Source organism: Erythrolamprus reginae, chromosome 6, assembly GCF_031021105.1.
Source record: "Erythrolamprus reginae isolate rEryReg1 chromosome 6, rEryReg1.hap1, whole genome shotgun sequence".
In the NCBI taxonomy this organism is placed as follows: domain Eukaryota; kingdom Metazoa; phylum Chordata; class Lepidosauria; order Squamata; family Dipsadidae; genus Erythrolamprus; species Erythrolamprus reginae.
In genome coordinates this window covers 57,158,164-57,230,252 of record NC_091955.1, presented here as the reverse complement: position 1 = coordinate 57,230,252, position 72,089 = coordinate 57,158,164, and the positions used below count along the sequence as shown (strand labels likewise).

General features: G+C 38.7%; 2 protein-coding genes across 6 annotated transcripts in view; one reads left to right on the top strand and one right to left on the bottom strand.

The window, feature by feature from the left end:
- Positions 1 to 5,158, top strand: part of UBE2N (ubiquitin conjugating enzyme E2 N) — a 13,332-nt gene extending 8,174 nt beyond the window's left edge. Inside the window, exons 2-4 of the mRNA XM_070755833.1 lie at positions 2,508 to 2,754; positions 2,911 to 3,051; positions 3,607 to 5,158. Coding sequence (XP_070611934.1) covers positions 2,508 to 2,754; positions 2,911 to 3,051; positions 3,607 to 3,647 — 429 coding nt within the window. The 3' untranslated portion in view covers positions 3,648 to 5,158. The remainder of the gene's footprint in view (positions 1 to 2,507; positions 2,755 to 2,910; positions 3,052 to 3,606) is intronic.
- A 14,245-nt stretch (positions 5,159 to 19,403) lies between these two features.
- Positions 19,404 to 43,961, bottom strand: NUDT4 (nudix hydrolase 4). 5 transcript variants are annotated; one of them, XM_070755828.1, is made up of 5 exons: positions 43,180 to 43,961; positions 32,145 to 32,255; positions 29,998 to 30,042; positions 26,402 to 26,489; positions 19,404 to 22,174 (listed from the first exon to the last, which is right to left on the bottom strand). In XM_070755828.1, exons 1-5 carry the CDS (start codon positions 43,276 to 43,278, stop codon positions 21,972 to 21,974), a joined length of 546 nt encoding a protein of 181 aa, XP_070611929.1. In that variant the 5' UTR covers positions 43,279 to 43,961; the 3' UTR covers positions 19,404 to 21,971. The 5 variants fall into 5 exon arrangements, with proteins under 5 accessions (XP_070611929.1, XP_070611930.1, XP_070611932.1 ...); XM_070755829.1 differs by having other exon boundaries at positions 26,402 to 26,486; positions 43,180 to 43,756; XM_070755831.1 differs by lacking the exon at positions 43,180 to 43,961 and adding an exon at positions 36,849 to 37,028 and having other exon boundaries at positions 26,402 to 26,486.
- Between the last annotated feature and the right edge of the window lie 28,128 nt (positions 43,962 to 72,089).

Below are 72,089 nucleotides of genomic sequence, written 5' to 3'. Positions count from 1 at the left end.
GTTTTTGGGGAGGAAAAATAGGGAAAAGAATCTGCTTCATCAGGTATTCATCTGGCTAGTGTCCTTAGCCAGCACATTATTTTATCCCCTGGTTAGGGCTTTAAAGAAAACTTTATTTGGAGAGAGTAACAGTGGAAGAGCTTGTAAGCCAGTAAAAGCTGGGAACATCATTAGCACCTGGAAAGAAACATTTGGAGCCAGTAGAAGCAATGGAAAAAACCCTGCAAAGACTTAGGGCTTGGAAAACATTCTTCGAAGAGAGTAACAATGAAAGAGCTTGCAAGCTGGTAAGAGCTGGGAACATTGTTAGCACCTGGGTAGGGCTGGAATGAAATTTATTTGGAGCAAGTTAGAGCAATGAAAATAGTCCTGCAAAGACTTAGGGTTTGGAAAAAATTATTTGCAGAGAGAAATAATAAAAGAGCCTGCAAGGTAAGAGCTGGGAAGATTGTTAGCAGCTAGTAAGGGCTGAAAAAAAAGCTTCGAAAAAGGCTACATTCAGAATATAAGATGCACCCAAATTATTAGTCTCTTTTAGGGAGGAAAAAAGTATGTCTTATACCCCCCAAAATATGGTAAATTTTTGAGGATGTGATGTGGCCTCAGAATGATTATGGGTGCCAATGCCAAATTTTATCAGAATCTACTTATAAATTTATATTTTCTTAGGGCATTCATACAACCCAGGAAAATACACATTTTAGTTAGAGAGGTATATCCGTCTCAGAGGATCTTATCATGCCATGTGAATAGTTCTATAATTTAAATATGTTATTTCCCTGGGATTGCACAGTTGCTCTCCAGGCCCAATAATAGATGCAGTTTCTTTAAGGAGGCATTGACAAAATACATCTATTCTGAAATATCTTTGTGGTCCAAATCTGAATTATGTCATATCCCTATTAATCTTAATGTATTTCTTTAAGAGGTTGAAATGTGTCCTATATGCTTAGTATATTTGCAATATGTAGCTGTATAAATTGTGTACCATGTACAAGTGCTGTATTCAACTACTTGCAATGGCCAAAGAAGCTGTAGATCTCTTTCATCTGATAATACAAAACAAAGATAAAATATCCATTTGTTTTAAAATAAATACTTTTTCATTATTAGATATAGATCTGTTTTTTTCTAATGAAATTGGAACAGAGAAATTAAAACAAACTTTATAATAAAAGATTTTACTTTGCAAAGTAAAAAATCATATGTAAAACTCAAGGAACAGATGTACTGTAGTTCTTTCAGACACACGCTTGGGAAAACTATAGTATTGTAAATGAGGTAGCCTTATGCTTCATAACACTACCAAATCTTTATTGTCAAGTTCTGTCTGTCTGTCTGTCTGTCTGTCTGTCTGTCTATCTATCTATCTATCTATCTATCTATCTATCTATCTATCTATCTATCTATCTATCTATCTATCTATGTATATCCATCCATCCATTGTAAATAAATAGTTTATGTTTTATTTATTTTGTTTAGCAAAATCAGTTTCTATGCTTTCTCAAACATATCTGAAAACTTACACAGACACAAAATTTCAACTCTTACCATGTTTTCCCAAAAATAATACCGTGTCTTTTTTTTTTTTTGAATCCTGAAATAAGGGCTTGGCCTTATTTTGGGGGAGGTCTTACTATTTTTAGGTGCAAAAAGGGGCTCCTCTTGCCATCTTATCTAATTTCCAGCTCTGTCTCTCTGACTCTAACCATAGGAAATGGTGGGGACTGCTGCATACATGTTTAAATATTTTTGGTGAGGGCTTATTTTTTGGGAAGGGTTTATTTTCGGAGGAGGGTTTATTTTCAAGGGCTGTCTTATTTTCATGGAGACACCAGTAGATCTGTTTTTCAAATAGATCTGAAAGTACATAAGAAATTTGATGACATACTGGTGCCTGATTTGTCAAACTAAAAGTGTTTTTTTTTAATGAAGCAATTTTTATATTTAGCCATGCATGTTAAAAATAGCTTTCTTAGTACTTTATTAGAAGGTGATTATGATTATTTCTTCTGTTAATCAGGAGAGTAAGATCAGGATAGTACCACTAGTGTTTTTCAATTTCATCTAGTGTGGTAGAAAGCTCACTTCCAAAATAACAACTGGATAGTGTGCTAACAATCGTGTTTAGTTCCAAGACTTTCAGGTTTCAGTGAGTCACTGGTCTCATGTCCCCAGATGAACCCAGAACAAGAACTACAAGGTTACATAGATCTTTCATAGAATGTTGATCAAGGACAATTTGAGCAGGTGTTTACAACAGCAGAAGACCACAAATATAGAAAAAAGTGTTCAATAAAAAAAGTTGGCTGCTAAGAAAGACAACAGCATTAAAATAAGTTTTGATAGATGAGCTGAGCCAAAATTTAAGTATTTATTCCAACAGACTGCATTTACAGTGGAAGAGGGAAGAGATAAGGAAATGGCAGCATTTATCCTTGAATCATGTGTCATTTCAAGGCATGAACCATTACCAACAACTGGTGTGTTGTTTCTTTCACTTTCAGGAAACCCAGCGCTTGCTGGCAGAACCTGTTCCTGGCATAAAGGCAGAACCAGATGAAAGCAATGCACGTTATTTTCATGTGGTCATTGCAGGGCCACAGGATTCCCCCTTTGAGGGTGGGACATTTAAACTTGAACTATTCCTTCCAGAAGAATATCCAATGGCAGCTCCGAAAGTACGTTTCATGACCAAAATTTATCATCCTAATGTAGACAAATTGGGAAGAATATGTTTAGATATTTTGAAAGGTAAGCATTTTGGAATCATTATTACAATGATACCTTCTTTAAGAAGATTATGAAGATATTCAGAAATTATTTCAGTGATTTCCCAAGTTGGGAGGTGTGGGAGAAAGTGTCTTTATTAGAAATGCTGCTGTAGCATCCTCTCACTTGCTTCCTCAGATAAATGGTCTCCAGCTTTGCAGATCCGTACAGTTCTGCTATCAATCCAGGCTTTGTTAAGCGCACCCAATCCAGATGACCCACTAGCAAACGATGTAGCTGAGCAGTGGAAGACCAATGAAGTCCAAGCCATAGAAACAGGTGTTGTATCTTCATTCTAGGCATAGTACCTCTCTTCAATCCTCTGTTCTGTCTTTGTCTTTCTGATGTGGGTGACTTGTGTTTCACATTGCTTTTTTAAAATAAACATTCAGATTACAGATATGCATGCAAGAAGTTAACTTTTTAAATGAAAGACAAATATCTGGTTCAGCATAATTTCTACCTAGCATACCCTTCATTATTGAAGTTTACTTCTCAGCTTGTTAAGGTTACTTGAATAAGCATATTGTATATACCAGAAAAAAATTAGATAAATTACTCTTCCAAATGGTACTGCTTTAGTGTCACAAATGAGACAATCGATCACAAATATTTATGATAAATGCTTCCTAACAGATAGTATTTATCACGTGCCTAATGTCAGTATGGAAAAGCCACTATCAATTCATAAAAAAGGAAACTCGTGGCACAAATATGGATAGAATACTGTAACAGATTTTCAGCAAAATCAAATAAGTGGAGCAAAAAGAATATATTTGAATTTCAGTATCTTACCTTTTTGACTAATATACCTTTTTTCCTTTCTCTTTACAGCCAGAGCATGGACTAGGCTATATGCCATGAATAATATTTAAAATGTGCTCTAAATGAGTGTGCATCACTTTTTCCTGTTCTGCCAAGACCTCTTCCTTTTTTGTTTTTTTTTGTTTTCACGTAATGGACAGAGTCTTAGAAAACTTTACAGAATAAAAACCCAGACATCAGTTCTTTGGCGATTTAAATGCACATTAGCAAATCTGTGTCTTGTCCTAATTCACTCCTGTTCTGCATGAGCAGAGGCTAGAAGTATCATCAGGATTGTTTGTGAAATTGTTTAAAAGCAGTAGCACATCTCTGCTTTTAATGATTTTTTCCCATCATGAGTTAAGTGTAAGCACTGTGAATGAAATTAGTCAGGGTTAGCTGCAGGGGTTTTTGTTCTAATTGTGTGGGCTCTTCCTCCCTTTTTTATGGTGATGCTAATTGCATTGGTTAAAGCAGCTAACCAGTTATATTCTAGCCAAGTCTAACTTAGCTGTAGCTGGACAAGCTTGGTTGTTTGAAAAAAAAAATGGGAACATTAAACATCCATTCACTAATAATATTGTGATTCTGCTGTCAAGTGTAAAAATCTTCCTTTCAAGAAAAAGCTTGTGACCATTTTGTATGGCTTGTCTGAAAAATCTTCTGTAAATCTTATGTTTTAGTAAAATATTTTGTTATTCTACTTTGCCTTTGTACAGTTTGTTTTGATGTGTTCTTTTTCCCCTTTTCAATTGTGACAATCGCTTTTTAAAAAAAAACAAAGCTGGATTGAAACTGTCTGATATCATCACCCTAAAAGCTGTAGTATAATCTTGGATTTCTTTTCGACTTGTATTAATGCCTTAGTAGTGTTTATAATATTTTTTGTTTTTGTGTTTTTTAAAAAGCCTTTGATAATGTAGTAACTTATCAGAGACTTAAATAGGTCAGATGCATCATTGATGTTATGTACATGCAGTGTAAAGTACCACTAAAGCAGGAAGCTAGTGAAACAGCAATTTTGGGTGTGTATGTAACTTGTCTATCTTGTGTTAAGCATTATCAGTTATCAGACTATACATTTAATGATAATTTGCATCTTTTAAAAATGATCCTATGTATAGAATTAAATCCTACATTATGGTGAATTAAGATCTTTATGGCTAGCTTTGTTAAATCTGGTTTTATCTGCAGCCCTTGCATTTTCATGGTTTTGCTTCATTTCTTAATTTGGAATATAGATTTTTTTTTTAAGCCATCATGTAAGGATGCAAAAAAACTCCCCATAGGGTTGCATAATTTGATATCATTTCTCATTCCCACACTTACTGGAAACTTCCTTTTCTTACCCTGTGTCTTTTACTTGACTATCTTCTAATCTTGTGCTTTCAGTGTGGCCAATATAATGCCATTTGCCATGGACAATATCTGTCTTGTAGTTCAGGGGACAGTATTGAGATTCATAATTTTCCCATCACACCTGTGCTTAGTATCATCTGGGATTTCTATATAGAATATGGTGTATGTATTGTGATCTTATGTAAGATAAATATCTATTAAAATCACATTTTCAACAGACAAATGCTTTTAGTGATGGTATTGTCCCCTGAGTAAAATGGTTTCCTTAAAAGCTGGCATTAAAGCCATCTTAAACATACGTGTGCACACACACACACACACACATACACATCTTTATATATATATCCATATACACATACGTGTATATGTGAGCGTAAGTGTGTGTGTGTGTGTGTGTGTGTGTCCCCGTCTGTATATACACACACATACATATTTACAGATATAAAAAGAATTTACATCTGTAAAGAGAATAAGATTATTATGCATATATATAACCTTACAATCTTTACAGATGTAAATTCTTCCATATTTTGTTGATAAACATAAACAATATATCTTTGTAGTATAGTGTATTTCTAAAACTATTAATGAAATACATATCTGATTTTGACAATGCCTATTATCTAATACATTTTGTTTTAGCTTGTAGTTGGTTGATAAACAATTTAAAATACTTTTGTTTAGTTGGATATTCACATAGCGTATACCTTTGTATTATGTATTTTGACATCCCTTTTGGCATTTTTCTGATATTCAAAATACTTCTGCTGTGGATTTACACTGCTTTTTACCTTTTTTAAAAACTCTTAAACAGTTCAATGTTTGGTTATTACTTACATTCTAAGATATAACTATTCAACTACTGTATATTTATTGGGAAAGAAAACGCTATAAATGAAATTTGTCTTTACAATCCTAGAAGCATTTTGACCTGAAATTAATTGTGATAAGTGGTTAATCAGAATCCTTAGTTTTCAAATGTATTACATAATCCAGCCTGGCTTAATTATGGGTTTCATTTGAAATTTTTATAGGCTGATATCAGGCACTTGTTTGCAGAAAGTGCCACTAAGCTAGTCTGTAAATGCTGGCATAGGTATATTCTCTTGAACTAAATGGGACTTAAAATACTTTGCATTATGTCCCCTGCCCTTTTCTTGCATGTAATGAAATGCTATATGTGTATTCAAGGAAGTGAATACTGTTTTTCCCTGAAACTAGGACCTGTCCAGATAATAAGCCCAATTGGGCTTTAAAGTGCATGTGTAAGCCCCCCAAATAAGCCCCCTAATGCTGAGATGCATGTGCAGCTGCTGAACAAACAACATGAAATGAGGAGGTGAGGCCAGAGAGGGGGGAAAGGAAGGAGGAACATACCCTCCTCCCACACCTGCCATCCACACAGAACAGCCGCATGGCTCATGGAGGCCTCTCCTGCAAACCCTACCTCGTGCGCCCTTTCTTTTAGTGGCAGACGCAAAAAGAACGGCCGCAAAAAAACATGCCAGTCCTAGCCTTGTCAACCTAGGATAGGGATAGGGAAGCTGGCAATGGAGTTCGAACAGTGGCCATCTGCGGGTGTTCTCTGCAGCCAGTAAGCGGGATCGGTGTGACCGGGTCGGGTCAGAGCTGCTGCCACCCAAGATCAGCAGGCCAGATTCGGTACTAGACGCACCGCTGCCACTTGGGAGAAGAAGAGAGAAAGGAAGCTCTGTGAGAGAGACCATTTCTCATGTTCTTCTCTTTCCAGATGGTGGTAGCGTGTTTAGCTCCCCTAATCTGGCCTGCCAATCTCGTCTGGCTCGGTGGATTTTATTATTTATTTGGAATGAACCCATCCTCTCAGTGTAGCGCAGCAGCGAATCCTGGCTCCTTTTCAGGGCAGGTGGGTGCACTCGGGACATGCATCAATTGTTTTTCCTGGGGAGGGGGAAGTGGGGGAAAGCCACAAACCCAGCGGTGGCCTCCAAGCAGAAGGAGACAAATTTCAACAAGGCATTGTCTACCAAAGCGGCAGGGTTGTGTAATGCTCCAATTGGAAGGAAGTTGGGTGTGGGAAAGGGTGATGGGAAAGATAGCTGTGGACTCTTCTCAGTGATTTATTTAAGCAGCCAAGCACTGCCAGGAAGACACTTTCACCCTCCAGTCAGAGCGACAGACCCCACTTTGCCTTCTGCAAATGGCCAAGGGAAAGCTGTAGATGGAGAAAATGAGCACACATGGAGAAAATTCTTTTATCTGCAGAACAGTTCCGTGTGTGTGTGTGTGAGAGAGAGAGAGAGAGAGAGAGAGAGAAGAGAGAGAGAAGGAGTGTGCTGGGGTTGCCTTCAGTTTTGTTCTGGCCTTACAGGCTTTGTTAATTCCAAAGATTCTGGAGCTCGCGTGGCCCAACAGTAAAGTTCACGAAAGACAAAATGACCCCATGCATTCCCCTTTCCCCTGTTTGTGGCTTAACTGAATTTGGTTAGTTGGGTGCTAGTCATTTGCAGAAGGCAAAGCGGGGTCTATCCGTCGCAATGACTGGCGGGTGAAGAATTCTTCCTGGTGGTGCTTGGCTGTTTAAATAAAACATTGGGATGAGAGTGCATGGCTGTATCCCCCCTCCCGCCACCACACTTTCACACCTGTCTTCCTTTCCAACTGGAACATTTCATACCCCTGTTATTTTGGCAGAAAATGCAGCCCAGCCTTGGTGAAATTTGTCTTTCTGCTCGGAGAATGCCAGTGGGTTTGTGGCTCTCCCACACTTCTCCTCCCCCCAAAAAGCAACTGATGCGCGTGCCCTAAGTGTCCCCACCCGTCCTGAAAAGGATTTGGCACTGGGCTATGATGAGAGGCTGGTTTGATTCCAAATAAATAATAAAAGCCATCGAGACGACTGAAACCGGCAGGCCAGATTCAGGGAACTGAACATGTTGCCGTCACCTGGGAAGGGAAGAATGTGAAAAATGGGCTCTCTTACAGCACTTCCTCCCTTCTCCCGAGTGGCAGCAGTGCGTCTGGCTCACTGAATCTGGCCTCTTATCTTGGGTGGCAGTAGCAGTGGCTCTGATTCCGATCCTTGCCAGCAATGCTGCAGGTAAGGACCACTCTATGGCTGCGCAGACAGCCTGCACCGTCCACTGCTTGGAGCTCCAGCTCCAGTCCCCCTCCCGCTCTCCCAGGTTGACAGGGCTAGGACCGCAACAGTGTTTTTGCGCTGCCACAGAGAGAAAGCGTGCAAGCTTGGGTTTGCGGGAAGCAGCCTCCATGAACCTGTTCTACGTGAATGGTAGGTGAGTGGGGGGCATGTTTCCCCCCTTTGCCCCCTCCCACGCCTCCTAACCTGATGTTTAAATGAGAAGCAACGCAAAAGCTCCCATTGTTGCTGGAGGTGGCGCCCTGAGTGGCACCGGTGAAGCAGCTGGTTGATGCTCTGGCACCAGAAACCCTGCCGCTGGCCGAGGTTTATAGGCCTCCTATACCTCCAAAATAAGAGCCCCCTGATAATAAGGCCAAGGCCATATTTCAGGGATCAAAAGAAAACAAGACCCTGTCTATTTGGGGAAACGGTATTATTGTGTGTGTGTATCTATATACAAATTCTGAATACTATGCAGAAATATATACTATTGCCATCAAAATATTGTGTAGAAATGTATATACACACGTTTAAAAAAATGTGTAACAGTTGCTTCAAAGTTTATGATTTGTATATATTGAACTCAAACATTCTATAAAGACAACAGAAATCCACCCCCCATAACTTATTGTGAATTCTATCTCTAAATGTTGACAAGTGAGGTTTTTAAAAAAGATTGTTTTTTATTTTAAATTTGAACTTCATTTTATATCATCAAAAATTGTCAGGTGTTAAAGACCAGGTCTACATATGAAAGTTAAATTGAACTGATTGATTGCTAAAAACCTATGTACAGGAATTGTCTCAACTAATGGTCAGCACTTGGTTAGAGTTAAATAAGGGTCAACAGCACTCAAGGGGGAAGATGGATTTAATTTGTCTGTGGCTAAGTAGGAATTGTAGCAGTGAAATGTACATTTGTTTGTCACCCACCAGTAGTGTGGGTGTGACTTAGTGGGTGTGCTGGATGGGAATGTGTAGCCAAATTTTATTTTTTTTAGCATGTTTAACTAAAAAAAGTTTTTAAAAGTTCCAACGATCAGCTGTGATAATCAGCTGGGCCACGCAATCATTAGTACCTTTAAACAAAACTTTTAAAAAGCATTTTTTACTACCTATTCATTGTAACTTTTCCCTTTCAAAAAGTTACAAAAAGGTTCCAACAATCGGGCAATCATTGGGATCTTTTTTCTTTATTTCTTTTTTAAAACATTTTTTTATTACCGGTTCAATGAACTGGTAGAATTTTTTTTTTACTACCGGTTCAGGCAAACCACCCTGAACTGGTAGCATTTCACTCCTGAATTGTGGACTGATGCCCTTTTTTGAATATTTGGCCAAGTATGGTTAGACACACAAGGAATTTGTCTTTGTCTATTTGCAAAGCAATAGAGAGAACAATAACATTATTACTTTGAATGTACACTAATTGACATACATTAAAATAACATTTTGTTGCATACAATCCGCAAAGGGTCTCCACAAATATAGGCTGCATAAACATAATAAAATAAATAAATACAAAATTATGCATATATCCACATATATGACATGGAGAAATAACAGTAACAACAACAACATTAATAGTAATTTAATAATTGCACTCAGCTAGAATTAGATAATTTGGATTAACAGAAAAGGAAACTAATGACAATGTACCATGTTGTGCACCCAAAAAGTGATATTGATCGATTGTACTTGTCCAGATCTCAGGATGGCAGAGGACTCTTACAGGTGAAACAAACTGGAAGTGGCAAAACAAATCGGAAAAGGAAAAATGCGGCTTAAATGACTACATTAAAAAAGGAAAAGACCCTGTTTTGAAGGAGGTGAACAAGGAAAACCTCTTGAAAACCGCAAGACTGAAAGCAGAGTATCAAAAAGAAACAATTGAGCAGAGGTCTCCAAACTTGACAACTTTAAGACTTGTGGACCTCAACTCCCAGAATTCTCCAGCCAGCATAGCTGGCTGGAGAATTCTGGCAGTTGAAGTCCACAAGTCTTAAAGTTGCCTAGTTTGTGGATCCCTGCAATTGAGCATTGAGTTTCTAACTGGAAAAAGAAGTCTATGGACAGTCAATACCTGAAGGCCATTGAAGAAAAGGTAGATAAAAAACTAACACGGAGATCAGTGGTGCTGAAGAAAGAAACAAGGCTTAATTTTGGCTGACCAAGGACAAGCCCTGTAGACCAATTCCATGAAAGCAAAAATTAAACATGACAGTAACAATAGCAAATACCACTTATGCAGCAAGAAAGATGAAACAGTGGATTACCTTACCAGTGGCTGCCGCAAAATCTGAAACTGATTATCTACAATGTCATGTTCGATTTGCCAAAATCATACATTAGAAGCTTTGCCCGGAGTTTGCCAGCAAAACAAAGAAACAATTAAAGTAAAATAATGAGATACAGTGATTTGCAAATTGAAGTTGAGTTATTGTGAAGGAAGAAAACAAAGGTTGTACCAATAGTAATAGGAATTGTGGAGCAATATTCAAAGCGTTGCCTAGATACATGCAAATTCTGAACTTATCAGGCCCGTGTATTCTGACTGCAAAACCCTCCACCTTATTCAGAACTGCCTATAAATTATTTTAACAGCTCTTAGGTTCTTAGTTAAAAGTTGAACTTAAGTTTTTACCAGTCCCAGGCTGTAAATTGAATTGGAGTTTAAATCTTTAATAATGGTAGTAATGGTAGCAATAGGAATATTAGTATAATAATATATAACAATATTATACTATATTATATTATATTATAATAATAGGAATAATATTGATGATGATGATAATTTTAATATAATAGTCACACCTACAACGCTGGCAGAAACCTGTATCAACCATCAGAGCCAGTCAATGATATCTGTAATACATCTTTGAATGTTCACTTGACTGAGTTTCATGTTTAATGAATAAAACTTTATAATAATAATAAATAATCTAAATAAAAGGGGGAAGTAAAGAAGATAATTTTTACTCCATGCCCTGGTTCTACCATTCCTACTCTTTCAAAAATCAAATCGGCCCTTTTTTAAAGTCGAGAAATATACTGTAGGTGAAGGTATTTGCAATTTATGTTTCTATATTTATTAAATAATGTATGTGTTATCAAATTGTACTTTCTTTTTTGTCTGTCCAAATTTATGGAATTAACTAAACAGTCCTAGTAGATATGCAAAGGTCAGTTATTTGTTTATAAATAGTTTAATTTGGATATATCTGAGTTGTCTTTTGGTGTTAGGCTGGTGAGAATGATTTGATGATTCCATCATCTACAAATAGGCTCTACAAATTTGAAAAGCTTAATGTTTATTTTAAGCAGAAAGATTGGGCCCTTCACTGAATTGAAGTAGAGTTACAAATTATAAGATTAAATTAAAATTATCATCTCTACCATGCCAGTTCTGGTACTTGCAATACTTCAGAAATGGAAATTCCTGGAGACAGAAAACACATGTCCACATATGCTTCGCATGAATAAAGTTTTTAGCTGACCAGTAAACAATATTTTGACTATGAAGTGTAATTATGCCCTAAGGAAAATGAGGATTGGATGCTTTTAAAAGAAGCTTATTTCTAGTGCATTGTGGTTATTATAAATAGTCTGATTTAGTTAAATCATGGTTTATATGTATAATAGTCCTTTCTGTACATTCCTATCATTTTATTTAAAATGCCTGATAGGATCTGTTCAACATTTTTGCCTGTAATGTTATGACATTGAAATAAAAGGAAGAGTGATAATTTATTGTACACTGAGCTTTTCATTGGAGAATCCTTCTCTGAAAAATAAGGCTGGCATCATCACATTGATTTTTGTTTCTTTTGCACAAATATCTAAAAATGTAGATTTCACCTGACCTGTTAGTTGCAAATTTGACAAATGTTAGACATGCCAGAGGAGAGAGATTACTTTATTCACACCAGCCTCTTTATTTCCCCCCCCCCAATATTTTTATTAATTTTCTTAAAATAACATACAGACTTACAAACATTTAACATAGAATGTGGGGATGTATCATCCCCGCTTTTCTTAAAAGTATAAATGCAGATACAGAAAAAGGAATACATGATTAAATGCGTAATTCAATACTACTAATACAAAAATATCTAGTAAGGAAAAAGTGATATTGTAAAAAGGAAAAATAGTTATAACTAGTATAAAGTCAAACAATCTTGTCAATTCTGTGTATATAGACTAAATCTAATATTAATCTCAATTAAAAAAAAAAAGATTTAAACCAAAGTATCTATGCCTATTGTTAATCTTCTATTATTAGTTTTTTTTTCTTATCTATCCATTCATAAACATTGTTCCATGTTTCATAAAATTTCGTTTCTTCTTGATCATTCAAGCGTCTTGTCATCATATCCATCTCCGCGCAGTCTAATATTTTTGTAATAACTCCCTCTTCTTTGGAGATATTTTCCCCTTTCCAATTTTGCGCGTAGATAATCCTTGCCGCTGTAAAAATATGTATGATTAAGTACAAGATTTCTTTTTTGTAATTTTGGTTAGTAATTCCTAGTAAACACAACTCCGGGGTAATTTCTATTTTTTGCTTTGTAATCTCTTTTGTCATTTTCTCTATCATTTTCCAATACATTTTAGCTTTATTACATGTCCACCATTGGTGGTAGTAGGATCCTATTTCTTTCTTACATTTCCAACACAAAGGTGATGTCTTGGGAAACATTTTTGCTATTCTACTTGGTGGGAGATGCCATCTATAGAACATTTTAATTTGATTCTCTTTCAAAGAAACTGATTTTGTCATCTTCCAATTGCACATCCAAACTTTCTCCCACACCAGCCTCTTTAAATTGTCAGGAGCAGGGCTTTAAAATGATCGTAAACACTTCTGATGCTTCTGTCAAAAGTACACTGTCCAACTAATGAGAGAAGCCATGTTGGCAGTAGCAATTCACCATGTGCCCTCCCAAATAGGCAAATGTAGAATGCCATCCCAGCCCCAAATTTAAGCAGCAGGTTTTCTTGATAAAGCTGGTTCCTATGCTTTCTACTTGGCATTTCTGTTGGAAGAAATGGCTTAGTTCATCAGGGAATTAAGGTTGAGCTTCTTTATGAACAGTTGGTAAAATTTAATAGTTTTTATATAACAATTTTTTTGTGTTGTTTTCCCTCTGTTTTCAGCTTGCTTTTACTTGTTCCCTTACCCTTCCTTGCCTTTCTCTGATAAAACTTTTATGCTCATCCAGCAGTAAATCTGAAAATATTCTCTGATAAGTCTTGCTCCCAAGAAGGCTGGGGGGTTTTCCCTTCACATTATGTTGAAGAAACATCAATCACCTATTTAATCAATTGAAGAAATATAACCTGTTTATAGTAGTAATTCACTGGGATTCATGTTTAATGACTATTAAATATGAATTAAACAAACATTTTCTGATTGGCAACATAAAATACACTTGATTTCTTGGAAGCCACAATTTGATCTGATGCTAAAACATCAGTGTGATTTGTCATTATTACTCAGACCAGTTTTGTTGTATTTGAAACATTTGTACATAGATCAATTTAAATGATAACAAAGGGTCGTAATTTGTGTGGTACCATGATTGGATTTTTTACTGGATTCTGAAGCATTTACAGTAGTCCCTCGCTATATCGCGCTTCACCCACTACAGCTTCACTTCATCGCAGGTTTTGAAGTCAGCGTTGGCACAGATACGGTGCTTAGAAGTTTGGAAGGGCAGGACAAGCCAACCAGCCCGCGGCTGGGCGAATGATGAGCGGGGCGGGGCCTGAGCTCTGGCGGAGGCCCGTCCCCTCGTTCAACCCGCCTCGCCAGTGCTGAGAAGGCAGTCTTTGGAGGCGCGCTTAGTGGTTGGCGGCGATGGTGTGCTTGGGGTTGTAGAAAGAGCTGGGAAGGAGGAGAAATTCCCCATTGTGGATTTCACCTATCGCAGCCGGGTCTGGAACGTAACACCAGCGATAGGTGAGGGACTACTGTAAAGTTTTGAAGACCCTCTTGTGTAAATTCAGATAGTTATCCCTCTTATTGTATTTGCTTTCAGTTTGAAAAAGAATTCAGATTCAGCATGTTCTGTGGGAATTCAGATACTTTAGGACAGTGATGGTGAACCTATGGCACGGGTGCCACGGGTGGCACGCGGAGCCATATCTGTTGGCACGTGAACGGGTTGCCCTAGCTCAGCTCTAACGTGCATGTGGGTGCAAGCCAGCTGATTTTTGGCTTGCACAGAGGCTCTTGGAGGATATTTTTGGCTTCCAGAGAGCCTCTGGGGGGGGGGATGGAGGAGGACATTTTTATCCTCCCCTGGCTCCTGGGAAGCCTTTGTAGCCTGGGGAGGGCGAAACACGAGTCTACTGGGCACATCAGAAGTTAAGAAAAAGGCCATTTCTGGCCTCCAGAGGGACTCCAGGGGGCGGGTGAAGCTGTTTTCACCCTCCCCAGGCATTGAATTATAGGTGTGGGCACTCATACATGCACAATAGCACGGGTGCACACTCTTCTGGCACCCGAGGAAAAAAAGGTTCACCATTACTTGTTGTGATTCCGTCCGAGGCCCCTCAGGGAACGACTGATCTTCTGTCGGTTTCCTGCTCAGAGGGGGAGGATGAGGAACAGGAGGTGCAGGCAGATGAGGAGGAGGAATCCCAGGCTGAGGAAGAGGGGGAACAGCCAGAGGCCCCCGAGAGGGAGCTCTCCCCAGCAAGCAGCCTGGATTCCATAGAGGAAAATGCACAAGCAATAATCGATCTGCGACAGAGAAGAGCAACACAAAGAAGGGACCAATTGGCTAGGTACTTTCAGCACTAAAGAGGCAACAGCTGGGTTTGGGTGTGGTGCTCTCTGGAAAGGCTAAAAGGCAGACCCACCCTTCCTGGCTTGTGGAGTATTATCTTTGGGAGTCCTGGGACCTGGCTGTGATCTTTGGCGTCTTGGAATTCTGGTTTGTGACTTTGAATACTGAAACCTTGGGGGGAAAAGGTGGGGGGTCTTATGCTCTACAGTGGTGGGTGTGCCAGCAAGAAGTTTGCTGTATTGTCTGGACATCAGGACTCTGCTGTAAAGTCTCCTAGCCTGCCTGTTGGGAAGAACAGGTTTTTCTCTGTGTTTATTTTTCAAGCTATAAAGTACTTTTGCTTTTACCAGCGTGTCTGGCTGTTTTTTCCAGTTGGTGTTGAGGTCTGGGGGAACCCAGACAGAACAATTACTGCTTTAGGATGTCACCTTTATAAGGCCATCATATAATAGGGAAAGAGGATTGAGCGAAGCATGCTTAGGGGAGTTGTGTGTTGCATAAACTCCATTAGATTTATTTGTAAAATGAAGAGTTACTTGAGTTCTCAAATAGCTTTATATTCTGAAGTGAAATTTGAATATGAGAAAGGGGAGTTCATAGCCATTTTCTTACCTTATTTTACTACTTCATAAAGAAAAATATTTAGAGTTGCCAATCCTTAATCTTGATCCTAAAAAGTAGAACAAGGAAGTTTATATGACAATGTTTTTTCACATTATGCTGCAGTGTATGATAAATGACAACTTCTTTGTTTTTGAATGCTCAAAACCATTTTTGTTCTCAATGCATGAAAAAAATATATTCAGAAGTAACATCAGCTGAGAAGTATTTCTACAAATATTCTACACTAGGAATTCTGGAAGGAATAGGCAGAAGAATGGTTCAGTAAAAGCTTAATTCTTTACTACTGTGGAAAAGTTACACTGGACCTCTGGCATCTTGCAGTGTGTGCCTCTCCAGTCTTCCTCCATATTCTGGGTCCTTGGTTTCCAAATGAGATGCAAAAGTTTCCATAGTCTGTGTTGATTTGGAAAGTCATGTCATGTGCTGTTATTCGTCCACTGTGCTTCATTGTCCAGGGTCAACGCAGCCGTCCACCTGGAGATTTTGAAGCGCTCCATGTTTCCATCCGCATACAAACCTTTTGGGGATGATGACTTAAATTTCCCAGCAGGACTTGTCACCTGCCCACACTGCCCAACGCACCAAAACCTGCTTCAATGACCTTTAGATTACTGTCCTTGATTGGCCAGTAAACTCTCATGATCTGAACCCCATAGAGAATCTATAGGGCATTGCCAAGAGAAAGATGAAAGACTTGACACGAAACAATGCAGAAGAGCTGAAGGCCACTTTTGAGGCATCCTGGTCTTCCATAACACATCAGCAGTGCCACAGGCTAATGGCGTCCATGCCACACTGCATTGAGGTAGTAATTGCTGCAAAAGGGGCCCAAACGAAATACTGAGTACATATGCATGCTTATACTTTTCAGAAATCTGATATTGTTCTATGTACAATCCTTTTTTAATTGATCACATGTAATCTAATTTTCTGAGATGAGGGATTTGGGGTTTTCATGAGCTGTACCATATAATCATCACAATTATGACAAATCACAGCTTGAACTACTTGCCTAGCATGTTATGAATATCTCTCATATATTAAGTTTTATCCTTTAATTAAATTACATTACTGAAATAAATGAGTGCACAATATTCTGATTTTTCAAGTTTCACCTGTAAATGAGAACAGACTCATGGCCCTGTCTGTGCAGTTTTCACATGAAGATGTGAAGATGGCATGCAAGATATGATGCTGTGAATCTATTTTCATTTAGAAAGGTTATAGTAGTCCCTACTGCCATTCTCCCTGGTTTTTTAATTCTTGTGACAAAGTTTTTGCTTCTTTATGCATCCAGATTGTAGATAGTTTGCATTCAGGCTAGAACACAGGTTGTCTTGGGATTTGTTTTTTGGAGGATCAGTGAATTTGTTAATTACCTGGAGAAAACAAAGGTGCCAAAGGTTGGATTTTCCCCTTGATTTGGATTTACCATATATTTCTTTTGGATTCTGCAATGACTTTTGACCCTAAATTTGATCACTCATTAGTATTACAAAATTACCAATTTTCTTTACATGAATTATTTACAGGTTTTGTGAAGTTATATTTTGAGTCATAACCTCCAACCTGTTTCTACATCTGAAGTAATGTTGGCTTTGACAACAAACTGGAGACTAGCTGTGGGTTAGGTTCAATAATTTTAGTTTCTTTTTGTATTGTCCTGCCCCTACTGATACCTCTTGGAATACGGCTGAAGTCCACAGCCTTGCTGTCTTTGTTAAACAGAATTCTTAGTACTACTTGGCCTCGTGATTACTGCAACTGAGGAAGACCACTTCCAATACTGAGATAACGCCACTCGATATAGGTTTGACTATGGTCAGCAGAACTATGTGGGGGGTTTTACAAGGAGATTCAGCTTGCTGGAGAGTGCAAGTTCTTGGTTTGGCAAGTTCTTGGTTTTAATAAACCAGATTGGTGAAGAATTTAGAAAAGGCTCTCAATTCAGAGAGGTAGCATAGTAATCATTGGGGATGCCTGTTCATCTGAACAACTATTGTCTCTTTGCCAGTGGTATTGATACAACATCCTGTGATATGTTGGTTGGAATTGCTTCTGATCTACACCCCTATCCTCACTCAGATCCTATTAATTCCCAGATGTCTCTTTCCAGAGAAAAGGTAAAAAAAATCAAGGGAAATCAAAATTCACCAAAATAGCAAAGTTCACAAATAACTTGGCTCCTCTTTTTTCCCCTTTTAAGCCTAGAGGTTGAGGGGAAACTTTCCTGATCATGGACCACAGGAAATTAAGTCTGTTGCTGAGGTTGTGCCCAATCCAATTGTCATTGTGGAAATTGTTGCATGGTCTTTGCTGTTGCTTGAATCTGCTATCCTGTCCACTTTTGCATAGTGATTTTGATTTTTATACTTCCTCCTGCCATTTTATGGTGGGGGTGAGAAGAGGCAAGACACTGGATGAATATTGACAGTCCACAATGAGAGAAATCAGCAACATGAAGCAGATCTGAATGGGTCTCTGCCCTTTGTGTTGATATGAGGGCAACATGTTTTTTAAGTTCCTACGCCCTTTTGTCTGAGTGCAGATTGCCAAATGTTTCTTTTGAATCAAATTCCAAACATTGCCTCATTGCCCCTGTAGATTATTAATCAGCACACCTCTCCAGATCAATCTTCATCTATATTTGATCAAATTCCAATTGCTGTAGACAGAGTCTTGGACATTCTGCAAGCAATACAAAATATTAATGTGCTTTGGTACATTACTAGAATCATAGGGGTTTGGGGTTGTTTTTTAGCTAAAATGGCAATAACTGTTTTAGTATCGACTAGTACTAAATTTTCTAACTCCGAACAAGAAAATGGCAGAGATCGACACATTTTAAAGTAAGTGCAAACAACAGCATCATCCCTAAAGTGACAACTGTTTTCAACATATTACACAACTACAATTACTAAACTCCTTCTAAGGGCACTTGGTGAGATGAAATGCAGCTCATGAAAACTTATTCCTTTTAATACAGGGGTCTCCAAACTTTTTACACATGGGGCCAGTTCACTGTCCCTCAGACTGTTGGAGGGCCGGACTATACAAAAAACCTATGAACAAATCCCTATGCACACTACACATACCTTATTTAAAGTAAAAAACAAAATGGGAACAAATACAAAATTTAAAATAAAGAAGAAGTAATAAGTAATTAAGTAATTAATAATTAAGTAATTTATACTTCTTTATTAACAAGTAAATTTAAACTTAAATCAACAAACTCCATTTCTTCTTCCTTCCTTCCTCTCCACTTCTCTCTTCCCTCTTCCTTTTCTCTCATTTGTTTCATTTTCCTCTCCCTCGTTCCTTCCCTCCATCATTTTCTCATTTTTCTTTTTTTCTCTCTCTTTCTATCGCTCCCTCTTCCTTTCTCTCTCCCTCTCTATCTCTCCCTCTTTCTCTTTCTTTCTCTCTTCTCTCTTTCTCTCACTAACTCTCTTTCTAACTCTCCCTCTTTGTATCTCTCACACTTTCTCTCTCCCCCCTCTCTCTATTTCTCCCTTTCTCTCTCTCCCTTTCTATCTCTCTCCCTCTCTATTTCTCCCTCTTATTATATCGATCGGTAAAATCTCGTATGCTGCTGCGGGCCGGTTAAAAGACCTCAGCGGGCCGCATCCGGCCCACGGGCCGTAGTTTGGGGACCGCTGTTTTAATATAACATGCCAATCACTGAAAAAGTGGGTACCAGGCACCTGATACTTTGTATGCATAGACCAACTTGGATACACCCCTACAAAGTTGACACTGAGAAGCACTTCATCTGGTAGATGATAATTTGATTAGAATTTAATATGAATACATAGAGCCAGCCAACTTAATTGAATCTGCTTCTATTGTGACAGTATATCTGTGGGTTTTAGACCTAGTGAAGCACTGCTTAATCATGACCCTAAACTTTGTAAAAAGAAACAACAGTCTTCAGGAAGTATTTATTTTTTATTTGAGGTTTCAGATATAAAAAGTCAAAATTCTTACATCAGTCTTTAAAAGAAAGCCATGCTCAGCTCAAAATGTTTACAACTTGAACTGTGGTGTTTTCTCTTTGTGTATGTACACTTTCAGGAGCACATTGAACAATTATTTCAAACATTTTAATAGCTTTGGTAGCTTGCAGTAAACATGAGATTTAATTTTTTTGTTTCTTGTTTCCTCTTACACTGCTTATAAGATATGTTCCAACTACTTGTTCTCTATAACAAACTTGTACATGAAGATCCAAATCTATTTCCATTCCTCTGAGAAACCAAATGCATGTCACTAAAGAACAAATTTTGATCTACATCCCAATTCTACAATAATATTTCAATACTTTTGACAATTTACAGAAAACCAAGCTCTTTATTAATTATAAAAGGTTTTATCTTGAGAAGTCTTTTCTGTTATATTTGACACACCTATTATCCTGCCTATACCTGCAAATTAGTACAGTACAGCTAAGGGGTTCTTTGGATTTAGTTTAGAAGTGCTTTGGAACACAAGCTGAAGACTTGTCTGGCAGCCATATATTTTTCCTAAACCAATTTCAAAGCACTGCACAGCTTGCAAAATTATAGAATTAAAGAATGTTTTTTATTCAATGAAGTTGTAAATTCAAGAAATTGAACAATGGATATTTCTTATCCTGTGTATCATGTTGCAAGAGATATTTCTATCTGAGGATGATGTAATTATTTTAAATTGCATAGGCTAAAGAGATCTGTACATCAGTGTAACTATGTGGCATGGCAGCCTGAAGTATTTATAAGCACTCACCTTTGATTTAGTTAGCATAACTGTACATTTTTACATAGTAGTTAATGATGAAAAGCAAAATAACCATGCATTACTAATGTGCGATTTCTATTAGCTTAGATTATATTCCAAAAATGTTGAGATGAAGCTGTTAAGAACTACAGACTTGGCTTACTGTTCTGTTCATCACTATGATAATGTGAGACATTTTCTCCCTTTTACAACCATATGGTCAATAAACTATTGAATAATAAATAGAAATGTGGGCCTGAACAGCTAATTTAGGATTGTACATTACTTATAAGTAATCACTTTGCCATTCCAGTAAATACAAGGCTTCTGTATTAAGTCTGCATTCCCTTTACGTAGGGCTCTTCAAAACTGATTGCACCCTGTGATTCCTACCATCATCTAAGCTTCTAAAATTTCAAGGTTCTTACCTATCGTAGAACTGCATATCATCCTCTATTACTATTAGGTTCTTAAAAGAAAACTCACAACTATTATATTTTACAGATGTTCCTTATTTAAATTCCTCCATATGGCACATTATTTTTTCCATCTTTCTAGAGGAAAAATTATGACACTTAAGAAAATTGCAACAGTAAGTGGTTATTTCATAGCAGCATTACATAGTGTATAGTCCTCACCTGTTTTTAGGCATAACTGTTGTCCCTTTAACAGCTGTGTAATTAAGAAACAGAAAAATCTAAAGCTATATTAAAGAAATTAAGCTATTGAAATTCCTGCTTGGTATGTTACTATTAAGACATGAAAGTCATAGGTGGCAACCAAATGGCTGAACAATAGTATTTACATTACATTTACTTTCCACTTTCCACTTTACATCTGTTGAATTATTTACAGTGAATTTATGTTACATAGAAAGAATGAGAAAAGAGAATTTTTTACAACAGAAGTGGTTGTTTACCTCAACCAAAACTCTGTCTTTACAGAAAAATGGAAATTTAGTGTAGATGCTTTTTTAAAAAAGTGAAATTACAATTGTTACTGTTTAGAGAAAAACATGCATGTTTTTGTGGCAGATATGAAAACATTTCAATGTTTTGATATGTCCTTGCCCCCGTTAGCCCCTCAAACAGTTATCTTCCAAATAATGATTCACATAATCTATAAAATGACTGAAAAAAGTTGGAATGGTCTCCAGTAATTAATGAAACCTGCTGGAACAGCAAAGAAAGTGAATACTAACTTTGGCAATAAGTAGCAGAAGTGAGAAAAGAAATGGCATTTTGTGGTATATCTGCCTATTTGGCCAAATCTTTAACAAAGCAACATGAAGAACTGATAAAAGTTAAAAATATATAAATATGCTCTGATTTTTCTATGAAATATTTTAAAGGAGGAATCTTAACACTGAAGGCACTTTGTTGGTTTCATTGCCTTAACTCCTCCAACTAATTTAATTTTGACCTTGGGAAACAAAAATGAATGGATTAAAGCAATATAATTATTTGAGAAAGTTTAAGAAACTGAATTAAGTCAAATGTCAAGTTTCAAATTCACTCTTTAAATTAGGTACTATATTTAAAAATGAAAAAAGGACCATTTAAGGCATCTTTAAAAATCCCTGTATGGCTTTGATTTGCCAAAATACATTGCCAAAAAGAAAAGAAGAAAGACTGAACATAAAATATTAATGGACTCAAGATTTTGATTACAATACACACAGTACAGGTTCACCAATACATCTCCACTTATGATGGAAGAACATGAAAAAGGTAACTGAAAAATTATCTTATAGTAGATGGTAACCCAGAGGTTTGTGCTGAAGTAACATAGAGAGAACTATTATCAGGATGGGAAGAAACTACAGGATTTCCATTGGTAGATGGACACCCATGTTTCAATTTTTCCAAATACTCTGCATGTACAGGCTTGTGGCACTGAAGGACCTTGATTGCATCCTCAACTTTAAACCATTCTCTCTTCCTTCCTGTGAGAATAGAAATATAATATCTTAAGGTTCAGCTTGTTTGAAACTTCACTAATACTATAACTGGAGTCATTTGGGTAAGACGGGTGGTATAAAAATTCATTAAGTAAATAAATTTCTGAAAGTTCCTTGATTTCATTATTTAACAATGTTGCATATAAAAATGACTTAAAACATTCCAGAAATTTCAGATCTATTCTTAAAATATGGGCAACACAAGGTAACATAGTCTAATACAGGAATCCTCATCTTACAACAGTTTATTTAGTGACCAAAGTTAGGACATCGAGAAAAGTTTGGACCCTTTTCACTCTTAAAATTGTTGCAATTCCCCAAAATTCATACACTTGGCAATTGACACATATTTATGACCAATGCAGTGTCCCAGGTTTATGTGATTACTTATTAGAAATCGCAAAAGGAAATCATAGTCAATGGGGAAGGCAGATTCACTTAACTGTGTTATTAACTTAAGAACTGCAATGATTCACTTTGAGAAGATCGTAAAATGGGGCAAATTCACTTAAATGCCTTATGTAGCAACAAAAAATTTGACTTCAATTGCGTGGTCGTAAGTTGAGGACTACATATATTCCACAGAACATGATGGCCAAAAAAAAAAAAAAGGAAAAAAGAAAGAAACCTTCAAAAAGTTATCAAACTTGCTTGTGATATAACCAGCCCTTTCCATATTCCATAACAGGTATACAGTGGGGAAGAAAAGTATTTAGTCAGACATCAATTGTGCAAGTTTTCCCACTTAAAAAGATGAGAGAGGCCTATGATTGACATCATAGGTAGACCTCAACTATGAGAGACAAAATGAGATAACACATCCAGAAAATCACATTGTTTGATTTTTTAACGAATTTATTTGTATCTGACTAAATACTTTCCCCCCACCGTATACTACATGATTTCAGGCTTGATGATCCATAGCCATTGATCAACCAATCCTATTTAGTCTCTTAAAACTTGCTGATAATCATGAAATTTTTGATTTCTATATTTTAACAGTATGTTGTATAAATGTTTACTATAATTAATTGTCTTGCATTTAGGTTTAACAGATAATAAGTTCCGATATTGAGGGGAAATGTCTAGTCTTTAATTATTATTTTTGTTTCTGTCTTTTGTCCTTTTATTCCCAAGTGATATTCTGAATGGCTAATGTAAAGTGGTACCTCTGCCTAAGAACGCCTCTAAAGAACTTTTCTAGATAATAACTGGGTGTTCAAGAGGTTTTTTTGCCTCTTCTCAAGAACCATTTTCTACTTAAGAACCCGAGCCTGGAAAAATTTCCCAGGAAATTTGAGAGCGGCACAAAGGCCTGGCCAGTTTCCTGCCATTCCTGCTTTTAATCCCGGCCATCTCAGGCTTTTCTGGGCTGCCAGAGGAGACTTTCAGTGGCACTTAAAGAGGCTTTGTCAGTCCAGAGCAAACAGAGCATTTTCCTTTCTCTGGGCGTTTGGAGAGGGAATAAACCAAGGAGTCACCACAGGCGCCAGCTACAAAGCAAGCAAGCGAAAGGAGAGGGGAGCCCTTCAGCATGGGAAGGAAGAGGATGCAGGTAGCAGCAGCAGCTGCAGCCTTTTGGTCAAAGGAGCGGGAGGTTCCCCCCTCTCGCCCCGCCTGGATTTCTCTGTGTGGCGCAGTGCATGGGAGGCAGCCTCGCACTGGGTGTATGGGAGGCGCATGATCCTCACCGCCTCAGAGTCCCTTTTTTTTTTAAGCCTTAAAGTTTTGGATTTTTTGATTCCCCTCTCCCCACCTTCTTCCTTTGGCAGCGACTCTCCTCCTCTTCCTCCTCCCACCCAAATTCTGATCTTTTATTTCTTTCCTAATGGATTTGCATGCATTATTTGCTTTTACATTGATTCTTATGGGAAAAATTGCTTCTATTTACAAACTTCTCTACTTAAGAACCTGGTCACAGAACGAATTAAGTTCTTAAGTAGAGGTACCCCTGTATTTTAATAATTGCCTAAGACAACAGTGAAAGGAAGAGTTGTTTGTTGAATGTCTGGTAAATGGTATAGGACTCATGCAGAGGCAAAGTTGGCTCTTCTATGACATGTGGATTTCAACTCCCAGAATTCCTGAGTTACAATGACTGGCTCAGGAATTCTGGGAGTTGAAGTCCACAAGTAATAGAAGAGCCAACTTTGCCTACCCTTGGTATAGGTAGTCCTCAAGTTACAACATAATGGATCCTGCCTATTTGGGTCAGAGGTTTGGCCAATGTTAAATGAAGTGCCTCAATTAACAACCAGCTATCCCTTTCTCCCCAGTGACTTTGTTAAGTGTTAAACAAATGCATGGAACTTACCAAGGAGAAATGATGGGAAACACTTGCCTGTCCTAATTCTGTCCCTGCCCTTCCTCCTGTCAAGATGCTCTGCCTTTCTGGGGCAAAAAAAGAACCAGCTTCCTAGCCTTTTGCAGCTTTCTGCCCATCAGCATAAGTGTAGCTGATTACAGGATTGTGGAACAAAATAGAGGATGTTGGGCCTTTGCAAGCTTTAGTTGTTTTGTCTGCATACAATCTAGACCTCATCCTCCATTTTGCTGAACAAGTCTCTAATTTGCTAAACTTTTGCACAGATTTTTTTGCAGTTCAAGGGACAAAGTTGCAGTAAGATTTTTGCTTGCTTGCTTTTGTTCCTTTACTCTTCACCCTTATTTTTTTTTGGGGGGGGGGGAAGAGAAAGATCAACAAGTGTTCCACTCCCAGCTTTTTTTTAAATTGAAAAACTGGGGCTTTTAGGGGGGGGGGGTGTTAAACCAAGGGAAAGGTTTTGAGAAGTTCATCCTGAGGTTGCAAATCTCTGCATACAGATGTTGGCTTCCTAAAACCTTGCAAAAGGTGTTTGGACTCCTACTGGCCAGCTGACAGGGCAGAAAGCTCTGAAAATAGGTGCTATTTCTACCAGGAATTGTTGAGGTACTGAAAATGGCAGCTGCTTCCACAAGAGAGGAAGGGAGCACTACTGCATCCCCATGATCTGTCATAAGGGCAAATGATGTAGGAACACTGAAGCCTTTAAAGTTTGAAACAAGGTTGTCAATAAATTTGGGGTGTCAGTCGTAACTTTGAATGGTCACTAAATTGCTTGTTTGTTTCTTGAGGATACCTACGGTATATAGTAAATCCTAAACATATGGCCAGCTTTTGCTAAGAAACTCCTAGAAGAAATATATATATATTTCTTATACTTTTACTGTTAAAATGGTAAATACAAGAAACACCCCTGATCTGGTGGTGGGGTGTAAATGTTTGTCTGGTGGTGGGCACTATTCACAGAGCACCTGTTTTATGTTGTGTGTGTGTTTATATTTTAAAAAATCAATTAAAAATTAATTAAAAATACTTTTATACACACACACTCACACACACAACTGTGTTAAATGTATCATCATCAATGAAAAATGATATAATCTACAAAACTAAGAAAACTTGATCAGTTTGTTTCCAAGTCTTTTTCTTTGACCTTCTGTCAAAACCTCTTTCAATGTTCTATTTTTTTCCTGAAGATTCTAATGAATTTTTGTGCCCATATTTTGCAAGTCAGCACACTTATCTATGTCAGATACATTCACTACATTTGAAGAAATTCTTCAGGATATTACATAATGCCCCCTTTAAACAACTTAGGAAATTTGGTCAATTTATTGTTTGCCTATAAACCTAGATAACTTGTAAACAAGTATTACAAAAAAATAAATAACCTTTTCGCATTTTGCTATACTGTTAAAATAATTACTTTTATTTTAAAATTTTAATATATTTTTAAAAGCTTATAATTATGAGAAACAAGATTATTGCCTGCAAGCTGGCAAAATCTTCATCTCTATATGAAATGTGTATAACTGTATACATAAGATACGTATAACAAATGTAAGATATGTATATCTTAGCATCGCAATTAATAAGGGTCTTGGTGTCTTTGGAGAGGGGCGGCATACAAATCCAAATAATAAATAAATAAATAAATAAATAAAAATACATACTCTGAAAAACTAATCATTTGGGCTCTGTATGACTTAGGTTGCTGATTTGCTCCCTTGTCAGTAACATACTTGTATACAATATACACACAAATTATGCTTATAAATTAAATAACATGGTATTACAACTTGAATGAATATTTCCTAAAAAAAATATCTAAACATTCTAAAAACACTTGTTTTAAAATGTTAGCATATATAAGGTAGAAAAAGTCTTGCCTATATTTACTGAATCTTCCCAATCTTCAAGGATTTCAGTCACTGTGAGAACATAAACATAAGTCCTATGCTTCCGGTCTTGATTCTGCTTTAGTATGAAAAAAGATAACAAATGGGTTTAATTTACATTTGTAATATCAGAGCTACATTAACATTACTTACATCCTATTTCTCCATGATAAAACAATATTCAAGGCGAGACATTAATGAATGAGCATAATTCCAAAAAAGCAATATTATTCTAAATTTGTATCAGGATAGGTAAAATATGGAACTTTTAGTTAGTAGGATGCAGGTTTTGATAATATAATTAGGAATTGAAGCTTTCATAGAACAGTATGAGCAGGCTTGAAGTACAACTGAATTGGGACTGAACTTGTTGTGTATTACCAAAATGTGCTAAAACTATGTGATGTTTTTAATTTTAGCAATGAGTGCTACATGTTGCACCAAAGACAGGCCTAATCTATATGTACGATAGCAGTTATGGATCCCTTTGATGAAAGACATAGAACAGTGTTGGCGAAACCTTTTTAGTTCGCGTGCCAAAAGGGTGTATGTGCACATGCATGTACCCACACCCATTCATGTACATTCCCTGTCCTGTGCATGCGCAAAACACCCTCCCATGCACACAGGCCTCACTGAAACCTGGACGGTGAAAAAATGGCCAAACCAGAAATCTGTTTTTCTGAACTTCCGGTTTGCCTGTTTTTTCCATATTGTGAAGTTTCAGGAAACTTCGCTGAAATTTCTGGCAGGTGAAATGGCCTTCCCCAAGGCCGAAAATCAGCTGGCCAGCACACACATGTGTGCTGGAGCCGACTTAGGGCAACGCCTTGTGTGCCCTCCGAAATGGCTCCACAGGCCATTTATGGGTGACATAGATTCATCATCACTGCCATAAAAGACTGACTGCAAGCATGGGAAATGTTAAACAGCATGAATTAACAAATTTTAAAAAATTAGATAGGTTGATTTTTTATGAGACTACAAGAAATGGAAAGAATAAGCCTGAATTATACTGACCCATCCGTATAGAACATAGTTGAGGAGTGTATTTTGAAAAATGATGGCATAGCCGTTGTTATGAATGAAGTCATTATGAGATGTGATACAGATTATCTGATGTGTATATAAAAACAGTAATTCACAGGTTGGTGATAATTACAAGTTAAGGCCCAATGAGCAGTCATAATGGAAGAACAATGATTAGTTCTGTGTATTATTCTGAGGAAATTATATAATGTTCTGCGTGAATATAATAGGGTGGTGGGAAGTATAATTAGATGACTTAAGTGAGTGGATAAGTAAATGAGCCATTTAGAGGCCCTATAATGAAAGAGAATGAAGATTTTTGGGGTCAATGTTTGCTCAGAGAAAAGTTTAAATGCGATACACACATTTGGAGAAAAAAACAGATATGGAAAGAAATGGGGGGAAAAACTAACGTGAAAGAATGACTATTGAAAGAGAAAATACGGATCCTGTATAGAGAAAACAAATTGATAAAAATAAGAAGAATGAAATGATAAGGCAAAAAAGTAACTGATAAATATTGAAATTGATTTTATATATACATGTAAGAAATGGTAATGATGATAAAATGGAAATAAATGCTAAAAATGTTAGTTTTCCGAAAATAATTATGAAAATCATGTCAAACACTGAGAATGCTTAAATATTATAAGATTGCAAATATAGTGTAATCTAAATCTAAATCTAAAAACTACAGTAAAATTAGTTTGTCAAGTGTGCCTGAAAGAATTCTGGCTGAAAGGATAAAAGAGGGGAGAATAAACAAAATTGGACCTGAGTACTGAAACTTTCTATTGATGTACATTCATATATTTGTTCTTGAAATAGTAACAAGAACTGTAGAATAATAAAATAAATAGGCATAGCAGGGAGTAAGACATGAATGTGTGATGAGAACAGGATGTTTTTGTCCACCTTGCTATTTGAAAGTAAAATCTGAGTGTAGCTAAAAAATAAATACATAAAAGTTGAATACTGTGGAAATACTTAAGTAACATGTATACAATGTAACAAGCAAAATTTAGTGTCAAAATTGGATGCAAAATCAATGCTCTGAATATAAAAGTGAGACCAGAATGAAAGCAGTATGATTTACTATAATTGAGCCCAACATTTTTGTTAAGTGAATTTTGCCCCATTTTATCTTTCTTTGTCACAATTTTTAAGTTAATCACTGCAGCTGATAAGTTAGTAATTCGTTAATTAAGTGAATCTGTCCTCCACATAGTTAAGAATCTGAATTTTGATCACATGATCATGGGGATGCTGCAAAAAGTTGTGATTTGAAAAATAGTATTAAGTCATATTTTTCAGTGCCATTGTAAATTTGAATAGTCGCCAAAAGGACTGTTGTAGTTTGATCCTACAGATGGAACGATTTTGACGGTAAGCCCAGAGAAATCCATAACCAGGGGTGAAGGAATTAAGAAGAAGGGGACTGAGAAAGTCATGGTTGTATGGAATTAATGAGATCTTCAGAAAGAGAACTGAGATGTTTAAAGAACAAAAAAAACTAAGTGTATGAAACATTGTAGAGATATAATAGAAACAAAGATAAAAGATAAAAACATCTGGAGGGGTGAATGATATAAGTACAATCTAGATTCAACCATTTTGTGTTCTTTTCTTTTATACCCGAACTTCAATTTATTTGGCTTACTATTTCTTCCTCCATTTCTGCCCCTTTGCATAATATTGCTCACCATTATCCCAAAGGAAATAAAATGATGAGAATGTACATACAGTATGTAAAACAAAATATAGTCAATAAAATTAATAGTTAACAATCATTATAGGAACAAGATAACTAGAAAAAAAGCAAAATGTATAAAATATTATAAAAGTCCAGAATCTGCAATGTTAGAAGTAATATTTGTTTTCCTTGTATGCTCAAAAACAGAAATAAAAAATGGTACAAATATGGTCCCGGCTTTATCTACTGCCTTTTATTGAATTTGCCAAAATGGTCACTCTATGGGATTTAACAGAACCTACTATGTCCATGAATTAGACAAAAGTTTATTATCTCTGTTGTATAAGCTTTTCACAGCAAAGCTCTTCACAAATGCAAAAATCCCTTTCCATGAAGATTTAATGCAACATTATTCTGCTTTCCCAGCTGTCCTCTTTTTTGGATATGTATCTCTATCAGACACATCCACCGAGAGTGCAGCAAAGCAAAGTAGCCATGGATGCACATAAGCACAGACAGCCTTGGACTGCTGTTTTCTAATAGCTATGTCTACTTCATCCAAATGATTAGAGAAGTGCTCCCTTTAAATATTCTCACTGCTTTTGAGTTTAGGCAGCAATGATTTTAGCCTGAATTTCAAAAATAAAACCTTTGAAAACTGGAAAAAGTAATATCCCATAGAATAAGTATTTTCTCATTTTTGTATTATAGTATTGTTCCATTGCTAAATATGATTAAGAAATCCCATAAATTACATTATCAATTCTTTACCCAAGTAATTTTAGATGTGTTTCCTCCTGCCCCAAATAAGTACAACACACTATTTTTCTAGAATATATTCCCAAGAAAATTTTAAAAGGCTCACCTCAAATATTCCCAACAATCTGCCAAGTTTTCCTTTTACTCCAGCCTGCAAGAAATGAGAAAAATATTTATAAACAATCCTTGTATTCCTACCGTGTTTCCCCGATAGTAAGACCATGTCTTACTTTCTTTTTACCCCCAAAAGCCCCACTATGTCTTACTTTCGGGGTATGTCTTACATTACCATCCCCGGAAGCGAGCCAGTTTATGCCCTGGAAACCAGCTACTCTTCCAGCCAAGGCACCTTTTGAGCGGCGTTGCAAAAAAAAAAAACACACATCTTACGTCTCCCCTTCCCCCAACCCCGGCCTCTTTCACACAACCCGACCTCTTTCTTTCTCCTTCTCCGGCAGATCGAGCGCGCGAAGAGGCACCTCTCACCTTCCGCCGCTGCTGGCCGCCCGCCCTCTTTCGCCCAGCGCCGCTTGAAAGGACACCCCCCCTTGGCTTCTGCGATATGCCGGAGAGCCAGAGAAGGGGGCGTCCGGACCCCCCCACCCCCAGCAGAAGCCAAGGGAGGGGGGTCCTTTCAAGCGTCGCTGGGCGAAAGAGGGCGGGCGGCCAGCAGCAGAAGGCGAGAGGTGCCCCCTTCTCCGGCTCTCTGGCATATCGAAGAGTCACCTCTCACCTTCCGCCGCTGCTGGCCGCCCTCTTTCGCCCAGCGTCGCTTCGGAAGCCGCCGAACGCCGTCAGGGAGGTGCTTGGCGAGCGGAGAGGCGGTCACCAAGCGCCCCCCTGATGGCATTCGGCGGCTTCCGAAGCGACGCTGGGCGAAAGAGGGCGGCCAGCAGCGGCGGAAGGTGAGAGGTGCCTCTTCGCGCGCTCGATCTGCCGGAGAGCCGGAGAAGGAGGCACCTCTCGCCTTCTGCTGCTGGCCGCCCGCCCTTTCGCCCAACGCCGCTTGAAAGGACCCCCCCCCTTGGCTTCTGAGATATGCAGGAGAGCCGGAGAAGGGGGCGTCCGGACCTCCCCACCCTCAGCAGAAGCCAAGGGGGGGGGTCCTTTCAAGCGGCGCTGGGCGAAAGAGGGTGGGCGGCCAGCAGCAGAAGGCGAGAGGTGCCCCCTTCTCCGGCTCTCCGGCATATCGAAGAGGCACCTCTCACTTTCCGCCGCTGCTGGCCGCCCTCTTTCGCCCAGCGTCGCTTCGGAAGCCGCCGAACACCGTCAGGGGGGTGCTTGGCGAGCGGCACTTGGCGAACGGAGAGGCGGTCGCCAAGCGCCCCCCTGACGGCGTTTGGTGGCTTCCGAAGCGACGCTAGGCGAAAGAGGGCGGCCAGCAGCGGCGGAAGGTGAGAGGTGCCTCTTCGCGCGCTCGATCTGCCGGAGAGCCGGAGAAGGAGGCACCTCTCGCCTTCTGCTGCTGGCTGCCCGCCCTCTTTCGCCCAACGCCGCTTGAAAGGAACCCCCCCTTGGCTTCTGCTGGGGGTGGGGGGGTCCGGACGCCCCCTTCTCCGGCTCTCCGGCATATCGTACCGTGTTTCCCCGAAAGTAAGACATATGTCTTACTTTCGGGGTATGGCTTATTTTAGCCGACCCCCCTGAAACCCCCCATATGTCTTACAATCGGGGGGGTCTTACTATCGGGGAAACACGGTACCACATAATTTCTAGGAGAGATATAATTGTGGTAGGAAAACCACCCCATTTTGCAATTCTAGTAATTAGGTTCAATTTAGGCACAGAACTTTCCAACCACGGTTCCTATTTAATTATTTTCATAGGATTTACATGCAGGAAAATGTAACTAATAAGGCAGATGAAAGTTTGAGAAATGTGCACACTTAAATAGCAATCAGTTTTGTTCTTCAAGAAAATACTTAATAGGAATCATATTCATATTCTTAAGAAGAACATTTTGATATCTACATCTTGCAAAATGCACTGGCACTATCACAAAGGAATATTATACATCTAGTAGCAGTATATAGTATTTTCATTCAGATGAATCTCATGTAATCTCCTGTAACTCATTTTAACTCAGTTATATGGGTTGGAAAAGGAATGTAAGAATGGTTCTTTTTAGATTATGAAGTGTGTGAAGCATGAGTCCTGTCTACCTTATATACCAGAAGGAATGAATTAGTAGTCAAGATCCTGAAAAAATAGAGCCACAAATTATTTTAAATTGGGACCTCTGAATCATTTTACCTCTTCATAGACTTCTCTGACAGCAGCACCACCAGGTTCTTCTTCAGGTTCCATTCCTCCACCTGGAACAATCCATTGATCTGGGTACCGGCTGCTGCTTACTAATAGCACCTATGGATAAAATCACTGTAATTAATGTATTTATGCCACCTTTTCATTAAGAGACCAAAGTAGCATGCAACAAATACTACTACCAGAAAATCATAAAGGAAAGAACAATTTAAAGGCCAAGCTAGAGACATATTTTGATACTTTATGAAAAAAAAAAACTAGCAAAAACTAATTGTAACTCCTTATATTCCAACTTTAGAAACAATGATAAAGAAATTCCCCACTTGGCAATAAGTAGGTCTTGCAAATTATAGCCGCCTCAAACAGAGTACAGTGTATCTTAATAATGAGATAGGCAGTCCCTTTGGTAGCCAGGTATAATTTTCAACAACTGAAGGCTTTAAATGTTTACAACCAACACCTTAAGCGAAACATTAGGAGATTTTTATTAGAAGACGTTAGAAAATGACACAACCTATGAACTACTGTTGATTTAAGATTTAAATGCTAGAATGGAGCTTGGATAGTCTTGCAGCTTTTCCATTCTGATTTCTGATCCTACAGCAAGCCCACAAATGTGCAAAAACCAAACCAAACTAAACCAAGCCAAAACAAGACACAGTATGTGTGATTATAAATCCATGTTTCTTAAATGCAATCATACTGGAAATTAGCCAAGTTATTGAAAATTACACCAGATTATTTTAATATGTGGTATCTTGAACCAGTTTGTCTAAATTCCTTTACTGTACAATCTTGATCTCAAATTTCACATGACCTTGTTAGATTCAGGTCTTCAATTTATGAGCTGGACTTGACTATTTCTTTTGGACTGAATATCATCTTGGTCATGAACATTCTTGTCACTTACCACCTAAAAAATTATTTGGTTTATTCTGAACCTATGAAACTAGACATAAAACTAGCACAGATATTCAATTAGGGATATGCTGTGTTTTGCAATGAAACTTTAAAACATACTTAAATTTGGACATGGGTCTGTACAACCTAATGAAGACTTCTTTAAAAATAACCTTTATTTTTTCCTGGGCTTGAATGATAGAGCATTTCCTTCTGAAACAATTTGAGTTAAGGAAGTGCCAACAGGGTATGATGCAGTGTCTTGGAATAGGCAGAAATATGCTGTTAACACTTCTTAATTTATATTCATATTTTTATAAGCTTAAGTAGCTACACCGTGTGAGCCCCAAAAAAAGGTAGTCTCTTTAAAGAGATAATTGACAGGTATCATATAGACACTTACGTCTTTCTTACTTTAAATACAAAGTAGAGCACACTCCTATTTTCACTACTAGATAAGATTTTGATATCAATGTTAGTCTAACTGTGAGATTATGCAATTATGTGAACTTTGGATGTTTAAAAGTAGCACTTCATATATGTGCACTGCAATAGGCAAACTATAAGCTTGTATATTTATTTCCAACTCTAAGGCATTAAATATAACTAAGCAGATACATTTCTTGGTATTATTCCCACTTAAATAATTAAGGAACAGTATCACAGTTCCTAAACTATGAATCCAGTTTTTTAAAAAGTCAAATATTATGTTTTCCAAAATGAAACAAAGTCCTATACTCAAGTAAGTGTTGGAATGATATGTTCTAGTATTTGGGGGTTACTTCAATCTATACTTCTGCTTTCCAATATTTTCATTATTCACACTACTTTGTCTTATCTGGAAAGCAAAGAAGTGATAAGTTCTTACTGAGAAAAATCTATGGAGCACTATAGACCAGTGTCAGTTGTCCCTAACTCCACTTTGTGAACTAAGCATTAAAACTATTGTTAATACAACATTCCAAGCTTACATTGTAGAGTCTGCAGGGACATCAAAACTGATTGGTCTAAAACTACTAAATCCCACTTATCCAATTCCCAAGAACTAAGGGAACCAGATCTGTATTAATTTTAGATATCAGAGGAAATCCTCATGAGCAATGGGTTCTCCATCACTGGAGACTTTTTTATGTTTTGAAGTTCTCTGCCTTTGGTCAAAAAGCTGGATTAGAATGTTCCTTGTAATTCCATGATTCCAATTTTGTATTTCATATGCTATTAAAGAAAGTCACCAACTGCTCTAGCTTCTCTTTAACATTAGGGTCATGGGACTGCTATAGGAAAGCATTAGCAATCCATCCATACAGCTGCAAGAAGGGCAGAGAGCAAATTTTCTTCACTGTATTAGTAACTAGTAATTAGAAAGCCAGGGTGGTGCAGCAGGTAGAGAGCTGTACTGCAGGCCATTGAAGCTGACTGTAGATCTGAAGGTCAGCGGTTCAAATCTCATCACCGGCTCAAAGTTGACTAAGCCTTCCATCCTTCCGAGGTGGGTAAAATGAGGACCCAGATTGTGGGGGCAATAGGCTAGCTCTGTTAAAAAGTGCTATTGCTAACATGTTGTAAGCCGCCCTGAGTCTAAGGAGAAGGGCGGCATAAAAATTGAATAAATAATAAATAAATAATAAACTATCTTCTAGAAAGAAAGCTGGGGTCAGATAATTATAACTTATTAAATCAGGAAAATATTTCTAAATGTTTCTGATGTTTTAAATTTAAAATTTTTGTAAGATCAAAGCAGCATTAAATAATATTAATCCAGACAAAAGAACACATATTTTTAAATTAACAGAGCTATAAAGATGAAATATGAACTTTAAGAATTTAATTATTTGCATGTTTACATAGGATGTCAAGCCACAGAAAATTAGTTGGTCCAAATGTACTCTTTTGCCTAGGTCAATTTGGCTCTTTCCTAATATACCAGGACGTATGTCAAAATTCTGTAGCCACTTCAACAATTTCATGATAGAAAAAGGCTGTAGAAAACTGGTTTGCACCATTAATAATCTCTTTTCTGCCAAATAGTAAGTTTCTTCTCATGAGTTACTATTTTTACATTATATTCTCTTACTCATCTAATCTTTATCCACCTTAACAACAAACTATATACTGTATATGCAAAATATTTAGATTTTTGTTAGATACACCTTACATAAGACCAATGTGAAATAAAGGTATCAAGTATCAACAAATGAATGTAAATGAATTCATCAATGTACTGTACATGGTTTGTACTGGATTTTTTTTAAAAATAATCAATATATGATCTATTTCTTCTCAAATAGCAGCACAAATTAAATATTTTTCTTAGTCAAATGAAGTAGCTTTTAGAAAGATAGCTGAGCATGATTTGAATAAACTGGTTAATACATCGAAAAAACTTTGTTCACAGTATATTTTTTTCATGTTTATAAATTTTAGTGCTTATGTGATCAGAGTCAGGTACTTCATAGTATTTAGACTTCTACTGTCCTATTTCAATTTTAGACGCACTTAAGTTTATTTTTCTCCCAACAGAATGTTTATAGTTGGATCCAAAAACGTATTTTCATCAGATGCAACTTTTTTTTTCTCTCCAAATAAAGGAAAACATGTTTTTGTATTCATATGAGTGACCACCAACAATAATGAATCTGATTATTTTTCCGGATGGTTTAATGAAAATGTTTCATTCAGCATTTATATTGTTCAGAGATCCCAATTACTAATACTAGGAAGGATTCATTGTTTGGATTGCCTGAAGCTTGAAAATACAAGTTTGTACTATTATATAAGATTTAAATCCATGAACTATCAAAACATGGCACTTTCACTAACTGTCCCTAGTTTAATGGAAAAAATGTAAACAGCGAAAGAAATTATTTGTATTAAGATGTCTACGGAGAGGGGCGGCATACAAATCTAATAAATAAATAAATAAATAAATAAATAAATAAATAAATAAATAAATAAATAAATATTGATTTGCATTCCTATATTCAAAATCAGTTTCAAAACATAAGCAGCCTTAAAAATCAAAGTGTTAATTTATCATGAAATTCTTATAAAATAAGAACTGAAAGGAACCTTTTAAACCACTGAGGCTTTTTTTTCTCAGTGTAAAAACCCAATTAAAGCATACACAACAAATGGCTATCCAGCTTCTCTCTATCTAATATAGGAGAATTCCCCACTTTCTTTAAAAACTGGTTCTATTTCTGAACTGCTTTTATTGTGAAGAGAAAGAACCAATACAGTGCCATTTTACATACCTTGGATTGTATACACTTGAATATACTGTTGAAGTTTTCTTTTCTGAAGAAAAAATTTACTCCTTTTGTCAGTCTCTCCTCCTAGTTAACAGATCTTTATTATTCATGTTGTTCTTCCCTGAACTTAAATTTTTACAAATCTTTCTTAAAATGAATATTCAGAACACCCCAAGTAGGGTTTGGCTAACATATTACAAAGATAACTGTAATTTGGAATATAATTATTTTTTATGCCAAATAGGACAGGTTTTTTTTGTTTAGAAGTATACTTTTAATCAAAATAGTTTGAATACAGTGTATCTTTCAAAAGATATTTTGGCTATCTAAGAACTACATACAACTGTGTATGTTAAAACAACAAGCAAAAAAGAGCTTGAATTGATTCTACATGTATGTAGGATTAATCCTATTGAATGAATATCTTGGAACACATTTAAGCAAATTGCTGGTTACTTATAATTTTTTCATATATTCATGTTTAAATGTTTGGCTGGGAACAAAGCACAGTGTGCATATGTAATATTAAAAAGTTACTCACAGTCCCACTGGAGTCAAGTCTAATGAAAACTTTTGTCAAAATTTTACTTCTCAGCAAACTAAAGATTCTTCTAAGAGCGAATAATCACCACAACCCTGGATTCAAGTCACTCATTTGTTGCTCTTCCACAGCAAATTATTTGCACACTAATTTTCAAAGTTTGAGGGAGAAATCACAGCACTGTAAAACACAAAAGAAGCTATGTTCAGTCCACAGTACTGGACATGCCTATCTCTGTGGGAAAGGGAAATGTCTAAGCATTCAATTTTTTTGTTCTCAAAACATTTTTCATTTAAAATATTATCTTTTCTCATGATGCTCCCATGTTATAAGAGATTAGACCCATGAAGCAAATATTACAGATTAGAATCACATGCTATGAATCAGCCGTGTGGTATCTTTATGCTTTTGTGCAATGTATAAATCTTTTTGGGAACATATGCTATCTTTAGATTCTGAAATGAATGCAATATTAAACATGCTTATTTCAAGCACTGTATTTTTTTGGAGTATAAGATGCACCTTTTTCCTCCCTAAAAGATGGTTTATGCACTGAGTACAGCCATTTTTTTGCCTCCTGAAGCCCTTCCCCACATCTTTTTACAAAAATGGGTTCATTGTTCGCAAAAGTGGGGTGCACAGAGGGTTTTGGAAGCTTGCAAAGTGCTCCTGGGGGCTACAGGAAGGCAAAAACACTGTTTTGGGAAAAAAAAGTGCAAAAAATGGGCCTTTTTTGCCTTCCCACAGCCCCCAGAAGCACTCTGCAGGCTTCCCAAACCCTCTACACTCTGTTGTTCACAAAAACAGGCAAAAAATGGGCCATTTTTGCCTTCCCCCAGTCCTAGGAGCACTCTGCAGGCTTCCCAAACTTTCTGCATGCCCCATCTTTCTCAAAAATGGGTCCATTTTTGCAATAAATGGGGTGTGCAGAGGGTTTGGGAGGCCTGCAGAGTGCTCCTAGGACTGGGGGAAGGAAAAAACACTGTTTTTGTGAAAAAGGGTCCATTTTTGGAAAAAATAGGGCATGCAGAGGGTTTAGAAGGCTTGCAGAGTGCTACTGGGGTCTGAGGAGGACAAAACTCTTTTTTTCTTACTTACCTCTTTGAAATCATGGTGCACCGGTGGGTCTTATAGTCCAAAAAATACAGTGACTCTAGAAATCCAGAATAAAGATTTAGCATTCCACAGAATCTGTTAAAAATGATTCCTTTAGCTACTTTGAGGGCTATACAATAGAACCTCCAAATATAATCTTTTTATTTATATTATACTTAATGTTCATCTAAATTCTTTATAGGATACATACATATCAAAGATGAAAAATTTTAATCTACACATTTGCAGCCTAGACAAAATAACCGTAGTCATTCCATGTTTTTAAGCCCACACCTATTGCTACTCTTTCCAGTTCCATGCATCAAACACTAAAGTATTTCATATTTTAATCCAAGCAAGAAAGGCACAGGAAAACAATATGGCTTAGCATAATATTATGTTATTACTTGGCAAAATCACATTGAAACAAAAAGATGGCCATGTATTAGGAGAAAATGACAACATTCCAGATAGGTCAGACAAAGCTCAGGTGCATTAATAAATCAATACCCCTCCCCTGCTACAGAAACCGTTTCGTGAAAATAATCATAGTTTAATCTAAATGATGTTCAAAGAATCATAAGATAAACTGTTTGTCCTAACATGGTTTCAGCCACAAAAGTTAAATTTAAAATACAGTATATTCTGTACAAAGATACCCCACAATATGGAGAAGGGCAATATAACAGGGATTTTCATATTGTGAGAAAGCACATTTGTCAACTAGAATACCCTCATTACATAACATATATATTATTTCAATCCTGCTGGAGATTCAGAAATAATCCTCTACTGGAAACAGTAAGTTTTAGCACTTCTCCAGAAGTCAAATGAATATCACAAAGAGTTTCTTACAAGGAACAGGCATGATACTGTCATGCTGCAACTGCTATTTAGAAGGTGAAAATGAAACAATTACTTAAAAAAGGATTCAAATCTTTATAATTTGTCTTTTATAACAAAGCAGTTTGATTTATATTTTCCACCTACAATTTTTTTTGCTTTCATTATGACTATTTAGACCTATTTTGCGGAAATGAAGAAGGACACGATTTGGCATGAATTTAATAATCAGTCCCTTATGAAGTTTACTGACACAGAACATCCTTTTAAAGAGAAGTGAATTGTTTAAGAATTGCTAAGTTTCTTCTAGTGTTAATGTTAGACATACGATTAGATGTTTTTGCTACATTCCCAAAAATATAATACAGTAGAATATTTCCTTATCCCCAGATCTTTATTTTTACTAAATATTTGGTCCCTTGTTCCTTTCTTTAAATTTTATGAAGCCAAATACTCAGAAAAGTAAAATTAGTTAGTGGAAAAGTATGCATTATAATGTTTTTCCCCTTGAAAGTAAATTGAAGCTTATACACTAAACTTGCTGAATAGTTTACTTTCAATACAACAGCAGCTCCCTCTACAGTTTTAAGATTGTGAAGCTTAACTGCAAGTTCATATTGTCAAGACAATAGGTTTGACTCTATCATCTACTATTTTACTCCTATCTTCTTCAATGGCTCTACAGATGAATTCTATCACTCAACTTTTTGTGGATTTCATGAAACACAAGTAGCTGCAGCCATTCTTAATTTTTAGGTTCTAGGAATATTTTTAATGCAAGTTCCACTCATTCTTGGGGGGGGGGGGGGGATGTTTGCTGGCATTTTGTAATGTAGCATGTTCAATTGAATAGGTAGGAGCATAGTCACACTGCAGACTGACACAAGAATTTAATTAAGAACATATTAATCTCCTTAGGTAACTTAATAAGGCCTGTGTCTATTATTTTTGGATGGCAGAGTTCTAAATATTCAAAATATAATATGAATAGGATTTCGTGATCATCTTCAATAGATGGTTTGGTAAAATATCAAAAATTTAATGTACCATTTTTAGATTCAAAACTCCTGCAATAGTTGTTTATGTAAATATATCTCTAAACAAACAATTTATTTCTCAAACATTAACTGGATTTCTTCAATGTACTGTAAATGTAAATTTTAAAATGTAGTTTTTAATAAATACCATATTAATATGTTAGGAAAGGTGATAGACACATTATAGCTACCATCACTAATTTTAACATGCTATAAGATTGGTGGAAGTAAAGGAGGAAAAATATACAATAAATGTTATAACCGTAAACAATTATATAACTATAGTCCTAATCAACTTTACCTTTGCTATTTTCTACAACTAGAGTCTAGCAATATCAAGTTTCTCCACCAGTAAAATATAATAATACTGGAGGGCTAAGAAAGTGCATTATATGCAGACACTGTAAATCTCTTAGAGAGGGCTGTAAAGCACTATGAAGCAGTATATATGTCTAAGTGGTATTGCTATTAAGAAATTATAATAAATTGATAGAATTAAGCCTATGTTTGTAGATTTGCTTATAGATTACATGACAAGAATACTATGTAACTGCTATATTATACAGAAATACTATATCTTTTCTTCCCTCATCAATTTTAAATTTCAACTAACACTTGCTGTTCATCAAAGATGTAGTGAAAATATTTATTCATATGCTGTAATTTAAGAAATAGCAAAGACTCAAAATGTTGGAAAATTATCTGAAATTGTTTCTTATACATAGCTTAGATATAAGAAGGGACACACAGTATACCAACTTGTATTTAAACGTATCCTCAGTAGACCTTTATGTCACTGAATAAATGTGAGAAGTGACAGCTAAATTATAGTGGAAAGCTGAATTTTTAAAATATACATTTGCTTCAAAAAACAAGGATTAATTTAACAACAATTAATCAAATATTAAGATTTTTTAAAAGTCCCTTGTTATCAATACCAACAATACCTTTTTTTGCGTGGTGGGGGTGTCAATGATGGTAGTGCTTTGGAACTGCTAAAACCTTTCTAGTGGTTTGATATATTATCAAGAATGGTTACCACTTCTGGAATACAAAAAAATATTGAAATCCAATAGATGACATCAAAGTGCCAGGAAAAAGCATGACTCTTTGGAGCCATCCAATGGTCATCCATATTTCTGGAACCAGTTATGGTATATTTAACTACAGTAGTCAAAGCAATTTTGCACAAGTGTTTGTACTTTTGAAGCACAATACAGCTTTTCAAAGTGTAGTAAATTACACTGCATTATGTATTATTCAGTTTCAGCTGGTACTTATATATACAGTGGTAAGTCTACCTACAAACGCCTTTACTTACGAACTTTTCTAGATAAAAACCAGGTGTTCAAGGGTTTTTTGCCTCTTTTCAAGAACCATTTTCCACTTACAAACCCGAGCCTCTGAAACTGTAACCGGAAAAGGCAGGGAGAAGCCTCCGTGGGGCCTCTCTAGGAATCTCCTGGGAGGAAAAAGGGCCAGAAAATGTGGAGAAGCCTCTGTGGGGCCTCTAAGAATCTCCTAGGAGGAAACAGGGCCTCTACCCTCCCTGTGGTTTCCCCAATCCCACAATTTGCTTTTACATTGATTCCTATGGGAAAAATGGCTTCTTCTTACAAACCTTTCTACTTAAGAACCTGGTCACAGTCACTCATGCCCTCATCACCTCGAGGTTCGACTACTGTAATGCTCTCTACATGGGGCTACCTTTGAAAAGTGTTCGGAAACTTCAGATCGTGCAGAATGCAGCTGCGAGAGCAGTCATGGGCCTACCGAGGTATGCCCGTGTTTCACCAACACTCCGCAGTCTGCATTGGTTGCCGATCAACTTCCGGTCACAATTCAAAGTGTTGGTTATGACCTTTAAAGCCCTTCATGGCACTGGACCAGAATATCTCCGAGACCGCCTGCTGCCGCACGAATCCCAGCGACCGATTAGGTCCCACAGAGTGGGCCTTCTCCGGGTCCCGTCAACTAAACAATGTCGGTTGGTGGGCCCCAGGGGAAGAGCCTTCTCTGTGGCGGCCCCGACCCTCTGGAACCAACTCCACCCGGAGATTAGAACTGCCCCTACTCTCCTTGCCTTTCGTAAGCTCCTTAAGACCCACCTGTGTCGTCAGGCATGGGGGAACTGAGACATCTCCCCCGGGCATATACAATTTATGAATGGTATGTGTGTATGTATATGTGTTTAGATAATGGGGTTTCTTTTAAATGTTTTTAGTAGAAATTTAGATTTGTTGTCAACTGTTTTTTCACTTTGTTGTGAGCCGCCCCGAGTCTGCGGAGAGGGGCGGCATACAAATCTAAATAAATAAATAAATAAATAAATAAATAAATAAATAAATAAATAAATAAATATCCTATTAAACTAAACTAGGTAGTTTGAAGATACTAACTGGGCAATGAAGGGTGTGCCAGCAAACGACCAACCAAATTCAGAAATCACCCAGATCTTCACTGGGTTATAGTCATTTTCTTCTAATGGTAGTCGAAAACCGCTGCTCAGGCACTACAGGTTTTACACCGCCATTCGGAACACATCATACAGCGAAAAAAATGGGGCAGGAAAATCGCCAGGAGCAAGTTTCATAGATTACGGTTGCATAAATAGGAACTACTGTACTGCCGCCGACCTGTCTGCCTGAGAAGTCAGGGGAGGAGGAAATGGGCCTTTCTTGGGGGGAAGGGGGGCGGCGGCAGCGGTCGGGTTGGAAAGCAACTTGATCGCCCGACTTTAAAGAGGTCGTTGAACTCGGCCCTTGCCGTTTTCGGAGACGGCCGGATCAGGCCGGTTAGCAACAGCGCTAAAAGCACATTGGTTCTGACCTCACCCCACGAGGCGGTGGGTGGGTGGGAGTTGACCTGCAGCAATCTCTCTCTTCCTCTCATACACCTGGACCCTTCGGACAGCCTCTGCAGGCTGCCCCCCCCCGATGCCCTAGCGAGCGCTGCCCGCGGAGAGCTACGCCCCCCTTCCCTCCGGCCGCCCGCAGCCCCCGCGCTCGGGCTGCTCTCGGAAAGGGTCATTTCGCAGGCAGTCAGACCTCGTTCTCTTGCCCCGTCAGCTACGCCGGCGAAAGGAGCCGCCGGGCAGGGACCGCCGGGGCTCGCAAGGGGGCGACAAGGCAAATCCTTCCGGCGGACACCCGCACACAAAGGGAGCTGAATGAAACCCATGGCCGGCGGCGAAGGAGGGAAAAGAAAGAAGGGGCGAGCGGGCCTGGGCGCGGCAACCCCGACTGAGGGAAAAGGGAGCCTCGGGCGGGAAGAGGTGTGTGTGTGTGTATCCCCGACTTCTTTCGTCCTCCTCCAAGCCACCCGCCGCAGCCTTCCAGAAAAGCCGCCTCTCTCACCTCATCCTCCCTCTCGCTGCGGAAGCACAAGCATGCCGCCCGCTTCTTGAAACCCTCCCGGTCGTAGGTCCGCGTCTGGTTTGGCTTGAATTTCATCATAGATGCAGGAACGCCGCCGCCGCCGCCTACTCCAGCCCCCGGCACGCCCGTCCGTGTGGGAGGGAAGCGAACGACGAGGGAGGCCCCGGTGGCTCCCCTTCTCTCTTCGGTCCAACCCGAGGACCCCCGACGGGGCGGAGAGAAGCCTTTCTCCTCGTCAGGAGGGAGCAGAGGGAGCGCCCCTCAGGGCGACAGGGCGCCGCGCGCAGCCGTGGCAGTGGAGCTGGCGACACCGCGGCCACTCAGGAACCCACGCCGCGCCATGGAGCCCCGCCGTCCGTCGTCTCTTTACTGGCCGCCTCGGGTCTCTCTTCAAGCGCTGCAGCTGCAGACCCGGCCCCCGCGGCTCCTCCCGCTTCGCTCAGTCCCTGTCCTTCATCCGGTCCTCAGAAAGCGCCGCTCCTGCGGCGCCGTAGCCACTATTTAACTGTAACGCACATTCCTCCACCCGCCCGCAATCTCCCGGCCTCTCGGACTCAGTGCGCAGGCGCCGGAGCCGCCTCTGAGGGGCGACAAGAGGGAGGGAAAAGGGGCTGGATCGAGGTGGAATTAATTCAGGGAAGCTGAGGGAGGCGAGGAGGGGGCCGGGTAGGGGGCGTGGCTAACAGCCATCGCCCACCCGCTGCCGCTTGCCCGGACTCAGGCCTCTTCTTGGCGTTTGGCGGCGAAAGAGCGAGAACGCTGCGAGTGAATAGAGGGCGTGGCTTCGCTGGAAAGGGGGCGGGGGCGCTTACCACTCCTTTCTCTCAGATTCCGGTTTTTCCTAATGAAAAGCTTTCCGGGCGCCGTTGGGCTTTAAAGATCCATTATCCGCACCTTCTGGGGCTGTGGTTGTTCAGGTTGGGGGGGGGGAATCTATGCTGATAGCGCTACTGTGCCCGGAGCTACATTAGCCAATAAAGCAGTTTATTTCGTAATCTTATGCGCGCTGTGGTTTCCTCGCGCCTAATTCTCTGGCTCGTAAAAAGGTGAATGAATAGGAAGAAGTTGCTCTCTGCCAAAGATTTTTTTTTGGGGGGGGGGGGGGTAATTCCTGGGCTCATCTTTCGTTGGCTGTAAGTGTATTTGCACTACACTGCATTTGTTTTACTGAAATAACCCCATTGCCTGGATTTGTACAACACACCAACCGATCACATTTAACTTTGCTGTTGGGTTTGCATTTACTATACACTTGTACTGGTTCAGGTGTAACGAAATCTAACAATCAGCGTGTAGTCCCCCCCCCAAAAAACCCACCCCACACTCATAGTAAGAACCCCTCAAATGAGGAAAAGTCAATCACAAATTTGAGATCCGCATGACAAATAATCTACAGCAGTGTTTTTCAACCAGTGTGCCGCGAGACATGGTCAGGTATGCCGTGAAGAAGGAAGCTAGAGAGAGAGTGAGAGAGAAAGCAAGAGACAGAGAAAGAGAGAGAAACGAGAGAGAAAGAAAAGAAAGAGAGAAAGCAAGAGTGAGAAAGAAAGCGAGAAAGAGAGAAAGAGAAAAAGCAAGAGAGAGGGAGAGGAAGGGAGAGAGAGAGAGAAATGAGAGAAAAAAGGGGAGGAAAAAAGAGAAATGAGAAAATGATTGAGACAGAGAATGAGAGGAAAGAGAGAGAAACAAAAGAGAGAGAGAAGTGACTCTTGATTTAAAGCATATGATAAAAAGCACCCAAAGAATAAGAGAGAAACCCCCCCCAGCCCTCACCTGTTTTTGGAAATGGTTCAAGAGTATGTATACACACACACACACACAGAGGAGGGGGAAGAGACAGGGATGGAAAAAGAGAGAAGAGTGTCTTAGGGTATCATTTTGTGTCATTTTGGTTGGTAGTGTGCCCCAGGATTTTGTAAATGTAAAAGGTTGAAAATCACTGATCTACAGGTCTCAAATTTCATTTCGGGTCATATTGACCCGAGCAGAACAGCAAGGTTAAACCAACCTTGAAAGAATCTGATCTAGGCAAACCTAACTTTGCTTATGCTCAATGCCACAAAGGGCCCACAAGTTGTGAAACCATTTTTAAACATCCTTTTGAGATGATCCGTTTTTTAAACTTGGAATCTGGGCGTTTGGGTTTTCAGTTTCTGAAAATCTCAGATCTTTTGTGTTCCTACAAGTTGCACCTGCAAGCAGGATAAGCTGAAGAAAGTTGTAAGATGTCATGATTCAATAATATTTAGCATATGAGGTTAAATAAGAATGACTATGCATGTATTTCCTCCTATGAGGGAAATGACTCTAAATTAGATATTACAGCATTGGTCTTAGAGTTAGTGAATACACTGAAGTAACTACTAAATAATTATTACTGGTTACAAAATTATTACACATAATTATTACTTATTCTAAAATGAAATAAAATAATATGATAAACAAAATACTGTGTTGGGAACATTAGGAGGCTTTTATGCTTTTATGATCAAGGTAACATGGCCCTTGATCAAGATCTATTTATAGTTATTACTGGTTCCACCGTGACCTTTTCCCAACTTGGAACAATGCAAAGTTTTTGTATCCAAAATGCTGCAGTGAATGCTGTATTCGCCTTTGTTTGTTTGTTTTTTTAAATTAATCCTGCAAAGGATCTAACACAGCAGGTATTTGGAAAGGAAGTCAGTTTTTAAGCTGAGCAGAATAATCAGTAAGCTGTGTTCACAGTCAGAAAAGCTGCCATGTGTGTTTTTTGGGTTAACATATGGACTCAGACATTGTTAATTTATAGTATAACATGCATGCAAACCCAGCCAATGTTTTTTCAGTAAACCCTTGGTAACAAATCATGATATAGTATGTTGGACATCTCTCAGTGGCTGGGTTCACTAAGCAAGGTAGGTAAAATTATAGTTGTAGACAGGGGTGGGCTACTGCCCAGATTAGGGGGGGTTCAATGGGGTAGTGAAAATGGAGCTCTACCCCAGAGCACCCAATCTTCACTGAAAGATGTTAAAAGAAAATGCAGGGTGTCCTGCATAAGCCACGCCCACAGTGTGGTGGTAAAAATTTTGTTAGCCCTTCACTAGTTGTAGACCTTGTAGAACACTTTGTACTATGAATTCAAAAAGTGAGGTTAATTCATTAAGCCACCAACTAGTATGTGGTGTGAATATATTTAGTGTGAACTACTTAAAAAAAACCCCTAAAGGGTGTTGTGGCCCATCCATATCCCGCAAAGTTGGTCATGGATCCCAAGGACCGAGAGACAGTTATGGCGTGATACCTTAGGCCTGGTTACCTGGCACCCAAGTCTGGTCGGAGAGGAGGTCAGAGAGGATGTGGTATCAGAGACTGAAAGCCAACCAACGCTTCTGCACTTCCTGAGGTGCACATGAGTGACTCAGGAGAAGAGGAGGGGCTTCTTCTTGATGCTAGGGGATGCAGAGCTGCCAGAAGGCATGAGAGGCTAAGTAAGAGGAGGTCTCTGCATGAATAGATCTGTAGAACAATTGCCACGCCTTTAGGCTATTTAAGGCTTAGCCATATGAGGCTTCAGTGCGGAAATCAACTTTTGTTATGTTCCAGCAGTTTGGACTTCTCTCTTGGATATTATGATTTAAAAACTGGCAATTTTGACTAATTAGCTCTGGGCTTTCTCCTAACTCAGAGTAAGTCCGTGATTGAGATCTGTGTGATCAAAGAAAATCTGTTCGTTTTGGTTTCTGCTTGGACTCTGGCCTGTTGTGGGAAATGCTAATTAGCAGCTGGCACTGAACAGCCTTATTTCCTGATTTTCTGAACTTTTAAATCAAACCTCCACTGCTCATAAAATATTAAAATTAAATGCTTAAATGTTATAAAATCAGTGTGTGTGTGGGGCGGGCTATTTCTTGGGGAGCTCATTGCTCGGATAGAAAGGGGTATCTAGTTTTGGAATCATTTTGTATATATTTATTTCATTTAACTTAAGCTTATGTGCAGAAACATACGTTTAAAAATATAATGCAGAAAGCATCAAGGACAGAATCCACCTGTATGATCAGCTACCTACATTTGTAATTTAGAAACTGTCTTTTACCCTACCTTTTCTTAGAGCAATAGAGGTCCCGCGTGGAGTTTCCCCTCATTTGTCATACAAAAACAAGTTGTAGTATAGGTTAGGCTGCTAAGTAGGATTTGATGGACACGTATTTCTAAGCAACAATATGGTATTTATTTTTGCTTTGGTTACAGTGTGAACACAACCTATATCATGGTTTATGCTGTGCATGAACCAATTTGTTATCTCATTCAAAGTTAGCCACTGAGTTCCAAGGTTCAGTAGAGCCTTAAATTTGTGTCTCTCCAGTCATAGTCCAAACTCTTAACTACTTCCTATTGAGCTCATTCTCTGAGTAAGAAATGAGTCCCTTATTAGAAGAGAAATTGACAGCAAGATACCTACCTTCATTGTTGCAATAAATGAATTTCATATATGTGTAATAAAAATCTAACTATATTACATTCCTGTTAAGTTTGAGATATTTACATGATTATAGGAAGCTAATTATAAATCAAAATCTGAATGTATTTTAATGCATGATAGGCCACCCCTAGCATTACAAAATCTTAAATAGATAATTTATAATTTAGCATAATCATCATTAAAAGGAGACAGCAGTCAAAATTATAGAGTGTTCTGTCAAGCTCTCTGATAGAATCCTCCCAAAAATGCACAGATACAATTTCAGACACACACACATTTGACAATTCAAAACAATGTTCTTTATACCGAAAATGCAAATAAACGGAGCACTCTTTTTGCATAGCAAAGAGCACTTGTCTCCAAACAAACTGGTAATTTGTACAAGTCCCTTATCAGTTCTGTGATACTTAGCTTGCAGCTGTGAGGCAATTCACAGTCCTTCTTCTTTCACAAAGTGAAACACACTTTGCTCTGGTTTAGTTTCAAAGTGGGGAAAAATCAGCACACAAAGGTCAAAGTCAGCAAAGCAGGCAGGAAACACAAGGATAAGATAATCCTCCACAATGGCCAAACCCTCAGGCTGCTATTTAAAGCAGCCTCACTAATTACCACAGCCCCATCCAACCACAGTTGGCCTCATTTTCTTTTCTAATAATCTCTCAGTTGTTGCTGCCTATGCATCGCTCTCCACATGCGTGGCTGTATCATTAACTCTTGTTCCGAATCCAAAGAGGAGCTAGATAATTGATCTCCTTTTCAGCTGTCTGCCACACTCTCCTCCTCCCTGTCACTCATGTCTTCTTGGTCAGAGGAGCCTTCATCAGCAGATTTCACCGGGAGCAAAACAGGCCTGCAGCATGTGGATGTCTCCCCACATCCACAGTCCTTGGGGCAGGAGCTCGGCCAGAGCTAACCACAACAATAGATGATAAGCTATACAATGCAAACTCTTAGATATGTTATTACTAATTATTTGCATCATGATTCTGTACTTGTATTACTTAATCTGTAAAAATATTACTGTGTTTTATAAAATATTTATATAATAGCTTTGGGAGATAAGAAATGTTCTCTTCAAATCTATGTTTAAGCCTAGCAATGATTTAGAACCTCTTTACTGAAATATCTGTTTGCTTCAACATACTGTTTCTTTAGCGGCCAATCCAATACCCACAAGTAGGATATGGATGTCATCACATTTTTCTGCCTTGTTCTACAACAGTTTGAGGTAATTCATAGCGCATCATGCCTAATGTATATTGGTAGTTGCATCTTTATAGCCATCTACGAATTTCACTTTCTCAAGCTGAAGCAAGCCTTAAGCAATTACAGTATTTTTGTGCCAGTTAATCTGTGTGTAAACAACATAGGATGCAGTGTTGTCCAGTAAAGCCTAGTGATGAGCATTCATGATGTTTCTTCTTGTGGCTTGTAAAAAGTCCCTGTACATCACTCTTATCAATAATGTCAATGAATGCAATATACTGTAGTTAGATGGTTATGGAAAGCATCCTAGACTTTCCATTCCTAAGCACTTGATTTAAATAATAAACAAAACAAAATCAGATGTCATGCCCAGGTACTGCATCCAAGTAGTCAAAAATCTGACAGCATGACATGACTGGAAAGTGCAGGATTGAATAGTAACTTGGAATAAGGATGTACAAAAGGGTCACCCAAAGTTCATATGCAAAAGAATAATACATAAACAAGAATGTTTACTTTATGAATTCTAGTAATAATTCACAAAAAATACTGGGTGCTGCAGGCCCAATATTTAAAAGCAATAGAATCTAGTATGAAATACTGTAATGATAAATGAAGGTTCAAAAGCCTTCCTAGTCAACGTTTAAACCTTTCAAGCTTTAGTTAAGACTGCAAGTGAAGCAACATTTATTCAAGGGTTACTATGAGGCTGTTGTCTTTGTCCTGTGTCTGAAGATACATAGTTTAAATATTTATAGATGAATGTCTGTTTTTAAAAGGGTTCATTACAGTAATGCAGTCATATAAAGAAATCCAGCATTTGACATTTTGTTTTTGAATTTAATTGCTGCATCACAGTTAAGTGGAACATTAAATATGTGTACTATACATTTATTGTTCACTTGCTGTGGCAGAGGTTATCTATGCTTTAATATTTCCATGATCTATTCTGGTTAAGAGTAGAAGGGGAAGCAGTCAAGATAAAATAATATTTGTTTGCTATGATTTTCATTTGTTAGCTATGATTTGCTATGATTTATCTTATTTATTTGTATACCACCTCATGAAAAGATGCAATCAACTTACATATAATAAAAACAATAAAATATAAATATATGCAGGTTTCTTCATTAGTTATTCCAAATATTCCAAAATGTCCAATACATTTCTAAGATTATCCTTTAACTGCTTTTTTGATTAAAACAACCCACATTAATCTTATGAGTACATTCTTGCAAAAATAATTTAAAATCAGATGGGATTATGAACAACTTGTAATCATTATTAGTCTGTAGAGAGTGGGATTAGGTAGGACATCTATCCCTGCTCTCCTTGATTGCTTTCAATACCATTAAGTGTGGTATCTTTTGGGCCAGCTGTAGGGCTTGGGGATGGGTGGAGTAAAGGCATGCTGATTTAGCTCCTTTTTCCAAGGCTGGTCCCAATCTTCCTCCTTTTATAATCCTTTAAAAAAAAAACCTTTGTATTTCATTAAGAATGATGGCTTGCCAAGGGCCTTTTTCTTATCCTGCCACTCAGAAAATTTTTAGCTGTAAATTATCTCAAAGTGTTTAAGAAATGAGGCTCTTGCAAATAGTACTAAGGTGGGCAACCTCCTGCCCCTACCCCATTATCTTCCTTGGCGACCTCAATCTTCCACACATCAACTGGACCTTAAATGAATGCTCCACAGAACTTATACATACTGCCCTTTACAATGCTGTCACCAGCTTGGGAATTGACCAATTAGTATCAAACAATACCAGACTGAATAGCTGTCTTGACCTCATTCTGTAATAGCAAAAGCGCTATCTATGGACTGCATATAAAAGAACCCTTCTCCAACAGAGGTCATAGTATGATTAACTTCAGCCTCAATCTACACCATCCTGACACTCACCTGAATAACGTGACACCTAAGTATAATTTTAGCAAAACCAACTATGAACTCATAGATGCCAATCTCTCAATTCTTAACTGGCAATTTTTGCTCTCTAACTGCAACACCACTGATGATCTCTACAACACGTTCTTACTCCAAATTAAAAGAATTATCGGACTGCTTGTACCACTCACTTCATCCAGAGGTAAAAGGAAAAATAACTTACCTGTCTTGATAAAGAAACTGCAAACCAAAAAAAGATCTCTCTAGTGTAAAAGTAAAAAAGGCCAAGTAACCAACTTCAAAAGCCGCTACAAAAGCATATGCCAGCAAATAAAAGCAGAGTGACTCAACTATCACAGCAAACAAGAGGAAAACCTCCTTTGCACCAAATCTAATCGAGCCTTCTACAACTTCATCAACAACAAACTCAATGACTCTAGACCTATTCCACCTCTCGTAGGACCCAACAACAAAGAATACCACCATGATCCATCCAAAGCTGACCTCTTCAACTCTTTCTTTGGCTCTGTCTTTGTTAACAGTAATGGCTCATCCCCCATCTTTGCAAATCGCACCTCAAACTCTCTGATGAATTCAATGCTTATGTTGAGTTCTGATAGTGAAGAGACAGGAGACTGGTGGAATGACTTAAGCTCTTTATTAGGTTACAGCAGTGTTTCTCAAAATGAAATTTTACTTCTTCCTGGGGGGGGGGGGCATAATAGAAAATAATTGAGAAACACTGGGTTACACAGAGTAACTTCCAGCAGCAGTATACAAAAGGCAGGAGGTTTAAATAGGGAGGGAACCAATCAGAATTTTCCTACCTTCCTTCCCAGCTCCTTCAGGACATAACAGCTTATATTTTGATTTGTAAGTAGCCACTAAAGGATTTATACCTGCACATGTAGCAGAGCTAGCATTTGTCACTTCAACTGATTACTTTTGTTAGGGCCTGGATGCAGTGAGTATATCCCTCCTTTTGAATCTCTTTCACAGTTCCCAATAGTATCAATAGTGTAACTTTCTGAACTGCTGCAGGAGTTAGTAGCTCCTAACTACTACAGTGGCTATGTTGCTCAGTGGGTGGTTTTGTCATGGGGAGTGACCAGCTTTGGGGCATGTTCTGCATGCAGGCATGTCAAAATCACGTTTTCACAGCAGCATCATGTGATGTATTGGGACTTTCCCCCTCTTTGCTAATCTAAGCATGGGCGTGGCCAACTCATGATGCATCTGGCCCGTGGACCATGAGTTTGACAGCCTGTACTAAAGGGATTGGTCCTCTCCCCACTCCTTTTTAACATTTGCACAAAGCAATGGGAGAGATAATCTAGAGCAATATTTGACAACCTCAACAAACATTTACATTTGTCATTTAACATTTGCCAAGTTTAAGATGTGTGGACTTAAATTCCAAGAGTTCCCTAGCCCTCATGAGAACCAAAAAAGTTATAGGATCCATTAGTCTTAACCGGTCTTTCTCCTCTAGAATTTAGTGATGCTTATGGTGAATAGAAATTTATTTATTTATTAAATTAATTTATATAGCCATCCTTTTCATAATCTCTACTCTCTGATCTGACTGACAAAAGATTGAAGGTGATGTCTTCCACTTTCATATTCACTCTACTCCAAAGTAAATGGAGATCAAGAACAGGCCCTGTGATGACTTAGAACAGTGATAGTTAAGATCAGAGATCTTCAAACTTGGCAACTTTAAGACTTATGGACTTGAAGTCCACAAGTCTTAAAGTCGCCAAGTTTGGGGACCCTAGTTAAGATTATGACATATAAAGTGTCATGAAAGAGTGGAAATATGTTCCCCTTCAAGAGTAGTCAACTCCCATCTGTGTTGACTACTTAATTTTAAATTTCATTTAGCTGGTATGATTATATCATGCTCTGTGGTACACTTATGGTACAACTTTCTTAGAGTGCTTTTGTTATTATATTTTAATTGTAGAAATGATATGAGAAGATAAAACTGCTTGATAGAAAATGCCATCAATCCTGGTTATAACAAAGTAATTTATTTTTGATTCCATAGTATAGTTGTTTAAATTTAGTTGAGTATATTTATTGCAAAGCAAGCAACAGTGATACATACATACACACACACACACACACACACACACACACACACAAACACAAAATAGTATGACTTGACTTTAAAGCTCTGCAGGGTTCTCTTTTGAGGATGACAATTTATTGACAAATAAAAGTTTTCTTTATATTTTTAGCAGAATAATCAGTGAACATAGCAAGTAATGAAGTAACACAGACAGCAACTACTTTCCAAGTATTCTGGATTGAGGATTATTGAAAGACTGCAATAATCTAGCACTATTCAAGTACCTGCTGATGCAATGATATTTTCATGATGACCAATCCTATACACAAAATATTTGAGATGATTCTGTTCCCTCAATCAATAATAATTCAGAAAAAATCCCTCCGGAATTTGAACATTAACTAAAAACATAGTAATAAGTAATTCATTCTACTATATTTTACTGCAGTAAAATGTGAAAAAGAAATTTCTTGGCTCTCTGGTTATTTACTCAAGAGAAAAAGATCTTCTAGTTCTTCAGCTGAAATCTATCAAAATAACAGATGCTTTTAATCCACAGAATTCCAGAGCGAAGAGAGTTGATATACTTTTTAAATAGGGAGGACACCCCAGGAAGTGTTCGATCATTCTTAGTTGTATTTTATATACAGTATTTAGTATTTAAGTTTATTTCCCACCCTTACTTCCACACATAGCACTATCTCTCCCAGTTTTTCATAACAAATATTATTTTTCAGATTTTCTAAAAGACAGTGACTGGTCCTAGGCCACCCAGTAAAACTTCATGGATAAAAATGGACTTAAATCAGGGACTCCATCATTGTAGCCAAACATAAAATGCCATACTGTATTGGCTCTTCCAGCCATCTTTTCATTTGTTTACTATTTGGTCCTCAATTTTGAATTTTGGTCAAAGAACTGTAGTTAATATTTGTAAATGAAACAAAAGGCGATCAAACAAATGTCTTTCTTATTCAGCATAACATTTATTAGTGCTGATTCTGTATTCTTGGTCTGTAGTATGATTGTCTGCTATGTTTCCTTGAATCTCTGTAGCAAGTCCTGTGGTTTTTAATGCTGCTTCTAAGACTGCAAAGAATTCTGATTAGCATCCTATGTCTTATAGCTAATGCCTTTTTGGAGTACAGTTACTTATGAACTTAATTCGTTCTGTGACCAGGTTCTTAAGTAGAAAAGATTGTAGGAAGCAATTTTTCCCATAGGAATCAATGTAAAAGCAAATAATGTGTGCGATTGGGGAAACAGGGAGGGTGCAGGCCCTTTTTCCTCCCAGGAGATTCCTAGAGAGGCCCCACGGATAAAGTATAATTTAGTTAAAGCGGGACACCATTGGGGGGGGGTGAAGGATGACAGACAACTTTGTGTGTGTGTGTATGTGTGTGTGTGTAAAAATAAACGTTTTCGGACAGTGTCCGCGGGAGGGGGGGTGGTTTCTCCTGGACCAGACGGTGTACAGCCGCTTGCGGAGGAGGGTGGCAGATTTGGTGGCATCCACGAGCAAGAGGGCCGGGCGGGCGAGGGGCGTCTTGTCTTTTGTGGGAGTTGCAGGGCTTTATTGCGGGAGGGGGAGGCGCCTCTCATAGGAAGACCATCACTGTCCCCTTCTTGCTTCTGCAGGTGGAAATGGATCAGGATCTTGTCAAGCATGCTGGCGGCGCAGCTGCCCAAGACCTGCCCGCCTGCCTTAGTGCTGCTGCTGCCATCCTGGGAAAGCCGGAGGAGTGAGTGGTGGTGTTGGTGAAGGGTGACCTGGTGCTCTGCATGGACTGTTCGTTAGCGCCAGGCGTGCTGCTCTTGGTCTGGGTGGTGGGCATGGTGGGCTTCCCTGAGTTCTTGGTGGATACACAGCGCACGCTTCCCTGAGTTCCTGGACGGCAAGGTCAGGATCTTGGGGAAGCGCACACTGTGCATCCACCAGGAGCTTGGGGAAGCCCACCATGCCCACTGGCCAGACCGAAAGTAGCAGGTCTTGGGGCAGCTGCGCCCCCGGCATGCTCGTCTCCCATGGGGCATCTTCTTTGAGGAGGTGGGGGGGATGAGCAGGAGGACAGGAGGGCGAGGGGCATCTTCTTTGAAGAGGGGGGGAGAAAGGGGAAAATCACATGGGGTTTCTCATGTTTCCTCACACCGTCTTTCCCCTCAACCTTGGGGGCTTTAAAGTAAGGTGACCAGATGTCCCGTTTTTTTAAAAATCAGGACTTTTAAAAAATGCCACAGGATGCGGGGCAAATTGCTCAAAAGCGGGACTGTCCTGCCAAAAGCGGGACGTCTGGTCACCTTACCCATGGAGACTTCTCCCCGCCTTTTCTGGCCCTGTTTCCTCCCAGGAGATTCCTAGCAAGGCCCTATAGAGGCTTCTCCCTCCTTTTCCAGCCCTGTTTCTTCCCAGAGGCCCCACGGAGGCTTCTCCCTGCCTTTTCTGGTTACAATTTCGGAGGCTCAGGTTTGTAAGTGGAAAATGGTTCTTCAGAAGAGGCAAAAGAATCTTAAACACATGGTTCTTATCTAGAAAGGTTCATAAGTAGAGGCGTTCTTAAGTAGAGGTACCACTGTATATTGTTTTGTGTGGTGGATAGTCAGAAACTGGACATGGTGACTATAAATTAAGAGCTGGGGTGGTGCAGTGGTTTGAGTGCAGCACTGTAGGCTGCTTCAGCTAACTGCTAGCTGTAGTTCAGCAGTTCAAATCTCACCACAGCTCAAGGTTGACTCAGCCTTCCATCCTTCCAAGATGGATAAAATGAGGATCCAGACTGTTGGGAGCAATATGCTGATTTTGTAAACCACATAGAGAGGGCTGTAAAAGCACTATGAAACGGTATATATAAGTTTAAATGCTAATGCTATTTGGATGAGGCAGATACAATTTTCTTTCTGGGGTTTAGCTTTTAGCAGTTTGGAGTTTTATTTTTTACTTTTAGTTTATCTTAGAGATATATGGTGGTTGTCAGCATTTTTGTGTGTTCTAGGGTCATAATTTGTTCCAGTTGCTACCTGAGGTTATCTATAGTGGGCTGGTATTTGTTTAGATGAGGTGATCATCCATGATCATTAACCATATCATTTTTCAGCCAGTTGTTGAACTAATTTCCAACCAGGTAGATTTAAAATGTATGTCTTACAAATGTATCTTGAAATATTTATTCAAGATAAACATGTGCAACATAATTAAATAACAATACAAGGGAAGCTTTATTTATTTATTTGTTTGTTTATTTATTTATTTATTAATTAGATTTGTATGTCACCCCTCTCCGTAGACTCGGGGCGGCTAACAACAGTAATAAACAGCATGTAACAAATCTAATGTTTAAAATAATTAGAAACCCTTATTAAAACCAAACATACACACAAACATACCATGCATAAATTGTATAGGCCTAGGGGGAAAAGGGTAGTTCAGTTCCCCCAAGCCTGATGACAGAGGTGGGTTTTAAGGAGCTTACGAAAAGCAAGGAGGGTGGGGGCAATTCTGATCTCTGGGGGGAGCTGGTTCCAGAGGGTCGGGGCTGCCACAGAGAAGGCTTTTCCCCTGGGTCCCGCCAGACGACATTGTTTAGTTACGGGACCCGAAGAAGACCCGAAGAAGACCGACTCTGTGGGCCCTAACCGGTCACTGGGATTAATAATGTTTTCCCCATTTTGATCTTTATTTCATCAATATGCTCTAAAACTGAGGTATCAAACTTGCGTGGTCATGTGATGTATCAGGAATTCCCCCCCCTTTGCTAAATGGGGGGTGGGGTGGGGCCACGACTTTGACAATCTTGTTTTTTAAAACAACCCTTTAACAACAACAACAACAACAATAATAATAATAATTTGAAAACACATACATTTGAAAACCATCGTAATTGACAAAATCTCCATCTGTCAATTGCAAAAGGCCGCTTTACTGGGATTGGCAAACATAATTCGCCGCTACGTCACGCAGTCCTAGGTGCTTGGGAAGCGCCCGACTGGTGACGAAATACGAAATCCAGCATAGTGATCTCATTTTCTGTGTTGTATTGACATAACAATAACAATAACAATAATTTATTAGACTTGTATGCCGCCCCTCTCTGGAGACATGATATGCATAATAAAGGGTAATATATATGATCAAGATAAATTAAAAGGAGAATGAACCTTAATGCCATTTTGCTTCTTGTTGATTCTTTTTCTTTTCTTTTTATTTCTGGGGATCCAGATTTTATTATTTGGGGCAAAAACAACATTCACTCTATAGGATTGCAAGTGAATTTGTAGTTGAGTTGCCATCTTTGAGTAATAAATCTTGTTTGTGTTTGCATAATCTGTTGAAAAAGAATTCTCTTTGGCAGTGCCATCTCCCTGCAGGATTCAGAGAGATCTCCTCCTGGATTCCTACTGTGAAGATAGAAGAGTTTTCTCCGTTGCCCTTCTTCTCATCAGAAAGAAAAATCCCTTTGGCCAGATGTTGGTTTTGTTATAAGTAATAAATTATGGGCTAGTAAACTAGTAAGTATTTTAGTGTTTTGTTCCATTACACAGTCTGTTTAGGACCAGCTGTACCTAATCTATAGTGTATCTCTGGATTGTAAGGTTGCACTTTATTTTGTTCTTTTTCCAAGCTTGATAAAAATATTATTTTTCAATTAAATTTTACACAACATATTTAAATTAAAATACTATATGGGTTACACCATAGAAATATTTATTTCCAGGCTTTTAGCAGCATTCTCTAATTGATGGAAGTATTTTTTTTTTTAAAAAAATATCAGCATCAATTACTATTTGCATGGGTTTAACCTATTTCAAATTATTTCCTAGAAGTTAACTGAAGAGAAATAAATAATGAATCATACCCTGGGACCAAAATTCTAAATAACTAGAAAATAAATGCTCTAAGAACATCATGCATAGGATTTATTACAACCTGTATATATCCATCCAAAGAGACTAGACAGTTTACAACACCTGAAATCATAATCCAACCATCAGTTAAAATGCTACAATAAGGCAATCATCAATTAAATAAGTGACATCAATAACTGAAACAAATAAACTTTGACAGCAGGTCAGTGAGATAGGTTTTGGTCCCAATTTTTTTGGCAATAGAGTATTTTCTTCTGTAGCCCCCTCAGAGTTTATCCATGTAGGTATAGGAAACATCCCTTGTAGGACACCTTGTTCTGTTAATGCAGTTCACAGAAAGAATTGCTTTCAAGCTCTTAATCCTCTTCCCATCCTGAACAAGTGGAATCTCAACAGTTTCCTCTTGGACTGAATACATACAGCTGGCAGGTTGTTTTCAGAGAACGTAGTCCTGCCAATAACAAGAACATGAGTTATGTGGGCTTTATACAGGTAGTCCTTGACTTAAGACTGATCATTTAGTAACCATTCCACCTGAGGAGCACTTATGATCAAAATTCAAAGTTTTGACAATTGGATATTCTACCATTTTTAGTGTACTAAGACCAAACACTGTTATGGTAATGTTGGCATTATATAGCATGGGGCTACCTTTGAAAAGTGTTTGGAAACTCCAGATCGTGCAGAATGCAGCTGCGAGAGCTATCATGGGCTTTCCTAAATATGCCCATGTCACACCAACACTCCGCAGTCTGCATTGGTTGCCGATCGGTTTCTGGTCACAATTCAAAGTGTTGGTTATGACCTATAAAGCCCTTCATGGCACCGGACCAGAATACCTCCGTGACCGCCTTCTGCCACATGAATCCCAGCGACCAGTTAGATCCCACAGAGTTGGCCTTCTCCGGGTCCCGTCAAGTAAACAATGCCATTTGGCGGGACCCAGGGGAAGAGCCTTCTCTGTGGCAGCCCCGGCTCTCTGGAACCAACTCCCCCCAGTTATCAGAGTTGCCCCCACCCTCCTTGCCTTTCGTAAGCTCTTAAAACCCACCTCTGTCATCAGGCATGGGGGAATTGAGATATTCCCTTCCCCTAGGCTTTTAAAAAAATTATGAATGGTATGTCTGTATGTATGATTGGTCTCTTAAATTGGGATTTCTTTTTAAAATTAACTTAAATATCCAAGGGCATGGGGTGAGGTATCATCAGTACGCTGATGATACCCAGCTTTACATCTCCACCCCATGTCCAGTCAATGAAGCAGTGGAAGTGATGTGCCGGTGTCTGGAGGCTGTTGGGGCCTGGATAGGTGTCAACAGACTCAAACTCAACCCGGATAAGACGGAGTGGCTGTGGGTTTTGCCTCCCAAGGACAATTCCATCTGTCCGTCCATTACCCTGGGGGGGGATCACTGACCCCCTCAGAGAGGGTCCGCAACTTGGGCGTCCTCCTCGATCCACAGCTCACATTAGAACAACATCTTTCAGCTGTGGCGAGGGGGGCGTTTGCCCAGGTTCGCCTGGTGCACCAGTTGCGGCCCTATCTGGACCGGGACTCATTGCTCACAGTCACTCATGCCCTCATCACCTCGAGGTTCGACTACTGTAATGCTCTCTACATGGGGCTACCTTTGAAAAGTGTTCGGAAACTTCAGATCGTGCAGAATGCAGCTGCGAGAGCAGTCATGGGCCTACCTAGGTATGCCCATGTTTCAACATCACTCCGCAGCTTGCATTGGCTGCCGATCAATTTCCGGTCACAATTCAAAGTGTTGGTCATGACCTTTAAAGCCCTTCATGGCACTGGACCAGAATATCTCCGAGACCGCCTTCTACCGCACGAATCCCAGCGACCAATTAGGTCCCACAGAGTGGGCCTTCTCCGGGTCCCGTCAACTAAACAATGTCGGTTGGCGGGCCCCAGGGGAAGAGCCTTCTCTGTGGCGGCCCCGACTCTCTGGAACCAACTCCCCCCAGAGATTAGAACTGCCCCTACTCTCCCTGCCTTCCGTAAACTTCTTAAAACCCACCTCTGTCGTCAGGCATGGGGGAACTGAAACACCTCCCCCGGGCATGCACATTTTATGTATGGGATGTTTGAGTGTATGCTTGTTAACAAAATGGGGTTCTTTTAAATGTTTTAAATTATATTTGGATTTGTTACAAACTGTTATGTTATGCTGTGAGCCGCCCCTAGTCTGCGGAGAGGGGCGGCATACAAATCTAAATAAATAAATAAATAAATAAATAAATAAATAAATAAATAAATAAATACTGTTCTTAGCCACCCCGAGTTTGCAGAGAGGGGCGGCATACAAATTTGATAGATAGATAAATAAATAAATAAATAAATATTGAGAACTGGTCACAGCTAGATTGAAGAAAAAAAGTGGATATAACACTATTCCCTCTTTTGTCAAACACTGCAAACTAAAAGGTGTTTTCTACTTGCTGCCCAAAATATTGCCAAATATTTTCTAAAGAAGCTAATTTTAATCTCCAGAGTTTTCTCTCAAAGCAAGGTTACCATGTTACCTATTTTTCTGAACAAATATTTTTCAAGGATAAACTTGGTAGGAATACATTCCACATAGACAATATGCTTTAAAAGCAAGACTCGGCTTGCGATGAATATGTTCAGTTTACCCTGAGGTTGATTTCCATTGCTTTAAATCATTCTAATTTTAGAGTACGTGGCAGTATTCTAAAAAAAGGTGGATCTACCCCTTTTTTTCTGCAGTTCATTTAAACCAAATCTACTGTCATCGTAAGAGCTGCACTGTAGAAAAGCTTCAATGCATTCCAGAGCTGTCCCATTGGAACAGCTGAATAGGGCAGATCGAGGTGGGCTGTTGCTCGGATTGGGGGGAACGCAGTGGGGTAGCGAAAATGGAGCTCCACCCCAGAGCACCCAATTTGCACTGAAAGAAGTTTAAAGAAAATGCAGGGCGTCCTGCATAAGCCACACCCACAGTATGGTAGTAAAAAATTTGGTAGCCCTTCACTGGGGCACATATACTGAATAGATTAAATTAAAAGGTGGGATGAGGTTTTGTTAATCAAAAAAGGAGCTACCAGCTGACTCCTGAGTTTTGTCTACTATTAAAAATGACATTTTGAACAATAAAGGGACACTATTTACAAATTTTTTTAATTTGTATGCTGGCTCTGTTAAAAAAAGGGTTATTGCTAACATGTTGTAAGCCGCCCTGAGTCTAAGGAGAAAGGTGGCATTAAAAAAACCTGAATAAATAAATAAGTAAATACATTTTACTCACTTGAGAACTTGCAGCATTTTGTAAATCTTCACAAATACTCAATAGAGATGGCGCTTCAGGCGCAAAGAACACAAGAGCTTATTTTCTTTTGATATAGAACACGTCTTAAAAGTAAGCAAGGAAAAGTGAATATACAGGCAGTCCTCGACTTATGACCAGCATTGGGACCATAATGTCTATGACTAAGCATTCTGGTTGTTAAATTTGTTGCACCTGATTTTATGATTTTGTTTTGCAGAAGTTGTTAAATAAATCACCAGGGTCATTAAGCAAATCTGCCTCCCCTTATTGACTTTGCTTGTCAGAAGTCCCCTGAGAAGTTGTAAGTGGAATCGCATTACGTGGTGGCACTGCAAGGGCAACTCATTCACATTCTTCAGTGACATCATAACTTTAAATGGTCATTAAATGGTCATAAGTTGAATACAGTGGTATCTCTACCTAAGAACTCCTCTACTTACGAACTTTTCTAGATAAGAACCAGGTGTTCAAGATTTTTTTGCCTCTTCTCAAGAACCATTTTCCACTTACAAACCCGAGCCTCCAAAACTGTAACCAGAAAAGGCGGGGAGAAGCCTCCATGGGGCCTCTCTAGGAATTCTCCTGGGAGGTAACAAGGCCTCTATCCTCCCTGTGGTTTCCCCAATCACACACATTATTTGCTTTTACATAGATTCCTATGGGAAAAATTGCTTCTTCTTACAAACTTTTCTACTTAAGAACCTGGTCACAGAATGAATCAAGTTCGTAAGTAGAGGTACCACTATATTTGACTAAGTTGATTGTTTGAATAAGGCTCATAAAAAAACTGCATGGGTCAGCCATATAAAATGTATCTGGCCAATACGGACATCATAATTATCCAGAGTTCATTTTGTGAAAAAAACCCTTTAGATCTTCAATACCGGACTGTAATAAAGAGATAGATTTCCATTGGCTTTGGGGGAAAATATGGAAAATTGGAGATAAAAATCAGCTACAGTAAAACATTTTTGGGGGGAGAGTAGGAATTAGCTTACTGCTATATCGGAAAATCTAATGTAAAAATCACAGAGCTGAGAATAGCTACATTTCCTCTTAAACATTTTTCCATTATTATTCTGCTGTTGTTGAGTTCAGTAAGTAGCGGCTTGGTGGAACAAGGTCTTATCTGCCAGGGACAACATTTGTACTCCACACCCTGCCCTTTGAGCCATTCCTGTTGCAATGACAACTATGCTCAAACTTGTGACTGTAGAATAGATACTATTTGGGCCAATTTCCCCTCTAAATGACATGCTATTGCAGGAAACTCATGTAGGAAGCTAATGGGGCATCTTCAACAGAAATTTGCCTCTAAATGGTTGGTTATTTTAGCTCTTGCACATTTTACTTCATTGCTTTTAGGTTCAATTTTTGTATTTGTTGACACTTGCTGAAACAAATAATCTTCTCTGAATGTAAACATACAAATGTTCTAAAGGGAGGGCAACTAGCAAGACACAGCAATTTTTACATCCAGGTTGAAAATGTAATATATGAATGGTTGTTGGGATGCGGGTCTGTGAGTTGTTTGTGACTGCAAAACAATTGTGAAGGAATATCTCCAATACGTACACAATACGTATGAAGACTTCAAATGTTTTGAACATTCACTCAAGGCCAAAGATAGAAGGTAAATTGGTATCTGCAGTGGATTATATTTATCATTTATTATTATATTTATATTTATTTATATTTATCAATTTTTCAGGGGATCATTGAAGAAGGAAGATACTTTCCAGCAATGTGGTCAAAATGGCTTTTCTTTTTTTTTTAGTATATAACTTTTCAGGCATAATGTAAATACAGTGATACCTCATCTTACAAACGCCTCGTCATACAAACTTTTCGAGATACAAACCCGGGGTTTAAGATTTTTTTGCCTCTTCTTACAAACTATTTTCACCTTACAAACCCACCGCCGCTGCTGGGATGCTCCGCCTCCAGACTTCCATTGCCAGCGAAGCACCCGTTTTTGCGCTGCTGGGATTCCCCTGAGGCTCCCCTCCATGGGAAACCCCATCTCCGGACTTCCGTGTTTTTGTGATGCTGCAGGGGAATCCCAGCAGGCAAATCCCAGCAGCACAAAACCGGGCGCTTCGCTGGCAACGGAAGTCCAGAGGTGGGGTTTCCCAGCGAGGGGAGCCTCAATGAAATCGCAGCATCGCAAAAACACAGAGGTCTGGAGGTGGGGTTTCCCATGGAGGAGAACCTCAGGGGAATCCCAGCAGCGCAAAAATGGGCGCTTCGGCTGGCAAAAGGGGTAAATTTTGGGCTTGCACGCATTAATCACTTTTCCAGTGATTCCTATGGGAAACATTGTTTTGTCTTACAAACTTTTCACCTTAAGAACCTCGTCCCGGAACCAATTAAGTTTGTAAGACAAGGTATCACTGTATATTGTAGTGAAGAGGGAGATTATTGTCCTGGGATTAATATCTGAATCAATCATTCTGGATGCTGGACTGAGCAGAATCCAGCAAGACAAACTCTAAATAATAATGTAAGAGCAAGAAGTCCCCCATCTTCTTCCCCCCTCCATTTCCCAGAGGCTCACTTTTCTTCCAGTGGGCAGGGCATGTCTTCCCATGGATTTCTGCCAGCTAAAGACCAGCCATCTTAAATGGGAATAAAGATGGAATGAGGATCAGAAGAAAAAAATCAATCTTGGAAGCCAGGACAAAGGTGTTTGGTTTCCTATACAGTGTTCCTCGATTTTCACGGGTTCGAACTTCGCGAAAAGTCTATACCACGGTTTTTCAAAAATATTAATTAAAAAATACTTTGTGGGTTTTTTCCCTATACCACGGTTTTTCCCACCCGATGACGTCATATGTCATCGCCAAACTTTCATCTGCCTTTAATAAATATTTTTTTAAATAAACTTTAATAAATAAACATGGTGAGTAATAATCTGAATGGTTGCTAAGGGAATGGAAAATTGCAATTTAGGGGTTTAAAGTGTTAAGGAAAGGCTTGTGATACTGTTCATAGCCAAAAATAGTGTATTTACTTCTGCATCTCTACTTCGCGGAAATTCGACTTTTGCGGGCGGTCTTGGAACGCATCCCCCCGTGAAAAGCGAGGGAACACTGTATTCTTATTCATATATTGTTTTAACTATATGGTATGTCTGTATGCATATTTCTGCCTGCAAAATAATTATTGAGTTAAAGACTACAGGATACATCAGATTTTCCTTTTCCTTGTTCCAATTGTATTCAATGCTTAATTAGCCCTTTAATCTACATAATAAAGAACATGTGTCTTCTGAAATTCTTACCCTTCTTTCTCACAGAAATATTATATAGCTTACATGCATCCCAACCACTTGATTAGCTACAGAAGCCAAGAGCAGACAGGAAGTCTTCCTTGTCAGCTTCCAATAAAGGTTTCTAGAGAACTTTTTGAATCTGCAAAAGAAATGCTGTTTTTCTAGAGAGGTGATAGAATAGAACAGAATAGAATAGAATAGAATTCTTTATTGGCCAAGTGCAATTGGACACACAAGGAATTTGTCTTTGGTGCATATGTTCTCAGTGTACATAAAAGAAAAGATACATTTTTCAAGAATCATGAGGCACAACATTTAATGATTGTCATAGGGTTCAAATAGCAATCAGGAAACAATATTAATATAAATTGTAAGAATACTAGCAAAAAATTACAGTCATACAATCATAAATGGGAAGAGATGGGCGATAGGAATGATGAGAAAAACTAATAGTAATAGTAATGCAGCTTTAGTGAATAGTTGGACAGTGGTGAGGGAAATATTTATTTAGCAGAGTGATGGTGTTCGAGAAAAAAATGTTCTTGTGTCAGCTGATTGTGGGACATTGCAATACTACTGAGTGTGAGGAAAACAGCAGCAGCAGCAACAACATATTAAAATTGTATGCCTAAAGTTATATGCCACTTGATTCCCAACTCTGGGCAGCTAACATCAAAGAAATTGCAAAAAAAAAAAAAAAGATAAAAGATTAAGATTAAAGGTGGCAAGAATGACAGAGCAGATGGAAAAGAGGAGTTTCAATTCCCCTTGCCAAAGGTTTGACTGAAGAGGAAATTCTTCATACCACTTTTGAAGACTTTACAGAAATGCTCAGGCAACCTTGACATCTTTGATATGACAGAAGGATAGAAAATTCAGTGTTCAAGACTTTAGCTGCTTGCAAAGCTTCCCCATCAAGAGGGGGAGAATAATGAGCAATATAATTCAGCAGCAGTTCAGTGTGAGAATTTTAGTAACTTTGCAAAAGTTAGCTAGAACATAGTCTCTGTATTTTGTTGATTTTGGACTGCAAAGTCTGTTAATGTACTATTTTACAGTCTTCTATGGCAGTGTTTTTCAACCAGTGTGCCGTGGCACACTAGTGTGCCGCGAGACATGATCAGGTGTGCCGTGAAGAAGGAAGCTCAGGTTCCGGTCTCGCAACTTTTTGCTGAGAGAGTGAGAGTGAGAAAGAGAGCGAGAAAGAAAGAGAGAGAAAGAAAGCAAGCAAGAGAGAGAGAAAGAGAGAAAGAGAGTGAGAGAGAGAAAGCAAGAGAGAAAGCAAGCGTGAGAGAGAAAGAAGGCAAGAGAGAGAGAGAGAGAGAGGAAAGGAGAGGAAGGGAGAGAGAGCAAGAGAGAAATGAGCAAAAAGGGGAGGAAAAAAGGGAAATGAGAAAATGATTGAGACAGAGAATGAGAGGAAAGAGAGAGAAATAAAAGAGAGAGAGAAGTGACTCTTGATTTAAAGCATATGATAAAAAGCACCCAAAGAATAAGAGAGAAACCCCCCCAGCCCACACACACACACACACACACAAGGGTGGGGAGGAGACAGGGATGGAAAAAGAGAGGAGAGTGTCTTAGGGTGTCATTTTGTGTTATTTTGGTTGGTGGTGTGCCCCAGGATTTTGTAAATGTAAAAAATGTGCTGCGGCTCAAAAAAGGTTGAAAATCACTGTTCTATGGCATACAATATTTTTATAATATAATAACATTAAATAGATACTTAATTTCCTGTTTTTAAAGGAAATACCATCCCGTAAATAATAATTTGTTATAAACAAATAGGCATATTTCATATTTTTATGCCTTGCAATGTCTCAACCTTCCATCTTTCCGAGGTGGGTAAAAAGAGGACCCAAATTGTTAGGAGGGGGATATGCTGACCTTGTAAACCGGTTACACAGGCCTACACAGGTTACACTGTGAAGCAGGGTTGAAATTCAAAAATTTTCCTTACTAGTTCTGTGAGTGTGGCTTGGTGGGAATGGCAGGGGAAGGATACTGCAAAATCTCCATTCTCACCCCGCTCCAGGGGGAAGGATATTGTAAAATCTCCATTACCACTCTGGGCCAGCCAGGGGTGGTATTTACTGGTTCTCCAAACGATTCAAAATTTCCGCTACCAGTTCTCCAGAACCTGCTGAATTTCACCCCTGCTGTTTACTATTGCTATTGCAATGCAAATAATTTTTTTAATGTAGTTGAATATATTCATGTTAAAACAAAGCAAAAAAACTCATTCTATGTTTCAACAAATATTATGCAAATCAAACGTTTATAATATTTGTACAGTATTTGTTATTTATTAAGATGCCATAAGACATAAGGTTAACACTCTTGCCTCTCTGGAAACTGTGTGCTGAGACTGAAGGAGTATTTCTCATGGGCAAAATACTGTATATCCTGTAATTAAGGATGCTGGGGATGGGAAGTGAATGTGGTTAGAATTCATTTGCATCACAAATTACATTCATCTTGGTATTAACCATTTTCCTTTTTCCATCCATTCCCTGCCTCCCTCCCATCTTAGCTCAGAAATACTTGATAACAATCTGCTTTAGGGTTGCTTTGCTTAAGGCAGTTTGACATATAACTTGTACTATTGAAGTACATTTATTATTGGATTCAAATTACTGGAATGGAGACATCATGTCCTAGGCTCTTATATAGCATTGTAGTACCAGAGAGCAAAAGAAAACAAACTAGATGATGATGATTATTACTGTGTTATATTTATCTGCATTTATACCTCATTTGGTAATGAAAAGTCTGCAAGAAAATAACCAAGCTCAGAGAGCACCAAAGACCCACATCCAGATCTATGGTAATACCAGTACATCACCTTATGCAAAAAAACTGACTATTTTAAAGACATACCATACTTCAAGGGTAGCTTAACTCCAAGCCAAGTATGAGAGTAGTAAAATATAGTGCATTGTGGGCTCATTGCTCTATTGCTGGGACATTTGTCTTCAAGAGAATCCTACAACACTCTTAAAGATTAATCCAAATCTTATTTAAATATGGATGTTGGCTTTTGAAATCATATATTTTACGAATATACAAATAACATATAAACACAGTAGAGCCATACACTATTTTTTCAAATGAACTCTTGTGAGGATAAGTAATTTATGTATTATACATGCAATTGCTGATATTTCCAGTGATCTCAAATAGGAAAAATGCAAAAGGCTGTACAATCATAACCACGCTATTAAGTCTGGGGAGAGGGGCGGCATACAAATCTAATAAATAAAAATAATAATAAAAAATTATATACTGTATTTTTCAGAGTATAAGATGCACCCCTTTACCCCTAAAACAGGTTGAGAACCTGGGTGCATCTTGTACACCAAATGTAGCCCCACCCATCCCTCCACTCTTTGGTCTCTGCCTGCCAGCAATTTACCTCCTCGCAGTAAAATGCAGCAGAGCCTGCTTAGTTCAAGCCACCAATTATCTATATGCTATTGTAAGGACTATATGCTTTTACATCTTCTTTTAAATAGCAGAGAATACCTCCAGAAAGCCACATCAATTAAAAAAATCTTAAAAATATAATCTGAAATATAACAGTGTCCTGTTATAGTATTAAGATGAAGCACCTGAGCTAAACTCTGACTTAGTCATGTTTGGAGTAGATCTATTTAAATAATTGGGAGGAATTACTGTGATTACATTTAAGAAAACTTTCTAGGATTAATATACTGCCCTAACGTACATTTCTCCAATTCTTTGTTATTTCTATGGGTCAGGAACACATGCACAGCAATACACAGCAAACAGTGTATATCATCTGTGCTGTTTGCTGTTTGGCAAATTCCTGAGAGGCAGAGGCTTTTTCATTGTTTTCTTCCATCAAAATTAAAGTACGTCGTATACTCTGGTGAGTCTTATACTCTGAAAAGTGTGTGAGTGTGTGTGTGTGTGTAACATATTTTTGCTGATAATGAAAAAGATACATACATACATATCTACATACATGCAAATACACACACCAGTGTATTTCATCTGACTCTTTCTTACAGTTAACTAAAATTAAATGAAAATAAACAGATTTAAGACATGTGTAATGAATTCAGATGCTAGATTTTCTTACACAAAACATTGAATGGAACAGATGCATGTGCTTGGCTTTCTAAACCAAGGGTTTCCAACCTTGGCAATTTTAAACCTGGAAGACTTCAATTCCCAGAATTCTCCAACCAACTTTGCTCTCTGGGGAACTCTGGGAAAGTCCTCCAGGTTTAAAATTGCAGGTTGGAGACCCCTGTTCTAAACAGATTGGTGGAGAAGTCACACAAATGGTTGTTCAAATGATGTACTTCAGAGCCTTATATTTGACACAATTTCAACACAATGTCCTGTGCCAAAAATGCTCCAAATAATATTTTTAATATTTAGGGATTAATTAGTACAGTGATACCTCGTCTTACGAACTTAATTGGTTCCAGGATGAGGTTTGTAAGGTGAAAAGTTTGTAAGACAAAACAATGTTTCCTATAGGAATCAATGGAAAAGTGATTAATGTGCCTAAAGCTAAAACTCACCCCTTTTGCCAGCCGAAGCGCCCGTTTTTGTGCTGCTGGGATTCCCCTGAGGCTCCCCTCCATGGGAAATCCCACCTCCAGACTTCCGTGTTTTTGTGATGCTGCAGGGGAATCCCAGCAGGAGAATCCCAGCAGCACAAAAATGGGTGCTTCACTGGCAATGGAAGTCCGAAGGTTTCCAGCGAGGGGAGCCTCAGCAAAATTGCAGCATCGCAAAAACATGGAAGTCCTCAAAACCCCACCTCCGGACTTCCATGTTTTTGTGATGCTGCGATTTCGCTGAGGCTCCCCTCGCTGGGAAACCCCAGCTCCAAATTTCCGTTGCCAGGGAAGCGCCCGTTTTTGCGCTGCTGGGATTCCCCTGCAGCATCACAAAAACACAGAAGTCCGGAGGTGGTGTTTCCCATGGAGGGGAGCCTCAGGGAAATCCCAGCAGCGCAAAAACGGGCGCTTGGCTGGTAACAGAAGTCCGGAGGCAGGGCATCCCAGTAGTGGTGGCTTGGGTTTGTAAGGTGAAAATAGTTTGGAAGAAGAGGCAAAACAATCTTAAACCCCGGGTTTGTATCTCGAAAGGTTTGTATGATGAGGGGTTTGTAAGATGAGGTATCACTGTATTTGAAAACTGTAGGGCATTATTTGAGATCAATTGCAAAAAATGGTTTAAGAGCTATATCGTCATAGATGTGAAATGTATATGGTATGCCCCAGATTTAAAGAGAAATGCTGCCAGCTTCTTGGATATCAAGTTTATTTTCAAAGAAAATTCATTATTTTATTTGAAAAGTGGGGCATACGGTAAACGTGATTATGCAGGAAGATTTTAACAGTCAGGCTTAAATTTAATTCTGTGCAGTCAGTTTCAAGTGCTAAACTATGGTGTGAGATGAACAGGTGTTAACAATTCTGTTTTTCCGTGACAAGACATAAAAAGTACAAAATAACATAGCAGGTCTTACTAAAATTATCAAGCTTCTTCACTAATTGACCAGAGCTTCCAAACATTGCCAGTTTTCTATACTATGTTGGGTTATTCATTTAATATGATTTTATGAGGTAATACTATAAATGTGAGGTATAGGAAATTTATATTGAGCCTCTGAAAGCCAGAAAAGCAAACTTTTTTTCACATGTTCTGAGCAATATATAGTTCCCACATTTAACATTTAAATATTGCATCTTAAAATAAGATGCTGAGAAAAGGTGTTAGTGGTGAGGGATGGGAAACAGAAGAAAGCCATGGGGGAATTAAGTTGAACACGCAACTTTACAAATATAAATACATGGGGAATATTATCCATACATATATAATAATTTCATAGTTCATAAATTTGGGCTGCACGTTATCCATATGAATAAGACCTTTTAAATTATATGGACCTCTTAGTGATCCAAGTTGGAAAAATAGTCATGCATTGCTTATCTGTGGTAAAAATATTAGATAACTGAGGCCTCAAGAGGCCACGATTTTAATAACACATCACCCTACTTATGATTAACAGTGTAATTGCTAACTTTTAAAAAGACATGTTCTTGCTTTTAACATGTTAATGTTGTCTTCAGGCAGTAAATTTCACTGATTTCAAGAGCAATTAAGATGCAATTATTGTTGGAGTTATCCCTGTTCACAAAACTGTCTCTTTTGTGTTGCAGCAAATAGGAGGGACCATCTGGTGTCCTGCTTTCCATTGATTAAACAATCACAATTGGGACCACAATTTCTGTCACTAAGGGATGCACCCAATTCTGCTGCAATCCAAGCAGAATTTAACACTTGTTAAATGAACACACATTGATTTTGCTTGCCAGAAGCCAGCTGCCAGGAATGGTGCAATGATTCTGGGATGCTGCAACAACTGTAAATATATGCCAGTTGTGAAGCATCTGAATCATGATCATGTGACTTGAGGGACATTGCAACAGTTACATGTGCGAGGACTGTCATGTGTCACTTTTTGTGTACTGTATTGCTTTTAAAGGCTTTGGAAAGTTCTGCTCTTGTCAATATATGGTACTAGACATAATACCAATAAGGTTGATATTAATTCCACTACTTTTTTTATCTCCTTCTTCTTGTTCATATAGGTTTTTCCTTGTTTTTCCTTGTTTTTGTCTCCTTTTAACTGTTAAAATTATTCCATAAATATTGAATAAACAGCAAACCATATTTTTTGTGAGTTGAATTGTGCGGCACATGTGCTTGCTCAGATCTGGCTATAGGAATTGACAGTGAACCTGTTGGGTCTGAGTCAAACTAGAAGTAACAGTAATTGTCCAACATTACAGTGGCAGGATCCAAGGGCCTAATAGTATCTTCTAGGACTTTCCCCGACTGAGTTATGATATACAGTATTTACTCATCTTTAAGTTAGCAGAAATTATACTGCATGAAATTTGTATACAGTGCTTTTTAGCAATTTTAAGCTGTGTGGACTTCTGCTCTTGCTTGCTGGAGAATTCTGGGAGTTGAATTCCACTCAGCTTAAAGTTGCTGAAGTCAAAAAACATTGCTCTAAGACAGTGATGGCGAACCTTTTATTCCTTGGGTGCCAAAGGAGTGTGGGTGTGAACTATCGTGCATACATGAGTGCCCATACCCATAATTTAATGCCTGTGGAAGGCAAAAACAGCTTCCCCCGCCCCCCCGAGGCCTTCTGGAGGTCAGAAACTGCCTGTTTCCCAACTTCTAGGACTTTCCCCAACTGAGTTATGATATACAGTATTTACTCATCTTTAAGTTAGCAGAAATTATACTGCATGAAATTTGTATTCCTGACAGCCAAACTATCCTGCCTCAATTATTTGCAAGCATTATCATTCAATTGACTTTCTGGTGGGCCTAGTAGGTTCGTGTTTTGCCCTCCCCAGGCTCCAAAGGCTTCCGAGAATATAAACACCCTCCTCCATCCCCTCGGAGACTCTCTGGAAGCCAAAATGCCCTTCCAGAGCCTCTATGAGAGCCAAAAATCAGCTGGCTGGCACACACATACACACTGGAGCTGAGCTAGGGCAATAGCTTACGTGCCAACAGATATGGCTCCACGTGCTACCTCTGGCACCCATGCCATAGGTTCACCATCACTGCTGTAAGATGATGGGATACAAAACTTAAAGTAGATTTTATATACATTGAGGCTAACAATAGATGATGTCAGAATAAGCGGAAGCATATTCTTTTAACAGCTGTAGTGATAAAGAGAAATTTGAACCTGCCTCATTCTTGGGTTAGGAGCAAAATGAAATCATCATAACAAATTATTGCATCAACAA

Coding starts and splice junctions, on each gene's coding strand:
- NUDT4 (XM_070755828.1), bottom strand. CDS start 43,278: ATGATGAAATTCAAGCCAAACCAGACGCGGACCTACGACCGGGAGGGT. Junction 26,490..29,997: donor GATTGTTGGGAATATTTGAG/GTGAGCCTTTTA, acceptor TTCATACTAAAG/CAGAATCAAGACCGGAAGCA. Junction 22,175..26,401: donor GGAAGATTCAGTAAATATAG/GCAAGACTTTTT, acceptor CTATTCTCACAG/GAAGGAAGAGAGAATGGTTT.